The sequence below is a fragment of the Lathyrus oleraceus genome, chromosome 5 (genome assembly GCF_024323335.1).
Source record: "Lathyrus oleraceus cultivar Zhongwan6 chromosome 5, CAAS_Psat_ZW6_1.0, whole genome shotgun sequence".
In the NCBI taxonomy this organism is placed as follows: domain Eukaryota; kingdom Viridiplantae; phylum Streptophyta; class Magnoliopsida; order Fabales; family Fabaceae; genus Lathyrus; species Lathyrus oleraceus.
The window spans coordinates 498,662,859-498,733,246 of record NC_066583.1 but is presented as its reverse complement, the minus strand read 5'-3'; the positions used below and the strand labels follow the sequence as shown (position 1 = coordinate 498,733,246).

Genomic DNA, 70,388 nt, shown 5'->3' with positions numbered 1-70,388 from the left:
TGTTCAGCATGTGATCAACCTGTATCTCGGTCTCCTCTTCTTCTTCATCAACAACGTCGACTTCTACTTCTGCTTCTGGGTTGAGTTCATCTGACCATTGTGCATCATCTGCAGCATCTTCACCAGCTGCATCCTGATCGGTTAGTTGAGACTGTTGAGACGGTATACATGGTTGTAGAGTAATGTACAACTCGATACAATCCATGCCTGAATGTTCATGACTAAGAAACATGTTTTCAACATCTTCATCGTCTCGTACCTTTAGGGGGAAAAACTTGCATTGACCATTCTAAAAAAATATAGGATTTTGATATGTGATCTTTGACACAATACCTGATCCTATAAAGGATTGTATTCTTTTTTTCAAATGCAAAAAGGTTGCATTTCTCTTGACAGTGATTCTAATGGTATCAGTGTTTCTAAAACAAAAACCATGAAGCTCAGACTCAAAAGTTTCACCGTTACAGTGAACATTGACACTGTATAATGATGAAGATGACATTTTGGAGATGAAAACTATTTTGCAAGTGCAGCTGAATGTGAGTGAAGTGTCTTGGATGTTGATAGTAAGACACTTAAATAGACGGTATCAGTGTTTCACATGCTAGCTAGTTCTGAGATGATGTGTCGGACATTGAAGCTACTCTGAGATAATGTGTCAAGCATGCAAGCCAGTTCTGAGATGATGTGTCTGTCATGCAAGACAGTGTGAGTTGATGTGTCAAGCATGCTAGCTAGTCATGAGATGATGTGTCTGTCATGCAAGACAGTGTGAGTTGATGTGTCAAGCATGCAAGCCAGTTCTGAGATGATGTGTCTGTCATGCAAGACAGTGTGAGTTGATGTGTCAAGCATTCTAGCTAGTCATGAGATGATGTGTCTGTCATGCAAGATAGTGTGAGTTGATGTGTCAAGCATGCAAGCCAGTTCTGAGATGATGTGTCTGTCATGCAAGACAGTGTGAGTTGATGTGTCAAGCATGCTAGCTAGTCATGAGATAATGTGTCTGTCATGCAAGATAGTGTGAGTTGATGTGTCAACCATGCAAGCTACCAACAAGTGACTCTTCAGCATGCAGGAGACCAGACAGCCACGTGTCTGACATGTAAGCTAGGTCTTAGATGATGTGTCAGTCATGCAAGACAGTCTGAGATGATGTGTCAACCATGCAAGCTATCAAGAAGCTAGTCATCAGCATGCAGGAGACAAGACAGACACGTGTCGGACATGTAACATAGTCAGAGATGATGTGTCAATCATGCAAGCCATCCACAAGTTAGTTGTTCAGCATGTAGGAGACAAGAATGCCACGTGTCAGACATGCAGATGGTGTCACCAATTGGTTTGGCGCCTACACTTAAGGCTTGTACATGGTCGCCAATTCAAGTGGCGACCCCATGGAGTCAGTCCTCGAAACCAAGCATTCAGAACTAGCCTCGCATGCATGTACCTATGGTGTCGCCAATTTGAATGGCGCCCCCTCTTTAGGATTGTACATGGTCGCCAAATGAGGTGGAGACACCATGCAAACACAAATTTTTATGCTCTCATCCATTTGCCTATAAATACATCCACTCCTTCAACAATTCTTCCACACCAACATTCTCACTACTTCATCTACAATACTTCTTTTACAATTTCATCTTCAACAACATCTTCCAATTTCATCTACACCAACTCCCCAATAATATGTCTTTACTCACAATGGGCAAAGCACACAGAGAAACAGTTGCAAACATCGCAACATACGTAAGTTTTTTCTTATACTAATTTTTTATGTTTCATCTCCACCAACCCCATTTTATTTTGAAATACCAACTTAGTCAAGTGTTATATTATTTCTATTATAGGATGTATCAAGGATTCGAACTCGAGTCCACGAATTTGTCCCAATGGACCCGATGATTCAACCTTATGTTGAACTCGCCGGTTTTGGTCAGATTAGCAAGATTATGTCTTGGTCTATAGATAACAAGTTCATTCTAGCCTTACGCGAAAGATGGAGGCCAGAGACACACACATTTTGGTTTCCAACCGGTGAGTGTACCGTGACGTTGGAAGACGTCTACATGCTTTTAGGACTACGAATTGAAGGCAAAGTTGTTAATGGTAAGACCAACTATGCAAGTTCAATTTGCATGGAGCTTTTAGAAACTGATTTGTTAGATGATAATGCTAGAGGTCAAGATATACTACTCTCACGCCTAAAGTCTTATTATAATAGTTTATATTTAGATGAGCATTCTACCGAAGATGCTCGAATAATAAAAACTAGGTGTTACATTATGTTGTTACTAGGATCCTTTTTATTTCCCGAAGGTAGTGGTTCTAGCATGCATATTATGTACTTACCTCTACTTAGACATATAGATAGAATAGGTAGTTACAGTTGGGGATCCGCATGTCTAGCCTATCTCTATAGTTCGTTGTGCAAAAACTCCCACAAAGACACATCTACATTTTCTGGATGTGCTGTTTTGCTACAAGCATGGGGATGGTCAAGACTACCGTCTCTAGCACCGGTCAATAACAACCCTTTCACTTTTCCATATGCAAAAAAGTAAGTTCTTTAAATTGATATATCTTTACTTACTTCCTTACAGTTTAGTACCTATAACTAATTTATTTTAACTTTTTGGTGTAGATGGTCGGCACGTGGTATGAGTTACAGCAGATGTCCGAGACACTGTATTACTCAGTATCGCAACCTGTTGGATCACCTTCGACCGACAGACGTAAGCAAAATAACTTCATTAATTCGTCATATTATGTTGACTTTTTCTACATTCATTTAAATCCTATCTTCTTTAATATTTCAGTTCATTTGGCGTCCATACCTTAATCTGGATCATGAGCATGAGGTCAACCCTGAAGACGCATCCGTATGGACAGCATGCACACCGATAATACGGTTCACAACAGTGGAGATGCACAACACCGATCGTGTGAAGCTGCAGTTCGGTATGGTCCAAAATATCCCAGATCCCCCAGCTAGTCTAGGAGAATGGCATATGCGTAAAGTGAACGACCAATGGAACTTCAACCCTTGGAAAACCTTCGCAAGATCGAAGTGTCGCAAGTGGAAGCACCGTCATGACCATGTCTTAACTGACGCAGTCATGCCAAATGAGGTAAAACCAAGTCGTACTTATATGGCTTGGTATAGGTCGGTTGGATTTCAATTCATCGCCGATGATATGTACCTCTACGACCCACGCCAGACAAGTTACATACAAGAAGGATCAACATCTAACCCCCAACAACATTCTCAGCCCGGTTACTCACAACCACCTATCCGTCAAACTTTCTGTTCCACAAACACACAAACATACAACCAAAACATGTCATTCACCCAACCCCAATACCAAGAACATCCCCCATACCACCACCAACAAATGAACCATCAACCTCAGACCGAACATCGCTTCGCACCCACACCATCACCCTACCAAAGTCGCCTTAGCCAAAACACTAACCGCCCCTCCTCCTACCGTAGCCAAGAACCTCAAACATCACAATACCAAAACATCCCACAACCATATCTCTTCCAAACACCCCAACAACCTTTCCAACCTTTCCTAGACCCATCATTCACACCCATGTCTCCCTTCAACCGTCCCGGTCGCCCATCCATGAGTCAACCACACCCCAACTTCTCTGGCATGGGTCATGAGCTCAGCTACGCCGGTACACCATCATTGAATACTGAAGACTATGCTGAGTTGGTTGAATACCTCAACGGATCTTCTCCTGTAGGAGGTAATGACGCTCCTGGACCATCAGATGAACAAACACCAGTGCAGAATCGTCAACGTGGGTTAGGGCCAAGGGTTAGGGTAGCTAGGGGATGTGGGACCGGAGGTCGGTTAGGTGATCCCGGTCATCACCATTAGGATTCTTTCTGTAAAATCCAACTTTTATTAATATCAAGTCGTATTATATCAAATTTATCTTTGTGTAAACTCCAAACATTAGGTTTCTTTGTCTAAACTCCATTTTGGCAAAATTCACATACACATGTTTTGACTGAAACCCTAATTTTGGGTCAACTACCCAATAACCTAACTCACTCATTTTTTATGATTTTGAGGTGGGACAAAGTGAATTGGAAAGTTTGAGATGTCTAATTAAATTTTTATGTTGGACAAAATTTCATAATTCAAAAATAAACACATGTCATAATACAAAACATTATAGGCCACATAACAATTGAAATGTCAAAGAGTTCAAGTTCAGGTGCCCATACCTTTCTCAAAAAAAATGCAAATGATGCAAAATTTTAGTCCAAATTCATTGTCTTTAAAAGATGTACAAATTTTATGTTTAAGGTTTTGTCATTTGAGGGTTTTATCATTCAAACAGAAGGGCTTGAAGTTGGTCCCATTTGGCAAAATTCACATACACATGTTTTGACAGAAACCCTAATTTTGGGTCAAGTTCACAAGGACCTAACTCACTCATTTTTAATTATTTTGAGGTGGGACCAAGTTCATTGCAAAATTTAAGATGTCTAATTCAAATGTTATGTTGGAGAAAATTTCATAATTCTAAAAGAAACACATGGGATAATGCAAAACATTATACGTCAGATAACAGTTGAAATGTCAAAGAGTCCAAGTTCAGGTGCCCATACCTTTCTCAAAAAAAATGCAAATGATGCAAAAGTTTAGTCCAAATTCATTATCTTGAAAAGATCTACAACTTGTATGTTGAAGGTTTTGTCATTTGGGGTTTTATCATTCAAACAGAAGGGCTTGAAGTTGGTCCCTTTTGGCAAAATTCACATACACATGTTTTGACAGAAACCCTAATTTTGGGTCAAGTTCGCAAGGACCTAACTCACTCATTTTTAATTATTTTGAGGTGGGACCAAGTGAATTGGAAAATTTAAGATGTCTACTTCAGTTCTTATGTTGGACAAAATTTCATAACTCTAACAGAAACACATGCAATAATACAAAACATTATAGGTCAGATAATAGTTGAAAAAATCAGAAGTCCAACTTCAACTGTCCATAACTTTCTCATAAAAAATCCAAATGATGCAAACTTTATGTCCAAAGTCATTGTCTGGAAAAGATCTACAACTTTCATGTTGGAGGTTTTGCCATTTGAGGCTTTTTTAAGGGAGTCGCCAATTGAATTGGCGCCTCCTCTTAAAAATTACACATAGGCGCCAATTGGATTAGCTAGGGCAGGTGCCCTAGCCAATCCAATTGGCGCCTCCTTGCAATTTTTAAGAGGAGTCGCCAATTCAATTGGCGCCTCATCCTAAAAGTGGGGTAGATTGGGAAATTTTCTGAAAACTGGGGTATTTTGGGATTTTTTTCGAAAAAGTGGGTTATCTCGGTAAAAAAACCTCGAAAACATATATATATATATATATATATATATATATATATATATATATATATATATATATATATATATATATATATATATAATTGAAAATAATGTTAAACCGATATTTTAATGAATAGTGTGTTCTTTAAAACTAGGAAGATATTTTAAAATTAGTTATATGATATGATTAAGTGATGTTTTTTTTATTAGACGAAAATTTAAATATATTTTACATTAACAACTAAACTTTTAATAATAATTTAACAATTAAATTTATAAAAATACTTAGGTCATCTCATAAAAAGTGTCATATTTTTTTTTTGTTGAAATAATTGTTTTTTTTATGCGATATTTATTATTATTATTTTATTACTATACTTTTATTTATTAACTTTTTTCTATTTAATCATTTAACTAATTAAAAAATGATAATATTTAAGTAAATAATGTTAAAATTAATTATTGTCAAAATTAATCAAATAATTACTTAGATACAAAATATGGTTAATAAGAAGAATTATACTTATAATTATACTTGATTGCGGAAGTAAAATAAACATATATGAGCATGCAAATAAATAGACTCTTTGACATGTTATTTTTCCATAATTAAATGAATATATGTATCCAAGGCAAAAAGATAATAATTTTTAGTCATTGACAATAGGGATCTTGAAAAACATGAAAAAGATAATAATTTTTAGTCATTGACAATAGGGATCTTGAAAAACATGAAAAGAGAGATGAATGGCGAACATCCGTTGATTTGTGGCCACAGCCTAATATATTGTGATGTCTAATTAGAGTGCTCAATATTCATAAATCACTCCTCTTAACATCTATTCATATGCAACTCATATCAATTAAATAAATATAATGATTAATTATCAAACTAAGAATTTAATTAATCTTATTAGTTAATTTAATCATTAACATACTAAGACTCCTAATTAATAACAGCTAATATAATTAAATAAAGATATATGTTCACATAATAAATACAATATTTAAATTGAATATTTAATAAAAGATTCTACCAATCTTTCACTGAGTAATATATATTAATAATTATATTAGAATTATACTATTTATTTTTAGATTTTTACTTTACTTCAATGATGGGACCACCGCGACATCGGTCATTGATGTATAACGTTAGTAAATCCCGACGACATCCACATCAATGCATTTAATGATATAAATCGATATGGATGAGTGACATATAAATTTAAAACTTTTTAATGCTTTAACTCTAACACGTCAAATTCAATTAAATTGATTAATTGAATTTTGTTGTTTTTTTTAATTCTTTAAGTGATTTAAAAAACTTTTAAATTATTTATTTAAGTGATGATATGTGATATGTGATCATTTAGAAAACAGTGAGTGATTTTGTGGGAGTATTAGAGAGTAGTAGGAATTAATTATGATTTTTGTCAATTTTATTTGATTTAAAATAGTAGAAAAATAATAAAATTAGAGAAATAGTGATATATGGGACATAAAGTATAATTATTAAAAAAAATAAGGGAAAGAAAAAGAGGTTAGTTAAGGGGCAAAACTGTGAGAAGAGAGTTAATTATATTTTAGGTTAAAATAAATAGAATATGTGAGAGGAGTCAAACTTGTGAGTATGTAGAAGTTGTGAAAATTAAAAAAAGAGACAACTGTGAGAGAAGGAGAACAAGGGCATGAGGGGGGAGAAGAACACCATAATCAAAATTGATTAACTTCTGAAAATTTAGGTAGGAGGACTACTCTAATATTCGTGTTATTGCATGAAGGGTAGAAAGAGATTCTCACCCTCCTTTAGGTTTTTCTCCACTTAGGTGTTTTGCAACACCCCAATTTTTAACAGTGTGTATTTTTAAAAGGTACATAAAATAAGTCAATTAAAGTTTTCCCTTATATAAATACCGCTTCTACGTTATATATATATATATATATATATATATATATATATATATATATATATATATATATATATATATATATATATATATATATATATATATTATTGTATTTAAATTCATTTTAAGTACACAAAATTTGTTTATAAAAGAAATGATATAAACGAGATAGAAGATGATAACATACTATATATAGACGATGAAGTGTCATCAAACATAAAATGCTGAAGTAGTTAGAATACAACTCATAATCGATAGAATAAATAAATGTCCCCTACTCGCGTAGGAGAGTTGTCCCAAGGAGAAATTTCCAATCATGCATAGTAAAAAGTTCCATGTCGCCCGTCATATAATACTAAAACACTCCTACTACCCAAATACTCTACTCCTTAGCTAAGTTGATCAACACCTAATGACAACACCAATATCCACCGGCCTCACCAACCACATCTCCACATAACCCACTACAATCACTAATCAAATTGTGATTGAAGCCATCCTCGTTATCACCACTCTCAAAATCATGCTTCGAGAGGTGGTAAGTATCATCGTCCTCTCCCTTACCAGCGTCCAACTTCAACAATGGCACACATGTCGGGGAAATATAAAGGAGCTCGTTCACGGTTAAGTTATCACGAGTGAAAACCGAGGGGAATCCTAAGGACATCTATAAGTCCAGGGGAGGCTCAGGTATACCATGAAAGAATGACTATCCTCCCACAACTGGGCATGAGATGGTCAAGGTGGGGCTAAGGGGGATATCAACAATCCAAAATGACTAATCACTCCAGAAATGAAGTTGGAGATGATCAAGTATGTTAGGATCTAGAAGGTGATAATCATTTTGGAATAAGTGGCCTTCGGATCCATGCCAGCAATAGTGGTAGTCTCAATTACTTTCCCGATGAATGAGACTTGTCCTAGGGTCAGGTAAAACCCTGAAGACGTCTCGGTCCATTCATCTACAAGGGTGAAGTAAGTCGTCTTCGACGATGGTAGCTCCTTGCTCTTGGGAATGTCATGATCTAATGGTGTATTTGCCTACACATCCACTAAAAGGGTCATCAATCCAAAAATAAAAAATATACAAGAGTGGAGCAACAAGCATAAATAGAGGAAACATTATACATGTTGATGCACATGATTCCATAATATCAATCCATCTACAAAGGGTCATGGTATTACTTCACGATTTAGCACAACTAAGGTGATGGGTATCTACACTATCAATCATACTCAAAGATCCACGTCAGGATAAGGCGGTTCCATTCTCAGACACGCACCCCATGCTACCGCCCCAGTGTTCACCTCGTGACTCTTCTCTGGTAGACACGTAACTATGAAATGCATGTGCATAAGATTTCTCATATATGCATTTCAACACATATGCTACATCACAATATATCATAAAAACCTAATTGTTCTTTAAATACCTCATTTTCATCAAAACCTAAGGGATATGAGACAAACCAGTTTTGTTCTAACACTCTCCCACTTTTTGATGATGACAAACATAAGTATTTAAGAACAATGGTTGATAATTTAATTAACTAGTTGACTTTAGGGTCTGAGTTTTGCAAGCTATCCCTGAGTCTATTAGTCCATAGAGTAAGATTTATAAGCTCCCCCTAAGTCTTATCCATGTTAATTAAATTTAAACGTTTAACTCACATGTAGAATTCTTCAGAATTTAAGCAAGATAATAATTGTCATGTTTCAGGTGATTAAATACTTTTATATCTACTCCCTTATTTGTTATCAACAAAAATAATGAAAGGAAATAGAAAAGATACTCAAGAAAAAATAATTTCATATAACCAAAGAAGTGTTACATTCTAGAAGCTCCAAAAGATAAAATAAAATGGTGTTCTAAGTCCTAAAGCCTAAGGGTTTTGCCTCAGAAGGTCCATGACAACCTTCAGATCATAACCCATTTCATCATTTTTGCAACAAAAATCTTTAACTGGACATCCATTTCTTCTTGTTTCATAGCAACAGAAGTCGGGTTCTTCTCTAACTGGTTAAGCTTTTTATTAGAAGAAGCTACAAACTCAGAAGAGAAGGACTTCAGATTCTGCAGAACCGTGTCCATAAAGCTTCTGAGAGAGTCCCGTTTAGTTTCATATGCTATGGGATCATATGATGTGAGCCTCTCAGCATCCAAAATTTGAACACTATAAAAAATAACAGTTTTAAACTCTCCCATTTGGTAGTTTATATAAGGTGGAAGGTTTGGGTTTCAGTTGATAGAAGGATGAGGAGTAAAGGGGATATGTAGAGGTATTGTGTTATATTCTGACACAATATCATCTACCCTATAAGGTGAGTTGTGACGGTCAGATGGTTCAGAATTTTGGACAGGTTGTGGTTTTGGAATAGTATGGTCAGTCATGAAATGTTATGGAGGTTGATTTAAAGTTACTTGTTCAGCCTCATATTGAATAGTAGTTTCAATTTGCGATTGAACAAGATTTGATTCGGGTTTAGGACTGGCATGAGTGGTAACTTCTTGTATAGGCTAGGGTATGTTTTGGGGTTGAGGTATTGGATGGTCTTGGATTACTCATTCAGATTCAGATTGAACATGAATGTTGGTCTGGTTTTGAGAGGCTTTGAGAGCCATGAAGTTTATAGGTCTTAAATTTGATGCACTAATATCAGAACTTGAGCTAGTGCTAGAGGATCTAGAACTAGAAACCTCAATGGGTGGTTCAAGCATAACATTGACGGGTGATGGTTGTTCTGAAATAGAAATACAAGCTAGCTGGTTATGATTAAAAGATAATAGCTAGGTGATTTGTTAATTCCTCAAGAACAAATGTTGTAGGGACTATTTCTTGTTAAGAAAAATCCCTTAGCACCTGAGCTATGTTAGGAGAATATGTTCCAAGGGTTTGTTGAGGGGATTTAGTGACATGACCCATAGATAGGTTCTGGTCACGTTGTGGTGAAGGGGTGTGTTATGATAAGGGTTTTGATGATTTTGGTGGTGTTGGTATGGGTGATTTAGTCATGAGAGGTGAATTGCAAGAATTTAAAATATTATCTGAGATAGAATTCAGATGAATACATATGTTCACAGTATCTGCAACATCTGAAGTAGGTTGAACTTCCTCTTTAGTGGCCTCATGAATCTGAGCAGCATCTTTGTCTGCATATCAGAAGTACCAACAATAGAAGGACCCTAATTTTCCTTCTCCATAACTTTAGCTTCTACATGCTTTAAGAGAGCTTTAGAAATAGAAGGCTTCTCCATAGGCTTATTGAGGAGATCAGTAGAAATTAGTCTTGCTCCTTCTTGAACATCTTTAGTAGGAATGTTCAGAGCATCCTTATTCACAACCTTTTTCCTCTTAATCAAAGGTTGTTCATATTGTTCTTCTTCCTCATCATCAATAGCTGGTACCACCATATTCCTCAACTTTTTCTTCTTGACATGTAGTTCAGAAGAGGTTGTCTTCTGAGGAGTCTTGCTAGTGGCTCCACTCCTACTCTTGGTAGGCATCAAGATAGTTGTGGAGGCCACTTCTTGAACCTCCTTCTAAACTTCTGTTAGTTGTACAAACTTCCTCTTAGGTGGTTTCTAAACCACTTTTTCATATTCATAAGCAACCTGCTTCCTATTTCATGAAGGTTTTCACATACTACCTTCAGGAGCTTCATGAATTTTATCCATTGTCAGAGTAACTCCAGTATCTTCTCTAACCAACTTTATGTACGAATGAATAAACTCAGGATTATCCATCTTAGAGATGGATGAAAAATCATCAATATATTATGTGTTGTCATTCCTGATCCTGTGACTTGAAGGGGGGTGAATCACATATTTCTTCTTGATAATGTTCATATTCCCCAGTACAACAGCTGAGAGAATATTGTAAGAACAAATCTAGTATCTATAATTCATCTCTAAAGATTTTGATGATAACAAAGGATGAAATAAAAATGGTACCCTAACAAAATTCATCTAAGTGTGTAGGACTCTAATCAAAGAAGTCAGATACATATTCATCAGATACAGACACAAGTTCAGAATGACCACTTAGAAGATACTCAAGCAGAAGCTCTGACTCTGATTAAAGGAAGCGTACAAAGCGTAAAAGAAAGATCAGACCCTCTTAAGCGGAAGAGCGCACTCTAGGATCTGAAGCTTTTACACTCTAATTTAACCAATCAGGAAGACATCAAGAACCTCTGAAGACAATCAGGATCTGATATCTGAACATTTTGACTCATAAACGATCTCCAAAGACTTAGCTATGAAGACTTCCACTTATGGAAAGAATCTAATTTAGTAAGAAATCCCCAAAAACTGCTTTGGAAAGAACACTGAGATTAATGACATTAATCATCCATCATTGCCAAAGATCTTGTCACTCAACAGTCTTCTCATCACTCCTATATAAAGGATGGATCACTTCACTAAGATAACAACGGAAACACACGAGAATACAAACACTACTTTCATATCTTTTATTCATTCTCCTTCTCACACGAGTTGCTGCTCTAAAAGTGTGAACAATTCTTTGGCTCTTACCTTGTGTAATTTCTGCTTACTTAGAAGCACTAAGCATTACTGTAATTCTATTTATTTAATTCTCCTCAAGTGACTTGTGAAGTCTGTAAACTTGAGAGGGCTAAGAGATCTTTATGCTCTTAAAGGATCATTTTTGTAATCTTTCAAGATTAGTAGATTAAGTCCTTATTGAAGGCGAAATCACCTTGGCCAAGTGGACTGGAGTAGCTTTGAATTTCAAGCGAACCAGTATAAAATTCCGTGTTGATATTATTTATTTTTCGCGTGTGTTTCATTTCCAAAAAGTTTTTATTATCAGTTAAAATAATTCAAACCCCCCTTTCTTGATTTTCTCTACCTTTAATTGGTATCAGAGCTTCGGCTCTATTATTGATTTTCTAATCAAACACTTAACAGTGTAGAGAGATCCAGCGTGAGAAAAACACTATGGCTAACACCAATGAAAGAGACAGTTATAATGCTAAACCTCCAATCTTTGATGGAGAAAAAGTTGATTACTGGAAAGACAGAATCGAAAGTTTCTTTCTGGGTTATGACGATGATCTATGGGACATAGTTACTATTGGCTACATACCTCCTGTATCTGATGCTGGTATTGCTATTGCCATAAAAAAGATGATAGATGATCAGAAGCGTGACTTCAAGAACCACCACAAAGCCAGAACAATACTGCTGAATGCCATTTCCTACAATGAATATGAAAATATCACCAACAGGGAAACTACCAAAGAAATGCTTGACTCCCTGAGGATGACTCACGAAGGAAATTCACAAGTCAAAGAGACAAAGACTCTGGCTCTAATTCAGAAGTACGAAGTCTTCAAGACGGAGGACGATGAAGCTATAGAGGTAATGTTTTCTAGATTTCAAACTTTAATTGAAGGACTCAAGGTTCTGGACAAAGGCTACACAACTGCAGATCATGTCAAAAAGATTGTCATAAGTTTTCCAAAGAAGTGGAGATCCATGGTCACTACATTGAAATTATCAAAGGATCTGAACAACATAAACCTAGAAGAACTTGTCAGCTCCCTCAGAAGTCACAAGATAGAACTTGAGGAAGATGAGCCCCAAAAGAAGAACAAATTTGTAGCCCTGAAAACCAGATCTGAGAGACGTAAACCAGAAAGGAATAAAGCCCTCCAAGATGAAGAAGAAGACAATGACGACTATGAAAAAGAAGACTCTGACGATGATGAAGAGTTATCCCTTTTGACCAGAAGAGTGAAACAACTTTGGAGAAAAAGTAATAATAACTTCAGAAGACCAAGACCCAAGGGAGATCGCTCAGAATCAACCTCCAGAAGCAAATCAAACAAAGAGGTAACATGCTATGAATGTAAAGACATAAGTCATTACAAAAACGAATGCCCAAAGCTTAAGAAAGAAAGCTCAAGAAGAGAAAGTTTCAAGAAAAACTCCTTTAAAACTAAGAAGGGACTCATGGCCACCTGGGACGACACTGAATCTGATTCATCTGAATCAGACTCTGAAGAACAGGAAAATGTGGCATTCATGGCTACCACCTTTGGAAATTCATCAGATAGAGAGTCTGATCCTGAAGAGGTATTTTCTGATCTTTCTCGCTCTGACCTTGAATCATGCCTTTCTGAATCTCTAAACTCATATCAGAAACTTAAACAAAAATTTAAAGAACTAAAAAGGGTTCTTGAAGGAACCATTGAAGAAAGTGATAAGCTTGAGATAACAGTTTCTGAATTAAAGGATGATATTCTGACTCTGACAAAAGAAAAAGAATCCACAAATAAACAATGTCTAAAACTTAAAGAAGCTTTATCTCAAGCCTCACAAACTTCCAACACAATTATATATAAATATGAAAAAGATTTTCAAAATTTTCTGAAAAATGGGATAGAAAGAAGCAGAATGTCTTCTATGATTTATGGAGTCAGTCAGAATAAGAAAAGAGGAATATGATATGATTCTAGTGAAGACAAATCTTCCACAGATGACAAACCTAAATCTCCATTTTCTTATCATTACAAACATGCACAAACACAACATTTTACTACTGCTAGAAAACCCAAAGTCTTAAGAAACTTTGGGAGAACTAATAACAAATGACCCAAAAGATTCTGGGTACCAAAGGATAAGATAGTTTATGTTGCAGATATCCTATGCAGCAGAGTTAAGACACTAATCATGGTACCTGGACTCTGGGTGCTCGCGACACATGACAGGAAGAAAGCATATGTTCCAAAGCCTGGAACTTAAGGATGTTGGCTTCGTAGGTTTCAAAGGAAATTAGAAAGGAAGAATCAGAGGCTCCAGAACTATTGGTAATGGATCTCTTCCCTATATATCTGATGTTCTCTATGTAGAAGGATTAATGCATAACCTGTTATCAATAAGCCAATTAAGTGATAATGGTTATGGTATAATCTCTAATCAAAAAACATGTAAAGCAATTAATCAGAAGAATGGAACAATTATATTCACTGGCAAGAGGAAAAACAACATTTACAAAATAAATCTTTCAGACCTAAAAGATAAAAATGTAAAATATTTAATGTCTGTAAACAAAGAGCAATGGGTATGGCATAGACGCTTGGGCCACATTAGCATGAGAAGACTCTCTCAGCTAAATAAACTCGAGTTAGTCAGAGATCTACCTAAGCTGAAGTTTTCTTCAGATGCTCTATGTGAGGCATGCCAGAAAGGAAAATTTTCAAAAACATCTTTTAAAAAGAAAAATGTTATTTCCACCTCTAAGCCTCTGGAACTTCTTCACATTGACCTCTTTGGACCTGTTAAGACAGCGTCAGTCAATGAAAAGAAGTATGGACTGGTCATTGTTGAGGATTTTAGTCGCTGGACATGGGTAAAATTTCTAAAGCACAAGAGTGAGTCTCACTCTGTATTCACTAGCTTCTGTTCTAAAGTGCAAAACGAATTTGACTCTAAAATCATCAGAGTCAGAAGTGATCATGGTGGAGAATTCAAAAATAAGTTCTTTGAATAATTGTTTGATTCAAATGGAATATCCCATGATTTCTCCTGCCCTAGAACTCAACAACAAAATGGGTTTGTAGAGAGGAAGAATAGGACACTCCAAGAAAGGCCAGAACCATGATCAATGAAACAAATGTGGCTAAGCACTTTTGGGTTGAAGCAGTAAATACAACGTGTTATATTCAGAATAGAATCTCTGTAAGACCTATTTTGGAGAAGACTCCCTATGAACTGTGCAAGGAAATAAAACCCAAGATTTCTTACTTCCATCCTTTTGGATGCTCATGTTTTATTCTTAACACTAAAGAACATCTGAACAAGTTTGATTCAAAAGCATAAAAAGGTATTATGTTAGGATACTCAGAACGCTCTAAAGGCTACAGAGTATACAACACATAAACCAAAATTATGGAAGAATCAATACATGTTAGGTTTGATGATAAGCTTGACCCTGAAAAGTCAAAGCTAGTTGAAAAACTTGCAGATTTGGAGATAACTCTTGCAGGTTCTGACGAAAAGACTAAAGCATTAGAAGAAGCTGAGAAGCAAAGTCCATAAGCAACTGAAATCTCAACTATCCAGAAAAGATCAAGAAATTGCCCAAACATCTCTGAAGAATTGATTATGGGAAACAAGGATGAACTTGTCAGAACAAGGTCGACATTCAAAGTATCTGAAGAAACTCCTCTGGGATTAGTATCTCTGATTGAGCCTACTTCATGTGATGAGGCACTTCAAGACAATGACTGGGTTCTGACAATGAAAGAAGAACTTGATCAATTTTCAAAGAGTGACGTTTGGGATCTTGTCCCAAAGCCTAAAGGAACTCATATTATTGGAACACGATGGGTATTCAGAAACAAATTGAACGAAAAGGGAGAAGTAGTCAAAGACAAAGAACGACTGGTGGCACAAGGTTATAGTCAACAAGAAGGCATTGACTACAATGAAACCTTTGCTCGAGTCACCAGGTTAGAATCCATTCGTTTACTTGTATCATTCGCTATAACTCACTCCATTAAATTATATCAGATGGATGTGAAGAGCTCATTTCTTAATGGCTATATATCAGAAGAAGTGTATGTTCATCAACCCCTAGGTTTTGAAAACTCTAAATGTCCATAACATGTTTTTAAACTAAAAAAATCATTGTATGGTCTAAAACAAGCTCCTAGAGCTTGCTATGAAAGATTAAACAACTTTCTTCTTGAACATGACTTCATTAGGGGAAAGGTTGACTCTACACTCTTCTGTAAAAACATTAGAAATGATCTCATGATATCTCAGATATACGTTGATGATATAATTTTTGGTTCAACTAACCCATTTGTGTGTCAAGAATTTTCTGAGCTAATGCAGGCAGAATTTGAAATGAGTTTGACGCAAGAACTAAAATTCTTTCTGGGAATTCAAATCAATAAAGCTTCAGAAGCGACATATGTATATCAAAGTAAATACATAAAAGACATTCTGAAGAAATTTGAAATGTCAGAATGCAAACCAGCAAAGACACCCATGCATCCAACTTGCGTTCTAGAGAAAGAAGAAGTTAGTCAAAAGGTTTGTCAGAAGCTCTATCGTGGTATGATAGGCTCTCTCTTCTATCTGACGGCTACCCGTCCTGACATTATTTTTAGTGTATGTCTTTGTGCCAGATTCCAATCAGATCCAAGGGAATCTCATTTAACAGCAGTTAAAAGAATCCTAAGGTATCTGAAAGGAACCCCTAACCTTGGCCTGATGTATGAGAAAATATCAGAGTATAAGCTTTCTGGATATTGTGATGCAGATTATGCAGGGGACATAATGGAACGTAAAAGCACATCTGGGAACTGTCAGTTCTTGGGAAACAATCTCATATCTTGGGCTAGCAAAAGACAATCAACCATCGCTCTATCTATTACAGAAGCAGAATATATATCAGCTTCACTATGCACTACTCAGATGCTTTTGATGAAAAATTAACTAGAAGACCTTCAGATATTTAAGAGTAATGTTCCTATCTTCTATGATAATACGGTTGCCATATGTTTAAGTAAGAACCCTATCTTGCCCTCTAGAGCTAAGCACATAGAAATAAAATATCATTTTATTAGAGACTATGTTCAGAAAGGGGTAATATCTTTAAAATTTATAGATACAAACCATCAATGGGCTGATATTTTCACAAAACCCCTCGCTGAAGATAGATTCTCATTTATTCTGAAACACTTAAAAATTGAAATTTTCCTAAAATTAACCTAATGTGCTTCAAAATATTCTTCTTCTCCATCTTTATTTCTTTATTTCTCCATTGTTATTTTCTTTTATTTCTATCGTGTGGGTGATAACAATCTTGTTCATCAAAGTTGATTGAAATTCTCCATAGATCGTGGTGGATTTCCAACATCTGGTATCAAGAGCTTCGATTTAAACGATTCATGGGAAGAAAATCACCATGATAATGAATCATCCAAACGAGCATTTTCCATCAAATCTTCCGATTTTGAAGAATAACAATTATGAGAATTTATGCAAGCAGATAAAAGTTGTGTTCTGCTATCAAGATCTTTGGGATCTTGTGAAAGAAGGAGTAACAACGCTTGCAGAAAATGCGACAAATCAAGAAAAGGCTGCACATAAAGATATGAAGAAGAAAGATCATAAATCTCTCTTTATAATCCATCAATGTGTTAATGCAGATAACTTTAAAAAGATTAGTGATGTAGACTCAGCGAAAGAAGCATGGGAAATTATGGAGAAGTCGTTTGGAGGCGCGGAGAAGGTGGAAGAGGTGAGGTTATAAACTCATAAAAGGACGTATGAATTGCTTCAAATGGAAAACAATGAAAGCATAATTGATTTCTTCACCAAGGTTACGGAAATGGTGAATCAAATCACGGTATATGGAGAAATATTGACATCAAGATCTGTTGTTGGAAAGATCTTGAGGTCGTTGGCTCCAAAGTTCGATCATGTGATAGTAGCCATAAAAGAGTCGTGATTAGACACGTCCTTGCTTTTGTCGAGCAACCTGCTTCGACACAAGAAATTACAATTCAACAATACTCTTATCTCATACACCTAATATTCATTTTCACTCTAACTAACTCATCCTTTCTTGATTTTGTTTATAGATTCAGTTCAGAACTTTGACATGGCCTAGAACAAAGTAAATCATTTAGTGTTTTAAAGTCACAATTTCATCCCTATAATAACTTGCTTTCTCTTTATTTGATCATCCTTGCCCTTTCAGTTTGACATAAATAAATTAGTACTTGTTGTTTAAGCAGGGATTCTAAGTTATGTTCCCATTCTTTCAGTTTTCTCTCAAGCTCCATAAACTAAAGAATAGAAAGCAATAAAAATAAAAGCAGGTCACTGAAAATGTCAAATAAAGATAGACACATAATGTCATAATAAATGAGCATCTCTAATGACACATAAAATCAAAAGACACAAGCTCCTATGAAAGCCACAAACATCAAAATCAAAAGACATTCGTATGAAAAATGCTATTTTCAAAAGAGAAAAGGATAAAAATAACAAACCGGAAGAAGGAAGTATTTAAGATCTAGTAATGTAGGGCAATGTCTATGTAAATAATGAACTCCTCTTGCAGTTAAACCATGAATATACTGTATAGAACCAATTTCAATTTTGACTTAGATGTTATTGTTACATGAAAAACAAAAAAAATATGCATACTTAAATCATATATCCAAGATGTGATTTTGATTTTCAGATCTCACCAAACCAAATCAGAATTAATTTATTCTAGAAACATATCTCATTCAACTTAGAACTTCTACAAAATCAAATATCATTTAATTTCACTTCAAAAAAATTAAAATAAAATAAAATAACTGATAGGATTGCTCTTCCATTTGTGAGACGAACACGGGTAGAACGAAAAGCTATGAAATGCTCAACATAAGGAATAATGTGATTCTTCATGGACAAATTTTTTTGCCATCGCGTTATTTGCATATCGACATAAATCAAAAGCATTTGAAATTTTCTATGAATATTGGAAGGAATTTGAAACCTGTTACACAGAAAAATGAAAACTATGGATGGGAGAATGAAAGAAGAAATTTTAGAGAAAAACCAAACATAATGTACGATAAAATCTATTAGAATAATATGTTAACATCATTGAAATTAGTACAAATGGAACCACTACAAACTTTATTAAAATTAAAAAATTACACTAGAGATTCCAAAAGCCAGAACCTGTGAGGATGAACATGAGTGAAAGCCTCATCAACCGTTCACGCTCGATCTGCCGCCCCTGTTGACGCTCGATCTGCATAAACAGAAAGAAACAAAAAAAATAAGTGATGTTAATAGAAAATCATGCATTGATAAACATGCAAAATTAGAAAAAAGAGGCATTGATTAATAGAAGGAAATGGTCGATAAATGTGTCGCAACCCGAAAAATACGGTATGCGAAAAAACAACCGGCGAAGAAGAAATGACAGAAGAGTCGCCACCGTGCGTTATTTATCCCAAAGGAGGGAAAGGAAACGCTCGAAGTAAACCTGAAAGAGGAAAGGACAAGAAAGGGTCTCGCAACCAAATCTTGGGTTCGGGAGTCGATTATGCGAAGGGAAGGTATTAGCACCCCTACGCATCCGTAGTACTCTACGGGATCCACTCTTGTTGTTTCTTGTCTAAAGGGTGTGTGTTTATCTAATGTACTATTTACTAAAAGAGGAAGGGTCAAAGAAAATGACTCGCACGGATGTCGCATCCATTGCATACGTATCTCGTCTGAATATGAGAATCAGAGTCTTCGTAGCTCGGGTACCTAGGGGTTAAGGATAAATGTGCTCGCTAAGACGTCGCGTCTTATGCCTACGTATCTCATCGGGAATGAGAATCAGAGCAAAACGTAGTTCAAACAACTACGGGAACAAAGGTCTCGATTGCAACTAGGGCAAGAGAAAGGGAAGGTCTCGATCGCAACGAGGGCGAGAGAAAGGATCGCAACAAGGGCGAAAACAAACAAGGATTAGTTGTTAGTTGTTAGTCAAACTCGGCAAGACATCGCGTCTTGTGCCTACGTATCTCATCTGAACATGAGAATCAGAGTTTCCGTAGTTCGGCTCACGCACGCAAAACAGACACAGGCAAAGGCAAACGTGGAGCCTGAATGCCAATCACTGGACTTACATCAGCATCCGAACCAAAACACACACAACAAGGCAAACGTGGAGCCCGACTGCCAATCACTGGACTTACATCAGCATCCGAACCAAAACACACACAAAAAGAAAAAGAAAGGTGCCCGGAGTGGTCTCGCACGACCACCTGCCTACATACCTCGTCTGGAACAAGGATCAGGGCGATGTAGTTCCCCTTAACAGGGGTTGCCATCTGAACATGGACTTACAAAGGAGGACACCAGTTGTGTCAAAGGAGAGTGGGCGATGTGTTCACGTCCTAGCAGTAGGTGTCGCAGCTCGCTGAATCGAGTCTTAGGCAGTTACCTCTTTGCGATAGGACGGACTACATGCCACAAGATTGGAGACGCTCAGAAAGGTCTAAAAGAAATGGGGAAGCTCTGCCCTAGAGTTGTCATGCAATGTGTACTTAAGTGTTAGGATTTACAAATGGGAATATCTACCTAATGTTAGCATGCAAAGAATATGGGAATTCTACCTATGTTATCATACAAAAGGATATGGGAAAACTACCTATGTTATCATACAAAGGGTTCTATTTAATGGGTGCTACCTAATCGGAACAAGAATCGACGAATGGAGCAAGGAGAGGAGTGGGGTAAATGTAGATGGCGATGCATGAAGCAATCGACTTACAAGGTTGATGGCGATGCATAAAGCAGTCGACTTACAAGGTTGATGGCGATGCATAAAGCAATCGACTTACAAAAGGGTGGATGAATACGTGCTGGTTCTGTTAGGTTTTGAAAAGTGATTACTCGACGTTGGATCGAGGTTTTGGTCTTGTTTTGAAATGGTTATCGGGTGTTCATTTCATTTCTTGTATTAACAGATGAATAAAGAATGAAAGAATATTATACATTTCATGGGAGAGGGATACATTTGTTATGAATGGGGGTTGTCATGGCAATCAAAACAATATAAATATATGCTTCATACACCATACAAGTAGGCCACAGTTAATCAAACAAGTAAGGTATAAACAAATATATAATCGAATCAAATAATCAAAGAATGAGATAATAAAGCATTAAACAATGTATGAGTGTAAGTGCAAAGGAACCGGCTCATTGTAAGAAAGCCCAAGAGTAAGCTATGTGAGGTCGATGGCGATGCTTAAAAAGCAATCGACTTACAAGGGTGTAAAAATGGGCTCGATATTAAATCGAGAAAAACATGATTTTTATAGTTTTAAAATGGTTTTGAATTAAAATACAACAACTTTACATTATTAACAAAATGAACATATGAGTGTAATAAAGGCATAAACATAAAAAGAAACTAAAATGCTAAAAGAAAAAATAATATAGCTAAAAGAAATAAAATGCCAAAAAAGCAATCGACTTACAAGGGTGTAAAAATGGGCTCGATATTAAATCGAGAAAAACATGATTTTTATAGTTTTAAAATGGTTTTGAATTAAAATACAACAACTTTACATTATTAACAAAATGAACATATGAGTGTAATAAAGGCATAAACATAAAAAGAAACTAAAATGCTAAAAGAAAAAATAATATAGCTCAAAGAAATAAAATGCCAAAAAAAAAAGGTCACACATGAGTATTGAACCCACCCCACCTAATATTATGCAACTACCATCTCTCCACTAGACCACTCAACACTATCTGTTATTGAGGTACTAACATAAATATATGAACTGGGCTGACAAATTTATAACAAAATAATAATAAAAAAAACAAAATAAACATTTTTATGGTTTTATATTATCTCTGTTAAAAACAAATTAAGCTAAATAAAAAATAAATAATAATAATAAAAGAAAATAAGAACATATACATTTTTCTGATTTTTGTGTTAAAAATGAAATAAATTAAATAAATAAATAAAAAAAAATTAAGAAAAGAAAAGAAAGAAAATAAATGAAAACGAAAGAAAAACAACAGAGGTTCGTCTTCCTCCCTCTCTCTCGAATCTCACCAGAAAAACCAACTCAATCGCTCTCTCGCCCATGTCGCTCAACCTCATCTCTCAATCTCCATTATTCAAACGCTCCTCACCTCACGTTTCTTTCAATCTCTCAATGAAATCTCTCTCGCACTCGACCTTAAGCTCAGCGAATCAATCTCTCTCAACTCTCACAACATTTTCAACAGCAAGCGCATGAGAAAGATAGAAAGAAAGAAAAAGAAGTACTTACAAAGTGTCACGGCGGCGGTGGTGAAGGACGCGAAGAAGCTGGTCTCCAGGTAATTGATTTTGGGATTTTAGGGTTTTTCCGCCTCTAGCTCTCTGTTGTTCTCTAGGGTTCCTCTTGTTTACTGATTCATTCTCCTTTTATATTCTGTGAATTAGGGTTTCCAATGGGGTCTTTGCTGTTCAAAAGGAGTGTTTCTGCAAAGCACTTTGGATGCTCAGACACAGAATTACCCTATCCATGTTAGATTCAAGAAAAGGTATCCTTTCTTCTCTGCTTCTGTCCTCATATCAATTTGGGATGTTTTTGGACTTTGCCCTCTGACTGTTGGTTAATGATTTTGCACTTTGGATTTTGCAATTCGACTGATTAATGTGTCCCTTTTTTTTACCGCAGTAAAAAAAAAGGTGAGCTTGGTTTGCTGCAATATGCTCGAATTGGCCTTGCACTTGTTTGTTTCATTTTGATGGTAAGTAATAATGTATGTCTTGCAATAGATGTTCTTGGCTGGTGCACTAATGACGTTCACTGTGTTATAATGCAGGCGAAGTACTCTTTTTTCAATTTCCTCTGTTTGAACCATGAAGCAGGACCTTGAATTGGCTTGAGGTTGCAGAGCTAGACTTGCATAAAGCATGAGTGTAAGGTGTGATAATTCCTGCTTGTTGGTTATGATGGTATTGCTCGATTGTCTTAATTATTGCAGATGGATTTGCTTGGTTGTCTTCAGTTTGCACTTGGTTTCCAGTTGCCTTGCTAGCAGGATCACTTCAGTGGTAGCAGGTTTGTTGTTGCATTGCATTAGTAGGACTTGGCTTGATCTTCCAAAATGCTCATGGTGCATTGATGCTGGCATTACAGGTTGGTCTTTGAATTAACTTGTCTGTTTTTACCATCCTCTGGCCAAATGTTCAAATTCAGTTTGGTTATAACTGACCTTAAAAACACCTTGATGCAATCTTGGAACAGGTTTGGTTGGTTTCTACTGCTATGACCAGTTGCCTTGCTAGCAGGATTTAGGAACTCCCTCAGGTGGCAGCAGGTTTTGTATTATATTTGGTTCATGGCATTACAACAAGTGTGTTACAGGTATGTTGTTGCAGGGTCACATTCCATTAATTGATTGTGACCTTGTCAATTCCTTATATGTGGTGCCTGACTGCAAGATATTCACATGCAGGTTGAGTCTCAATGGTTATGGATAAAGTTTAGCTTGAGTTGGAAACAGGTCTTGGGGATTTAGGTTCATGGTAAGTTAACACACTTCATGACCTGATATTTGTGATGTCTCTGCTATTAGTTACAGGCCTGAACTCGTCTTGCAATGGTGTCCTGAGTTTGCTGCTGTCTTGTCCAGTAGGTTTTGCCTTGTGCATCATGGCTTCAACTTGCTTCACCATTTGGCTAGTTTTAGTTGTGAGTCTTCTTTTCTGCAGGATTTATACATTTATAACATGCTGCCAACTGGTTTCTTTTTGCAGGTTTGGTTATCGTTTGAATAATTGTTTGTCTTGCAGGTCACAGGTTGTAACTTTGGTGAAATTCGTTGGATGGTTGGAAGTTCCGTGTGGTGATGTTGGTTTGTTGCAAGTTGTGTGCCTTGATGCACTGCTTTCTGCAGAATTTATTTGGTTTATGGCATGGGGTTTCACAGGTAAAGGCAATCATAGCCAGAGTGGTACATGCAGACACAACAATAACAAAGGGAGCCATAGAGAAACTGCTTCCCAACTTCAAAGATATTTCTTTGGAAAATTGTCTCCTCTCAACAAAACAGCAAACCAGCACAAGGAGCCCAGTTGACCATTGAAGAATAAACAAGAGCATAGCAGCAACCATCAGGCTAAAAAAATTGCCTATAGTTTTTTTCAATACAGTTGTTGAGCCATCGGCAATGATGATCAAAGTGATTTACACACTTATCGCAAACTCTGCAGTGCTTGCTGTATTTGAAGACCTCAACTTCACACAAACTGCAATAGAACATGCCATCTTCACTAGTATGCTTATCAGAAGATTTCTCACTTAAACCAGAGTAGCAACATACGTAGGCACAAGGAGAGCAAACCACGAGGAAACGTGACAAACAAGAAGATGATGAATTTGCCTTCTCAACTGAATTATAAGCATCCTTCATATTTCCTTCAGTTCCAAATGCTTCACTATCCATGGAATTTCCTCCAACTGTTGAAGCATTTGCATCATGCATTGATGGGGTTGACTCTTCACCTAGTTTAGAACTCTTTAGCCCAACAATCTTTTTACTGTCTGGAATTTTAAGATACTGTTTGGACTTAAAAACCCCAGGATCTGCGGGATCTGCTGCAGTGCACCTAATGTAGAGTCTAAAAAAAACAACAGCAATCAGAGGTGTGTAAAGAGCGACGGCAATATACTGATACATCTTATTTCCAACAAAAGGAGCAAAGAACACGTAGAAAGCAAACCCCAGAGCCAAAAACACAGCAACAGCCACAACCTGAAGAGGATGGTAAGGTAGCTGCCATCCATGCTTCCTCATAGTTCTACTTCAGAAGTAACAGTATATAAAAAAGAGCACAATGTAAAGAATAGAGAGAAGTATTAGGGAAATGTTAAGTGTTGTTTCTTTCCTCTAACATTTTCTCTCTCTGTCAAATATTGTTAGCTTGTAACGAGAAGTTGGTTTGAAGTTAGATGAGATGTGGCCATGTTTAGGTTTATGTCAGTCACCTGTTATGTTGCTGTTTGCAGGTTCATCAACCTTATGCCTGGTGTCATGAGCATGCTCACAATTGGCTTTCAAGTGAACTTTGACTCAGGGTCAGGCTTGCTATAGGACTATGATGGCAGGATGTTTACCAAGAGGAGTTCAAAGCCAAATCCAATTGAAATGTCTTGTCCAATCAACCAATATAAGCATAGTACATGATTAATGTGATAGCAGTACCTGTTTGTGGTGAATATAGGACCATGCTTTAGCAACGTGAAGCTAAGGTTGGAGCTGCAACAAAGTCCAAAGGGCAAGGTGCACAAGAAGTTTGTAAAAGGAATCGAATTGCTTGGAAATGAAGTACAAAGCAACACACCCCAAGCATGACTTTTGGATGATGGATCAATGAAGGAAGACTAGGTTAGGTTAAATCTTGGATGACCAAAAAGTGGGAGGTTGACTTTGGTCAAAGTTGACCAAAAAGTCAACTGTTGACCAATGTCAACAATAGGCCAAAACTTCATTTTTTTTTTGTATTTTCTTTGTAAATGGAATTCAATGGACAATTATGGGTGAATTTAGGGTCTAATGAAATTGGGTTGACTTTGGTCAAAGTTGACCAAAAAGTCAACTGTTGACCAAAGTCAACAATTGGTCAAAGTGTCAATTTTTGTGTATTTTTTTGTATGGAATCAAATGTAATGAAATAAAATTGAAATGGATTAACAAAATGGTTTGAAGCTGGTTTCACAATTGGTTTAATCATAACTTGAATGTTTGACTCTTGAAAAGAAAATAACTTGACTGGTAGTGAACGGAACCATGAAATGAGACCATAAGGTTAGGGTTTTGACATAGTATCCATGAACCAATAACATGACTAGAAAGTGGCTTGAAACACAAGGAAACCGGTTGTTCAGATGACCCAGACCATAGACATATTAACAATCTCAAGAACAAACACCATGACTTTTGGACCAAGACCAATTCTCACATAAAAACCAGAGTAAGGTTAGGCCAAGCATGCCAAACAAACATAAAAATTCAGGATCAAAATCGGGGTATGACAGCTGACCCTATTTAAGCGTCTTCAACCAGAGAAAATGAAGCAGGACGTTCTTCATATGATCATAGTGGGAGATGATTAAATACTAAGAAGACCCGGATTTTGATCCTGAATCCCCATGAAATAGTTAACAATGTCTGTCAGAATCGGCAAAGAAGCAATCTCGAAAGAAGAGTCCGTCTGGTACGGTGAAAATCGGCCTGAGTACCGAAACAGAAAGTTGACCTGGATACCAAAATAAATGGTAACACAGGAATACCCATGGCCTGAACGCCACACATTAGTCTGAACACTAAGCATTGGAATATGAGAGTATCAATGTTGGTCTGATCACCAGAAATCTGGTCTGAACTCCACTTCGATCTGGAAATCGGAAACTGGCTTGAATGCCACTTCGGTCTGGATACCGGGAACTGGCCTGGACGCCACTTCGGTCTGGATACCGGGAAATCTGGCCTGAATGCCACTTCGGTTTGGATACCGGGAAAACTGGCCTGAATGCCACTTCGGTCTGGATACCGGGAACTGGCCTGGAATGCCACTTCGGTCTGGATACCGGGAAAACTGGCCTGAATGCCACTTCGGTCTGGATACCGGGAACTGGCCTGGAATGCCACTTCGGTCTGGATACCGGGAAAACTGGCCTGAATGCCACTTCGGTCTGGATACCGGGAACTGGCCTGGACGCCACTTCGGTCTGGATACCGGGAAAACTGGTCTGAACACCACAAGTTCTTCGTCCTGACTGTTGAGAACTTCTTCGATCTGGAAATCGGGAAGACTGGTCTAAACACCACAAGTTCTTCGTCCTGATTGTTGAGAACTTCTTCGATCTGGAAATCGAAAACTGGCCTGAATGCCACTTCGGTCTGGATACCGGGAACTGGCCTGAATGCCACTTCGGTCTAGATACCGGGAAAACTTCATGTCTATCAGTATCGGCGAAGATAACAAAACAGTGATACGTGAGCCGGCACGCATGCCAAAGACCTATGCTGGGGATAACAATCGAAAGATTGACCAAAGAGTGTATGAGATATATTATCTATAACCGTCAAAACGTAGATAATACACTCGCATGGAAGATTATCCATAACCGGGTTGCAGGTTGTTAAATGAATAATCGACCGAAAAGAAAGACATCAGGGTACCAGGACTAGGCATGCAAAAGATGACCAATCAAAAGAGGATAAAGTTGCTAACTCGGAGCAAATACCCAAAAGGAAGGGGAAGACCCACTGGGGACAATACTGCTTGATCAGGGCAAGTATCCAAAGGGGACAAGACTATCAATACCACAAAGAGGGGATTACATCTACCGGTTAGTAGGCAGAAAACCACGGAAAAGTAAATCAGTCATTGATAGGATGAGCACACAGGGTTAACTCTGCCAATGAGATGAAAGTGGGATTTTACAACTACCAGCTAGTAGGTAGAAAACCACAAAGATAGGACTTACAACTACCGGTTTGTAGGTAGAAGCCAACAAACAGCATGAACCACAAAGGTTACCTCTGCTAGGGGGTGAAAGTGGGATTTTACAACTACCAGCTCGTAGGTAAAAAACCACGACGATAGGACTTACAACTACCGGTTCGTTGGTAGAAGCCACAAATTCCGTTGAGGATAAGATGAATGAGTGCCGGTTAGTGAGCGACTATTCATTTATGCCCCAGGGAAGCACAAGAGACAGCCAACAGGAAGCCTATTTAGGATCGATCCAAAAAGGCAGACTGAATCAAGACTCATCCTAATGAGGAAAGAACTCAACAGGGAAAACCCATCCCGTTATATGTGGGAGGGAACGGAAACAACCGTCATCCACGAGGATGTATCTCAGTGGGGAGCGCAGAAGGAAATGGTAGACACTTTATGCTTAAGGGGTAGACTCTACATGGAGAGATCAGACACACCCAATTCTGCTAAGGGAATGGACCCAAGCTTTGCAAGATGCTGCCAACTTCGAGGAGTAACACTGCTGGGAATACCCACTCAACTAGGGAGTCACTTGTTGGGAAAGCACCAACCTCTCAACCATGCTGATGAACCCAATTCTGAAACCGATCCAATGGCGCGATGCTAAACCCTTTCCAACAACCCAAACTCGGCTGGTCACCACGGCCTAGGGCTAATGGATATGTTTGCAATGTTGATGCATGAGTTTTTTTTTGTTTTACACAATGCCCCATGATCATGGAAATGTTATGCACTAGTGATGCAATATGCTATGCTTATCTAAATGATGAATGCATAAACACACGTCTCCTCCAGAGACAACACCGGGGAACTCCAGGAACTGTGCTGAGGATCTTATAACCACATCAACTTCCATCCTGCTGGGGAAAGACAAACCTTGCTGGGGATGCACTCCATCGAACCCGAACTGCTTGGAGATTACCCTGCTAGGGGAGGCAACCCATTCTTATCTCTACTGGGGATGATTTTCTCCGAACCCGATCCGCTTGGGGACCTTGCTGAGGGAAAACCATCAACACAAACGCTACTGGGAAGGCAGTAACCTTTAGGCTCGCTGAGGAGACACTGATCTCAAATCTGTTAAGGAGGTAACCCTCTCACACCCACTGGGGAAATACAGCTTATTGGACACGGAACACCTGTCGAGTCGCCGAACAGCGGCATCCATCGTCCACCCACAGTGTCGGCTTTCCTCTTTTGAGAACACCCAGACTCGCCTAGACTCCTTTGATTCATCCCACGAAGATCGAATTCCTGGGATTCATACAAACTTCCCAATCATCAGACTTTGAAGAGTCTTCTTGATTAACTTTCCAGGACTTTCGTCGTAATCCTGTCACGGGCTTTTCACCGTTCAACTATCTCTTGCCCCTGATCAGGCTCTGCAGCAGGGATCGTTAGATAAAAGCGTGCCCCAGGTATGCCCCAGGTATGCCCCAGGTGTTCCGATATTTCAACGCCTAAGTCACTCAAACTTCCGAATAAGATTTCCAGATTTCAACCTCATAAGCATGCATCGGAAGGGACCTCTATGTTTCAAAATGCAAATATTCTTATCAAAATAAACGGATGTTTTCGTAATCAAAACGGTAATGACACAAAAACAAAATTTATTTGACCGAACACACGCTTTATTGACTGGAATAAAAGATGGCTCACAATCGAGCAACACACAGGAAGCAAACCCTGGAAAGAGGTGATTGCACATAAAAGGAAAAAATCTATCCTAATGGCAACGTGAAACTGTGATCTCATCGGGTTCCAACTCAGTTACACCTCATATGTCCTCAAGACTTTCCGCACTTTCTGTCTTCTGAACAAGATGCTTCCGATCGGTTTCTGTCGGAGATTATCCAAGTCATCATGAGCACAAACGATCATGTCAGACGCAGTTGTTCGTTTCAATCCCTCTTTTGCCTGGGCCGCCCTTTCGGGTTTCAGTCCACCGGGATACCCTTTTTTGCCCAAGTCGCCCTTGTGGGGTTTTCGACTTGCCGGGTGTACAGTTTTTTTTTCTTTCTATCATCCCTAACTTTTGCCCGAACCTTTTCTCTCTTTTCTTGGTTCGTCGGGATGCCCATTTTTGCCTGGACTCTTTATTCTTTTTGTCCAGCGGGTCTATTTTTCACGAAGTATCTTTTAACTGCGTCCGCATTCACAGGGGATGGAAAATCCTCATCATCCGTGGTCGTCAGCAACAAGGCTCTGTCAGAGAAAACCCTTTTTTGACCACGAATGGATATTCATAACTGTATTCACTTGCCCCACGATCGTCTTGAGGAGGAAGGATCCTTTTCAACACCATATCTCTTCCCTGCTACCCACGAGGCCGCACTTCTCGGTTAACAACACGCTTCATTTACTGGGTACAACTGCCCCATGCCAAGTAACTGTCAGCCTCTTTTCTCAATCAGGCTCAATGTGTTATACCGAGTCCTCATCCGCTCGCCCTTTTCTAACTTCTCATCCATCCGGACTCTTCACAATGAAATCTAGCCTCCAGCAGGCAATATCACTTCCATCCCATACCGCGTGAGGAAGGCGTTGCCCCAGTAGATGCACGTACCAAAGTACGACACTCAGGATACCAACTTCGTACTCAGCCACTATCATTGGTGCGTTCACATGTTATCGGGGAAGCACTAGATCACTCTCTTCAAACTCTCCCCATCAGACATCAAAACCCGTCGGATTCGGGGTCAGGCCCCTCCTCCGGGATCGGTCACCCTCAATCTTTCGATTCGAGTACCTCGAGATGTCCTCATCAGGGACCTCAGACTTCCTTGGTTGACAATCATCAATGGGCTGTTGGGCGAGATAACCATACAATACCCTCCTTTTGGTTGCTTTCTAGGAGGTATACTGAATATCGTATTCAGTCGACATCACTTGCCCTCTCACAACCCGTCCGTTCGATGCTAGCTCCTCAAGCACATACTTGATCAGATCTATCTTGGAAATTCACGAAGTGGTATGAACCAGCATATACTGTCTCAGTCGGCGAGCAGCCTATGCCAAAGTATAGCGAGTTTTATCGAGCAGTGAATGTATTGTTTCACAGTCGGTAAACTCTTTGCTAAAGTAAATTGCATGCTCTTTTCGACAAGACTAGTCATGCTGATCCAATACACCTCATAGACCCCTTGAGGGCTGTCCAGTACCCGATTAACAATCATCCCCCTGGGAAGCATCGGAATCAGAAGTTCCTGCAATTTTTTTATTTTATTTTAATTTTTTTTAATCTTTTTTTTTTTTTTTTTTTTTTTTGCAGGATCAACCTTGATTCCTCTTTCGTTCGCAACATGCCTCGGCAGCTTGCTGGACAGCACTCCATAAGTGCGCTAATTCGAACTCAACGGTATGAGTTATCTCTACCTGTCAAACAACTTGATCCACCGGGTGCCCCTCCTCTGCTTGGGACTTTGCCATCATGTCATCAACATGGCATTTGCTTTCACGATGAATCATATCACGAAACAAAGTCACCCTAGACTTCTGATACTTGGCACCGGCCTTCTCGATACTGAACGACATCACCTTATAACCAGAAGATGCCCCCTGTGTGATGGACATGGTTTACGTCATATCATCTGGCAACAGTTCAATCTGGTCTCGGCCAAGAAGCCATCCATGAAGATAAACTGAGCATTATAATCAATCCAATACCTCATTGTGACGTACCGGGAATTCATCTTTCAGATTAGCTCAGCTCACATCTCGACAGTCCACACACATTCTCATCTTTCAGCACCGGTTTCCGCTTCCCTGGAGGACAGTCTTCTCTCCATGGTAACTCGTGCTTCCACAAGATTGGTATCCTACCTTGGTGTATCTAGATACAACCAGGCGCACATATACCATCCTGTTCTTGACTTGCCTCTGAAGCGGCCTCAATATTCGCTTTCTGACCTCGGCGGTGCTTGGAGCAACAATTCTGAGCACTCCTCATGCGGTTGAATCACCTTCTCCTCTGGTTTCAACGACCCGGCTAATTCCAACAAATCACAATCTTCTTCGCCTTCTCCTTCGGCATGATAGATCGAATTTTCGAAGTCATACAAAGGTGTAACCAAATTGTTATTGATGAGATCAGGAGGGTAATCACTTTTGAGGTTGGAACGAGACAAGTTCAAAAGAAAAACGAAAAACATTTCCATTTTTTTATTTTTTTTAAACTGTAAAAAATGAAAAACAGGGAACACCGTTTTTAATCACAAAAACATCCATTTATTACTGATGCAAAACGTTGCAAAATGAAACACATGAGATGGCCCTTACAATGGACCAGTACGTTTCGGGCAAAACGTATGGCTTTCATGCAAACAAAATTAAAACAGAAATACTACACTTCCGGATGAGCGACAGTGATACTTTTGGAGGCCTTCCAGTCGCCTGGCACGCACGACTTTATCCACAGCTCGAGCTCACGGTCACAGTCAACCTCTTCACTCACTGAACAAGCATGATCAGAATCCAACATTCCTGCACTGACAAAGATGTACGGTGGACGACGTCCTCTGTTTGGTCTAGACGACTCTTGATCTGGATAACCAATCCCGAACATGTCTGCCTTTACCACTATGTCGATGATCCTTCCCCAGCCTTGGGCCTCTTGGTTCTTCACCACCTCCAGAGCTTGTTTATAAGAAGAAATGGACAGCTTCTTCTCTTTCTCGACAACAAGAGCGCTCTCCACCTGGACGGTTTCGATTGCTTGACTGGGTATTTCAAGTTTTCCAATGTCCATTTCTACTTCTTTCATCTTCTGGGTCGTGTCTCCCATCACTACACACCCCTCTGTGGCAACGGCCGCACAACCATTATCAATAACAGGGGAAACTCCATCCTGCACTAGAGGTTCTGGGACCACAGACATGGGAACCTTTAACTGATCTTCCTCAGTCATCTCCATTCCTTTCTTGACCTTTTTCACCATCTTTATCTTTACAGGACCCTGCCTGGGTACAGGGTTGACATCCCCCTCCATGATCTGTGCCAAACTGATGATCTTGGAGTCCACCAAGTCTTGGACAACATGCTTGAAAGCCCTACAACCCTCAACACTGTGCCCGGGTGCCTCAGAATGGAACTCGCACCTGGCATTCTCATCATAGTTTGGAAGCCTCCGCTGCTGTTCTACAGGAATCAAAATCCTCGGCCGAACTAATCCCAGATCTCTCAATCTCCTGAACAAAAGGGTATAAGTCACAGGTGGTTCCTCAAACTGACGATCCTCCTTCTTCTTCCTCACCTGGCTCTTAGCTCTCGGTGCCTTCTGTTGAAGTGGTGGTTGTTGCGGGGGTATAGGTGAGTTACCAACAAGAGTGGTTACAGCAACAGCATAAGGATGATAACGATCCTTACTGCGTTCTTTCTTTGCTGGCACACCACTTGACTCAACCTCCTTTTTGAGAGGACCACTGTCAGAGAGTTTCTTTGCTACCGAGCCAGAGGGATTTGTTACATCGGATGATGGAGCCTTTCCCTGAACTTTCTCCTTGATCATCCAGCTCTCAATCCTTTCCAATCTCTCAGACATGGCTTTCTGTCCCAAGGCAAGCCCTTGCACAATACTGAACAATCCCCTCATCATCTCTTTCAGTTCAAGGATATCGGCGTTGGGAAGATCCATCAGCTTGGATTTGTTGAGTCTGACTGTATGTCTGAATGGAAGAGCTATGCGCACCGGTTAACACCTACAAAACAGCAAATGGGTTAGTATGACTCACGCATGCAATGTCTATCCGTACCAGGAATATTCCTTGGATTTTGGTTTCACAGAGACAGATAATTTTTCATCAATAACATTCTGACATCTGGATATCTCTCAACCAGAATCTTAATCAAAAAGTGGACCCTGAGTACGGATAGACACGAGTTAAATGCAGATGAATGCGATGCAAATGCATGAATGCAAGTCACTGCGCCACCAAGTCATTTGAAGACCCATTCTCTGAACTAGTCACAGTCATCGGGACTAAGTCACCATAAATCCGACTTGGGGAATTCCGAAATAAACGGAACTGGAGATTACATCACTATCGTCACAGGAACATCCACTGAACGGATGACAGTCAGATCCTCTGAACAGGTACTTTCAAATTCAACCCGGGGATCCGAAATAAACGGAACCCATTGATAAACCACGGACAGAACTCCGGCGTCCCAGAAATAAATGTCCATAAATTTGGCTGAACCAAAGTCACCATCACAGCACTACTGGCAGAAACCGTATCTGTAGAGATCAACCCCTCCCCTCACTGGTAGGTTCTAAGAACAGAAGTTTGTCAGCTTCAGCCCTTTAGTCGAGAATAATACGTTTACCACTGAAGGTTTGGCATTATTACGGGATAAAAGACCTTTGCTGACTCCCCTCAACAGGATATCCTAAAGCAAGTTCCCAGTCTCGGGGTCCTCGGATTGAGCAGCGAGAATGTGCCCACCAGAGCTAACACAAACGCGTCTCGGAGGAGAGGCCTCGACTGAGTTCTCGGGAAATGGTCACCAGAGTCGACGATTTCTAGAGGAATATCTGTCGTTATGGAACACCCATAGGACATAATATATCCAAGAGAAACCTCGTCTGGGTGTGGTTCTTCACGAACGACTTAACGTAGCAACATGCCACGCAAGCCTCATGAACATCCACTCTAAAATCTGTGTGTACACTCAAGCCTGGGTAATGGGCTTACCTCTCATAGAACACCCCACCCCAACAAACAGATAAACGGCAGCAGATACAACAAACATATGTACATGAATGCAATAAGGTAAAGCAGGTAAATGCTGAAAATAAATAACTGTACAAAAGAATAAACACCCAATAAACAAGAAACCTACAAAAGCTAGGAAGGACTCGCTTAGGGAAACCATAATCCCCAGCAGAGTCGCCAGCTGTCGCAACCCGAAAAATACGGTATGCGAAAAAACAACCGGCGAAGAAGAAATGACAGAAGAGTTGCCACCGTGCGTTATTTATCCCAAAGGAGGGAAAGGAAACGCTCGAAGTAAACCTGAAAGAGGAAAGGACAAGACAGGGTCTCGCAACCAAATCTTGGGTTCGGGAGTCGATTATGCGAAGGGAAGGTATTAGCACCCCTACGCATCCGTAGTACTCTACGGGATCCACTCTTGTTGTTTCTTGTCTAAAGGGTGTGTGTTTATCTAATGTACTATTTACTAAAAGAGGAAGGGTCAAAGAAAATGACTCGCACGGATGTCGCATCCATTGCATACGTATCTCGTCTGAATATGAGAATCAGAGTCTTCGTAGCTCGGGTACCTAGGGGTTAAGGATAAATGTGCTCGCTAAGACGTCGCGTCTTATGCCTACGTATCTCATCGGGAATGAGAATCAGAGCAAAACGTAGTTCAAACAACTACGGGAACAAAGGTCTCGATTGCAACTAGGGCAAGAGAAAGGGAAGGTCTCGATCGCAACGAGGGCGAGAGAAAGGATCGCAACAAGGGCGAAAACAAACAAGGATTAGTTGTTAGTTGTTAGTCAAACTCGGCAAGACATCGCGTCTTGTGCCTACGTATCTCATCTGAACATGAGAATCAGAGTTTCCGTAGTTCGGCTCACGCACGCAAAACAGACACAGGCAAAGGCAAACGTGGAGCCTGAATGCCAATCACTGGACTTACATCAGCATCCGAACCAAAACACACACAACAAGGCAAACGTGGAGCCCGACTGCCAATCACTGGACTTACATCAGCATCCGAACCAAAACACACACAAAAAGAAAAAGAAAGGTGCCCGGAGTGGTCTCGCACGACCACCTGCCTACATACCTCGTCTGGAACAAGGATCAGGGCGATGTAGTTCCCCTTAACAGGGGTTGCCATCTGAACATGGACTTACAAAGGAGGACACCAGTTGTGTCAAAGGAGAGTGGGCGATGTGTTCACGTCCTAGCAGTAGGTGTCGCAGCTCGCTGAATCGAGTCTTAGGCAGTTACCTCTTTGCGATAGGACGGACTACATGCCACAAGATTGGAGACGCTCAGAAAGGTCTAAAAGAAATGGGGAAGCTCTTCCCTAGAGTTGTCATGCAATGTGTACTTAAGTGTTAGGATTTACAAATGGGAATATCTACCTAATGTTAGCATGCAAAGAATATGGGAATTCTACCTATGTTATCATACAAAAGGATATGGGAAAACTACCTATGTTATCATACAAAGGGTTCTATTTAATGGGTGCTACCTAATCGGAACAAGAATCGACGAATGGAGCAAGGAGAGGAGTGGGGTAAATGTAGATGGCGATGCATGAAGCAATCGACTTACAAGGTTGATGGCGATGCATAAAGCAGTCGACTTACAAGGTTGATGGCGATGCATAAAGCAATCGACTTACAAAAGGGTGGATGAATACGTGCTGGTTCTGTTAGGTTTTGAAAAGTGATTACTCGACGTTGGATCGAGGTTTTGGTCTTGTTTTGAAATGGTTATCGGGTGTTCATTTCATTTCTTGTATTAACAGATGAATAAAGAATGAAAGAATATTATACATTTCATGGGAGAGGGATACATTTGTTATGAATGGGGGTTGTCATGGCAATCAAAACAATATAAATATATGCCTCATACACCATACAAGTAGGCCACAGTTAATCAAACAAGTAAGGTATAAACAAATATATAATCGAATCAAATAATCAAAGAATGAGATAATAAAGCATTAAACAATGTATGAGTGTAAGTGCAAAGGAACCGGCTCATTGTAAGAAAGCCCAAGAGTAAGCTATGTGAGGTCGATGGCGATGCTTAAAAAGCAATCGACTTACAAGGGTGTAAAAATGGGCTCGATATTAAATCGAGAAAAACATGATTTTTATAGTTTTAAAATGGTTTTGAATTAAAATACAACAACTTTACATTATTAACAAAATGAACATATGAGTGTAATAAAGGCATAAACATAAAAAGAAACTAAAATGCTAAAAGAAAAAATAATATAGCTAAAAGAAATAAAATGCCAAAAAAAAAAAGGTCACACATGAGTATTGAACCCACACCACCTAATATTATGCAACTACCATCTCTCCACTAGACCACTCAACACTATCTGTTATTGAGGTACTAACATAAATATATGAACTGGGCTGACAAATTTATAACAAAATAATAATAAAAAAACAAAATAAACATTTTTATGGTTTTATATTATCTCTGTTAAAAACAAATTAAGCTAAATAAAAAATAAATAATAATAATAAAAGAAAATAAGAACATATACATTTTTCTGATTTTTGTGTTAAAAATGAAATAAATTAAATAAATAAAAAAAAAATTAAGAAAAGAAAAGAAAGAAAATAAATGAAAACGAAAGAAAAACAACAGAGGTTCGTCTTCCTCCCTCTCTCTCGCATCTCACCAGAAAAACCAACTCAATCGCTCTCTCGCCCATGTCGCTCAACCTCATCTCTCAATCTCCATTATTCAAACGCTCCTCACCTCACGTTTATTTCAATCTCTCAATGAAATCTCTCTCGCACTCGACCTTAAGCTCAGCGAATCAATCTCTCTCAACTCTCACAACATTTTCAACAGCAAGCGCATGAGAAAGATAGAAAGAAAGAAAAAGAAGTACTTACAAAGTGTCACGGCGGCGGTGGTGAAGGACGCGAAGAAGCTGGCCTCCAGGTAATTGATTTTGGGATTTTAGGGTTTTTCCGCCTCTAGCTCTCTGTTGTTCTCTAGGGTTCCTCTTGTTTACTGATTCATTCTCCTTTTATATTCTGTGAATTAGGGTTTCCAATGGGGTCTTTGCTGTTCAAAAGGAGTGTTTCTGCAAAGCACTTTGGATGCTCAGACACAGAATTACCCTATCCATGTTAGATTCAAGAAAAGGTATCCTTTCTTCTCTGCTTCTGTCCTCATATCAATTTGGGATGTTTTTGGACTTTGCCCTCTGACTGTTGGTTAATGATTTTGCACTTTGGATTTTGCAATTCGACTGATTAATGTGTCCCTTTTTTTTACCGCAGGAAAAAAAAAAGGTGAGCTTGGTTTGCTGCAACATGCTCGAATTGGCCTTGCACTTGTTTGTTTCATTTTGATGGTAAGTAATAATGTATGTCTTGCAATAGATGTTCTTGGCTGGTGCACTAATGACGTTCACTGTGTTATAATGCAGGCGAAGTACTCTTTTTTCAATTTCCTCTGTTTGAACCATGAAGCAGGACCTTGAATTGGCTTGAGGTTGCAGAGCTAGACTTGCATAAAGCATGAGTGTAAGGTGTGATAATTCCTGCTTGTTGGTTATGATGGTATTGCTCGATTGTCTTAATTATTGCAGATGGATTTGCTTGGTTGTCTTCAGTTTGCACTTGGTTTCCAGTTGCCTTGCTAGCAGGATCACTTAAGTGGTAGCAGGTTTGTTGTTGCATTGCATTAGTAGGACTTGGCTTGATCTTCCAAAATGCTCATGGTGCATTGATGCTGGCATTACAGGTTGGTCTTTGAATTAACTTGTCTGTTTTTACCATCCTCTGGCCAAATGTTCAAATTCAGTTTGGTTATAACTGACCTTAAAAACACCTTGATGCAATCTTGGAACAGGTTTGGTTGGTTTCTACTGCTATGACCAGTTGCCTTGCTAGCAGGATTTAGGAACTCCCTCAGGTGGCAGCAGGTTTTGTATTATATTTGGTTCATGGCATTACAACAAGTGTGTTACAGGTATGTTGTTGCAGGGTCACATTCCATTAATTGATTGTGACCTTGTCAATTCCTTATATGTGGTGCCTGACTGCAAGATATTCACATGCAGGTTGAGTCTCAATGGTTATGGATAAAGTTTAGCTTGAGTTGGAAACAGGTCTTGGGGATTTAGGTTCATGGTAAGTTAACACACTTCATGACCTGATATTTGTGATGTCTCTGCTATTAGTTACAGGCCTGAACTCGTCTTGCAATGGTGTCCTGAGTTTGCTGCTGTCTTGTCCAGTAGGTTTTGCCTTGTGCATCATGGCTTCAACTTGCTTCACCATTTGGCTAGTTTTAGTTGTGAGTCTTCTTTTCTGCAGGATTTATACATTTATAACATGCTGCCAACTGGTTTCTTTTTGCAGGTTTGGTTATCGTTTGAATAATTGTTTGTCTTGCAGGTCACAGGTTGTAACTTTGGTGAAATTCGTTGGATGGTTGGAAGTTCCGTGTGGTGATGTTGGTTTGTTGCAAGTTGTGTGCCTTGATGCACTGCTTTCTGCAGAATTTATTTGGTTTATGGCATGGGGTTTCACAGGTAAAGGCAATCATAGCCAGAGTGGTACATGCAGACACAACAATAACAAAGGGAGCCATAGAGAAACTGCTTCCCAACTTCAAAGATATTTCTTTGGAAAATTGTCTCCTCTCAACAAAACAGCAAACCAGCACAAGGAGCCCAGTTGACCATTGAAGAATAAACAAGAGCATAGCAGCAACCATCAGGCTAAAAAAATTGCCTATAGTTTTTTTCAATACAGTTGTTGAGCCATCGGCAATGATGATCAAAGTGATTTACACACTTATCGCAAACTCTGCAGTGCTTGCTGTATTTAAAGACCTCAACTTCACACAAACTGCAATAGAACATGCCATCTTCACTGGTATGCTTATCAGAAGATTTCTCACTTGAACCAGAGCAGCGACATACGTAGGCACAAGGAGAGCAAACCACGAGGAAACGTGACAAACAAGAAGATGATGAATTTGCCTTCTCAACTGAATTATAAGCATCCTTCATATTTCCTTCAGTTCCAAATGCTTCACTATCCATGGAATTTCCTCCAACTGTTGAAGCATTTGCATCATGCATTGATGGGGTTGACTCTTCACCTAGTTTAGAACTCTTTAGCCCAACAATCTTTTTACTGTCTGGAATTTTAAGATACTGTTTGGACTTAAAAACCCCAGGATCTGCGGGATCTGCTGCAGTGCACCTAATGTAGAGTCTAAAAAAAACAACAGCAATCAGAGGTGTGTAAAGAGCGACGGCAATATACTGATACATCTTATTTCCAACAAAAGGAGCAAAGAACACGTAGAAAGCAAACCCCAGAGCCAAAAACACAGCAACAGCCACAACCTGAAGAGGATGGTAAGGTAGCTGCCATCCATGCTTCCTCATAGTTCTACTTCAGAAGTAACAGTATATAAAAAAGAGCACAATGTAAAGAATAGAGAGAAGTATTAGGGAAATGTTAAGTGTTGTTTCTTTCCTCTAACATTTTCTCTCTCTGTCAAATATTGTTAGCTTGTAACGAGAAGTTGGTTTGAAGTTAGATGAGATGTGGCCATGTTTAGGTTTATGTCAGTCACCTGTTATGTTGCTGTTTGCAGGTTCATCAACCTTATGCCTGGTGTCATGAGCATGCTCACAATTGGCTTTCAAGTGAACTTTGACTCAGGGTCAGGCTTGCTATAGGACTATGATGGCAGGATGTTTACCAAGAGGAGTTCAAAGCCAAATCCAATTGAAATGTCTTGTCCAATCAACCAATATAAGCATAGTACATGATTAATGTGATAGCAGTACATGTTTGTGGTGAATATAGGACCATGCTTTAGCAACGTGAAGCTAAGGTTGGAGCTGCAACAAAGTCCAAAGGGCAAGGTGCACAAGAAGTTTGTAAAAGGAATCGAATTGCTTGGAAATGAAGTACAAAGCAACACACCCCAAGCATGACTTTTGGATGATGGATCAATGAAGGAAGACTAGGTTAGGTTAAATCTTGGATGACCAAAAAGTGGGAGGTTGACTTTGGTCAAAGTTGACCAAAAAGTCAATTGTTGACCAAAGTCAACAATAGGCCAAAACTTCATTTTTTTTTGTATTTTCTTTGTAAATGGAATTCAATGGACAATTATGGGTGAATTTAGGGTCTAATGAAATTGGGTTGACTTTGGTCAAAGTTGACCAAAAAGTCAACTGTTGACCAAAGTCAACAATTGGTCAAAGTGTCAATTTTTGTGTATTTTTTTGTATGGAATCAAATGTAATGAAATAAAATTGAAATGGATTAACAAAATGGTTTGAAGCTGGTTTCACAATTGGTTTAATCATAACTTGAATGTTTGACTCTTGAAAAGAAAATAACTTGACTGGTAGTGAACGGAACCATGAAATGAGACCATAAGGTTAGGGTTTTGACATAGTATCCATGAACCAATAACATGACTAGAAAGTGGCTTGAAACACAAGGAAACCGGTTGTTCAGATGACCCAGACCATAGACATATTAACAATCTCAAGAACAAACACCATGACTTTTGGACCAAGACCAATTCTCACATAAAAACCAGAGTAAGGTTAGGCCAAGCATGCCAAACAAACATAAAAATTCAGGATCAAAATCGGGGTATGACAAAATGGAAAATAAATTTCAAACTCGAAATACATAAAATGGGTATGAAATACAGAAAATGGATATGTCGGGTACGAATATGGCATTGATTTTTCTATCGGAAGTGGTGGTGGTCGTAGATAGGATGGAGAAAGTGACAGTGACACTGCTAAGATTTGAGGAAAAGAGAGAGAGAGGGGGAGAGTGGGAAATGAAAAAGTGAAAAGGAAACAGAGTATTGAATTTGAATTTGTAGTTTAAATGTTAAAATGAACACTTGACATGCAATAACAAGCGAAATGGATGATTAAATGAGAATATTAATTGATTACTGATGTACCGTTGTTGGTTTGAAGAAATATTACATTGACATCCAATCAAAATATTTTATATTATTAAATCATATCATTATTTTAAAAATAAAAGTGTAATGTGGTGGGATACACGAGCTTTATTGGTTGACAGTGTAAAAATATTTTACATTATCAGTGCATATTTCTTTTTCTCAAAAGATAAGTATGGATCAATTCAATTTTCATGGATTGAAATTTGATTCTGAACTAAATTATTTATTTGAAAAACCTAATTATTCAATGATTTTAAGTAGAAAGATTAAAGGTAAAATGAATATTTTTAATTGAAGCGTATTTGGGGTTTTTTTACCGAGATAACCCACTTTTTCGAAAAAATTCCCAAAATACCCCACTTTTCAGCAAAATTCCCAATCTACCCCACTTTTAGGAGGAGGCGCCAATTGGATTGGCGGCCCTCTTAAAAATTGCAAGGAGGCGCCAATTGGATTGGCTAGGGCAGCTGCCCTAGCCAATCCAATTGGCGCCTATGTGTAATTTTTAAGAGGATGCGCCAATCCAATTGGCGACTCCCTTAAAAAAGCCTCAAATGAAACAACCTCCAACATGAACGTTTTAGATCTTTTCAAGACAATAAATTTGGATATAAATTTTGCATCATTTGGATTTTTTATGAGAAAGTTATGGGCAGTTGAAGTTGGACTTCTGAGTTTTTCAACTGTTATCTGACCTATAATGTATTGCATTATTGCTTGTGTTTCTTTTTGAAATATGAAATTTTGTCCAACATAACAACTGAAGTAGACATCTTAAATTTTCTAATGCACTTGGTCCCACCTCGAAATAATTAAAAATGAGTGAGTTAGGTCCTTGCGAACTTGACCTAAAATTAGGGTTTCTGTCAAAACATGTGTATGTGAATTTTGCCAAAAGGGACCAACTTCAAGCCCTTCTGTTTGAATGCTAAAAGCCTCAAATGACAAAACCTTCAATATAAAAGTTGTAGATCTTTTCAAGATAATGAAGTTGGACAAAAGTTTTGCATCATTTGCATTTTTTATGAGAAAGGTATGGGCACCTGAACTTGGACTCTTTGACATTTTAATTGTTATGTGGCCTATAATGTTTTGTATTATCATATGTGTTTATTTTAGAATTATGAAAATTTGTCCAACATAACAATTTAAGTAGACATCTCAAACTTTCCAATGCACTTTGTCCCACCTCAAAATCATAAAAAATGAGTGAGTTAGGTAGTTGGGTAGTTTTGCCAAAATTAGGGTTTCAGTCAAAACATGTGTATGTGAATTTTGCCAAAATGGAGTTTAGACAAAGAAACCTAATGTTTGGAGTTTACACAAAGATAAATTTGATATAATACGAATTGGTATTAATAAAATTTGGATTTTACACAAAGAATCCTAATGGTGATGACCGGGATCACCTAACCGACCTCCGATCCCACATCCCCTAGCTACCTTAACCCTTGTCCCTAACCCACGTTGCTGATTCTGCACCGGTGTTTGTTCATCTGATGGTCCAGGAGCGTCATTACCTCCTACAAAAGAAGATCCGTTGAGGTATTCAGCCAACTCAGCATAGTCTTCAGTATTCAATGATGGTGTACCGGCGTAGCTGAGCTCATGACCCATGCCAGAGAAGTTGGGGTGTGGTTGACTCATGGATGGGCGACTGGGACGGTTGAAGGGAGACATGGGTGTGAATGATGGGTCTAGGAACGGTTGGAAAGGTTGTTGGGGTGTTTGGAAGAGATATGATTGTGGGATGTTTTGGTATTGTGATGTTTGGGGTTCTTGGCTACGGTGGGAGGAGGGGCGGTTAGTGTTTTGGCTAAGGCGACTTTGGTAGGGTGATGGTGTGGGTGCGAAGCGATGTTCGGTCTGAGGTTGATGGTCCATTTGTTGGTGGTGGTATGGGGGATGTTCTTGGTATTGGGGTTGGGTGAATGGCATATTTTGGTTGTATGTTTGTGTGTTTGTGGAACGGAAAGTTTGACGGATAGGTGGTTGTGAGTAACCGGGCTGAGAATGTTGTTGGGGGTTAGATGTTGATCCTTCTTGTGTGTAACTTGTCTGGCGTGGGTCGTAGAGGTACATATCATCGACGATGAATTGAAATCCAACCGATCTGTACCAAGCCATATAAGTACGACTTGGTTTTACCTCATTTGGCATGACTGCGTCAGTTAAGACATGGTCATGACGGTGCTTCCACTTGCGACACTCTGATCTTGTGAAGGTTTGCCAAGGGTTGAAGTTCCATTGGTCGTTCACTTTACGCATATGCCATTCTCCTAGGCTAGCTGGGGGGTCTGGGATATTCTGGACCATACCGAACTACAGCTTCACACGATCGGTGTTGTGCATCTCCACTGTTGTGAACCGTATTATCGGTGTGCATGCTGTCCATACGGCTGCGTCTTCAGGGTTGACCTGATGCTCATGATCCATATTAAGGTATGGACGCCAAATGAACTGAAATGTTAAAGACGATAGGATTTAAATGAATGTAGAAAAAGTCAACATAATATGACGAATTAATGAAGTTATTTTGCTTACGTCTGTCGGTCGAAGGTGATCCAACAGGTTGCGATACTGAGTAATACAGTGTCTCGGACATCTGCTGTAATTCATACCGCGTGCCGACCATCTACACCAAAAAGTTAAAATAAATTAGTTATGGGTACTAAACTGTAAGGAAGTAAGTAAAGATATAGCAATTTAAACAACTTACTTTTTTGCATATGGAAAAGTGAAGGGGTTGTTATTGACCGATGCTAGAGACGGTAGTCTTGACCATCCCCATGCTTGTAGCAAAATAGCACATCCAGAAAATGTAGATGTGTCTTTGTGAGAGTTTTTGCACAACGAACTATAGAGATAGGCTAGACATGCGGATCCCCAACTGTAACTACATATTCTATCTACATGTCTAAGTAGAGGTAAGTACATAATATGCATGCTAGAACCACTACCTTCGGGAAATAAAAAGGATCCTAGTAACAACATAATGTAACACCTAGTTTTGATTATTCGAGCATCTTCGGTAGAATGCTCATCTAAATATAAACTATTATAATATGACTTTAGGCGTGAGAGTAGTATACCTTGACCTCTAGCATTATCATCTAACAAATCAGTGTTTAAAAGCTCCATGCAAATTGAATTTGCATAGTTGGTCTTACCATTAACAACTTTGCCTTCAATTTGTAGTCCTAAAAGCATGTAGACGTCTTCTAACGTCACGGTACACTCACCGGTTGGAAACCAAAATGTGTGTGTCTCTGGCCTCCATCTTTCGCATAAGGCTAGAATGAACTTGTTATCTATAGACCAAGACATAATCTTGCTAATCTGACCAAAATCGGCGAGTTCAACATAGGTTGAATCATCGGGTCCATTGGGACAAATTCGTGGACTCGAGTTCGAAACCTTGATACATCCTATAATATAAATAATATAACACTTGACTAAGTTGGTATTTCAAAATAAAATGGGGTTGGTGGAGATGAAACATAAAAAATTAGTATAAGAAAAAACTTACGTATGTTGCGATGTTTGCAACTGTTCCTCTGTGTGCTTCGCCCATTGTGAGTAAAGACATTTTGTTGGGGAGTTGGTGTAGATGAAATTGGAAGATGTTGTTGAAGATAAAATTGTAAAAGAAGTAATGTAGATGAAGTAGTGAGAATGTTGGTGTGGAAGAATTGTTGAAGGAGTGGATGTATTTATAGGCAAATGGATGAGAGCATAAAAATTTGTGTTTGCATGGTGTCTCCACCTCATTTGGAGACCATGTACAATCCTAAAGAGGGGGCGCCATTCAAATTGGCGACACCATAGGGTACATGCATGCAAGGCTAGTTCTGAATGCTTGGTTTCGAGGACTGACTCCATGGGGGCGCCATTCAAATTGGCGACCATGTACAAGCCTTAAGTGTAGGCACCAAACCAATTGGCGCCACCTTCTACATGTCTGACACGTGGCATTCTCGTCTCCTGCATGCTGAACAACTCACTTGTGGAGATGAGGCTCAACCACCACCAATACCTCCTAGTCATGCCTACAATCCTCCTCAACATATGACAAATATGGATCTTCACGACGATGAAACATCCGACAGTGTCTTCTATAATCCGTATCCGAGACCAGTAGGCGAATTAAAGGTGGGAGACATGTTTCAAAAAATTCCACATGAACAACTTTGCTGACTTTACAGTGAAACGCACTGATTCTAGAAGGTATGTTATCGAATGTCGTAACATGCTTTGTAAGTTTCGTTTGGCTGCATCTTACAAGAAGAAAAATGACTCTTGGGAGATCGCTTCAATAGACCCACCACACAGTTGCGTTGCAACTAACGTTGAACAAGATCACCGTAAACTGAGCACAGCTTTGATATGTCAAGACATTCTGCCATTGGTAAATAAAGACCCATCAGTGAAGGTGAGTATAATTATATCCCATATCCGAACAACATATAATTATACTCCATCTTACAAGAAAGCATGGATTGCGAGGACAAAGGTTGTTGAACAGGTTTTCGGCAACTGGGAGGATTCATTCAAGGAATTACCACGGTTTTTATGGGCACTAAAAACTTATGTCCCAGGAACTGTGGCAATTCTGGAGACAGTGCCAGCAATGATGCCAGACGGAACCTGTGCTACAGGTAATAGAATATTTCACCGTCTCTTTTGGGCATTTGACCCGTGCATCAAAGGTTTCGCTTTCTGCAAACCTCTCCTGCAAATTGATGGCACCTGGTTATACGGAAAATACAAGGGTACTTTGCTCATGGCAGTTGCACAAGACGGTAACAACAATGTATTTCCCATTGCCTTTGCTCTTGTTGAAGGTGAAACGGCTGGTGGATGGGGTTTCTTTCTTCGACATCTCAGAACGCATGTCGCTTACACCCATTTATCTGATGTGTACAAGGCCAGTACCATCATGAATGTATATAGTCAAAGCTTTTCAGTACTACCAATGGAGGATTACTGGCCTCCATATGAAGGAGATATTGTTTGGCACAATGAAGAGATGCGTAGAAAGAAGAAAGGAAGGCCAAACAGCACACGTATCAGAACAGAGATGGATTCCACAGATAAAATGATAAGATTATGTAGTATCTATCGTCAACCAGGACACAACAAAAACAATTGTCCCAATCAAGGAGCATCATCTAGATCTTAAGCTTTTTGTAACATTTTATCTAGATCTTAAGCTTTTTGTAACATTTTATCTAGATCTTAAGCTTTTTGTAACATTGTATTTCTGTAACAATCAATCATTATATATCATTAAGTTCTTGTTACAACGAGTTTCATAACCAACATCAGTACAAAACATCTGAAAACATAAATAATTCTAACTGATTACAACAATCAAATTAATGTCGTCTCGACCGAACATCATTTCCCTAGCATCCTTATCAGTCTTCATTCGCACCCAACCAAAGATACTGTCAAGTCTCTCAATAATTCTGATTTTTCCCCTTCTGGTATTTTCCCGTCTAACCATCGAACCAGCTCCCTCTTCAGTTGATCTAACATGGTGATGTTCCAAAACAGCATCAGCAATTGAGGTTTGTCTCTCGCATAAATCACCTTACCGTATCGGCGACGAACACCAAGCATGATAGCCAAATGATTATATGAGTTGTGAAATAATAGGTCACACAACGCATCTATTTATAAGACAAAAAAGGCATTTTATGAGGGACTCGCCAATTGAGTTGGCGCCTCCTTTTAAAACCTACACATAGGCGCCAATTGGATTGGTTAGGGCACCTGCCCTAGCCAATCTAATTGGCGCCTCCATTCAAGTTTTAACAATAGTCGCCATATGAACAACTTTCATGTTCATCAAAAATCCATTTGAAACTTGGAAGCTCATCATTCATTTCAAAACATTATAGGTCATTTTGACAGAAACCCTAATTTTAGGTCAAGTTCGCAGGGACCTAACTCACTCATTTTTAATTATTTCGAGGTGGGACCAAGTGCATTGGAAAATTTAAGATGTCTACTTCAGTTGTTATGTTGGACAAAATTTCATATTTCAAAAAGAAACACATGCAATAATGCAATAGATTATAGGTCAGATAACAGTTGAAAAACTCAGAAGTCCAACTTCAACTGCCCATAACTTTCTCATAAAAACTCCAAATGATGCAAAATTTATGTCCAAATTAATTGTCTTGAAAAGATATACAATGTTCATGTTGGAGGTTTTGCCATTTGAGGCTTTTTTAAGGGAGTTGCCAATTGAATTGGCGCCTCCTCTTAAAAATTACACATAGGCGCCAATTGGATTGGCTAGGGCAGGTGCCCTAGCCAATCCAATTGGCGCCTCCTTGCAATTTTTAAGAGGAGTCGCCAATTCAATTGGCGCCTCCTCCTAAAAGTGGGGTAGATTGGGAATTTTGCATGAAAACTGGGGTATTTTGGGAATTTTTTCGAAAAAATGGGTTATCTTGGTAAAAAAATCCGTATTTGGCCATTCTGACAATATAATTATTCCTTTGGGCCAGCGGACCATTCCTAACTAAAATGAAACTCATTTTAAGCATTTGCTAATTTCAATTTTATTTGTAATTTATTGGATAAACTTAAAAGTGTTTTAACTTTTGTTTTTTAATACCATGTGACAGTGGTAGATTACACACCTATTAACTTTGGTTTTTTAATAACATATTAAAATTTCATCTTTATATTTGATTTTCAAATTTGCACGACTGGTCCCCTCTGTGCAAGTTTCTTGCCTTGTTGCATCATACTTCTATTGATTTTATAAACGTCGTAATAAAAGTTCTTCATTATTTTCTCTATTTCAATTGTTGTATTATTTTCTAGAAGATTCATAAATAAGTCGTGTTTCATCATGTTTCTTTGAGAAATATTGTAACCCACCAAACACCTCAAAAGAAATTAACAATTGTAATTTGTATGAGATTCCACTTTCTCTACATTAGTCTTTTGGATAATACTCACGTCATTTATTTTTAATTCTACTCATTATATTATTTATACAAAACAAGTAAGTGTTGTTATTTTATGAATATATTTATCATTTTTTAGAATATTTTTAATTGTTTATTATTATCGGGGTTTTAAAAACATTCGCAGTCAAAGATTTTCACGATTTTAGTCGTTACAGGTGTCGTTATATTAATTACAGTCTTCGCGATGTAAATTAACTCAAATTTATTTTTTAATCTAAAAAATAATCATGACGATATATATATATATATATATATATATATATATATATATATATATATATATATATATATATATATATATATATATATATATATATATATATATATATATATATATATATATGTTTTGAAAAAAATAAGTATAGGGTCTGTTAATTTCAACCTTATTCAAAAACAATCTATATTTTTGTTAAAATAAAAATATAAAAATATATTTTATATAGTTTATCCTTTAGCTAAGATTTTGTTGGATATAAATATTTTAAAAATTATTTTGATAATTTTTTTTGAACATGATTTTAACATTTATATTTTTTTAAATTATTTGAATTTTAATTTTCAATAGTGTATATTATGTTACTGAGTATTAATTCATAAAACAAATTGATTAAAATAACTCCTACTATTTTACTATATTTTCATAAAAAAATTGCTTTAAAAATATAAGAAAATTATTCTTTATTGATTTATAAAAAATGACAATAAATTTATTAAAATTTTCCATAAAAGCATTAATTCTATAAAGGATCTTATTAGGGAGTAGTCAAATTAAATATAATATTATCATGTTGGTAAGTAATACAAAGCATTTCAAATTAAATAATAATTTTTATTTAACACCCAAAATTTCTATAAATTAGTATCTTCATTTTAAGCCATCCACACACATTCACACCTTAGTAGCTCTACAATTGAAGAAAAAAAAACACTATGGATTCTTTATCTAACTTAGAATTGTCCTTAGAAGAATCCAATATAGAGAAGCCACATAATTTCACCCACCTACACTTCTATTTCCATGACACCCTAGATGGTGAAAACCCAAATACACTCAAAATTATCAGTCCACCTAATGAATCATCTCATGGTGATTTTGGATCCACTTTTATTATAGATAACCCTTTGACCGAAGAAGAAGATATAAGTTCAAAACTTATTGGAAGAGCTCAAGGAACCTATGCTTTGGCTTCTAAACAAGGTGATTTAGCTTTGAAAATGGATGTTATTTTTGTTTTTACAGAAGGTAGCTACAAAGGGAGCACTCTTACTATGTTTGGAAGGAATGCTATTATGGATGAAGTTAGAGAAATGCCTATTGTTGGTGGTACTGGTGTCTTTAGGTTTGCAAGAGGGTATGCTTTGGCAAAGACTACTTTGTTTGATCCTGCTTCTGGAAATGCTATTGAGGAATTTAATGTTAAGATTTATCATTAATAAGGTTAAACATGTTTCTAATATCTATTTCAATTAATAAAGGAGTTTTTTCTTAAGGCAAAATAAAATATGTTATTGATTTTGTCATATACGACAATGAATATAACTTTTAAAGGGATTGATTTTGTCCCTAAATGCATAGCAGTTGTTGTCTGTTTATCTGTTATTTCCGTGTAATATTGATTATATATAATCATTTATTCTTGCTTATATGTATTATTAAATTTGAAAGTTAAAATAATTATTTATTTGTTGTTGTCCGTTTATCTGTTATTTATGTGTAATATTGATTATATAGGATCATTTATTTTTGTTTATATGTATTATTAAACATGAAAGTTAAAATCATCATTTATATTTGTTTATATGTATTGTTAAACTTGAAAGTTAAAAGGTGATTGATTACAAACCGTTAATTCGAAGGGTCAGTCAATTGTGGACTGGAAAGAATGAAAATTTCACTTGAGTACTAAGTTATCTTAATTGAAATGCTAAGTTTCGTTGTTTAGTTGTTTCTTGTTTTCGTTTGTAAGGGTTGAGTAACCTTGTACTCATGATCAATTAATCTCTCTTGCTTATCAAAAAAATATAAAACATTCAATAAAATAGAGGTCATTATTGGACAATATTGGATAATATATAGATGATTTTGTGATAATGGTTTCATGAGAATGTGGCAACTAATCCATGTATCTTTGAAGAGTGAACTTGAGATATGCTGGAATCAATTTTTGACTAATATAGTATTTTCTTTTGTTTACTATATGGAGTTTGTTTGGAGAGTAGTTGTTGAGTTAATTTTTCTAGTCATGGATTGAATTTTTCTTATGTTGTATGGGTGTTTTTATGGTCTTTTTTTTGTCTAATTTTTAAGCCTGGGTGATATGTAAGAAACTGGTGAAAGAGGCCAAGAAGTGGGGATCGGGTCAATTTTTTTTTGTAGTGGGGTGATACCTCTGTATCGGTTTTATATGATGAAGTGCATCTCTTTATTTGGGGATTGGTTCTCCCACCCTAAGTAGTAGAGAAACACATATGAAAATCCAAAAAATGTATCTTAAATTTGGAGGTACATTTTCGGGAGCACCCTTTCCACGCTGTAACATGTTCTAAGTAAGACTCACCCTATTTTTTCCCCAAAATTTAGTTTGGAAATACACTTATGTATTCACCCTATGCGCACTCCCATGTATTCCTAACTAAGACACATTTGTTTTGAGATATATAGATCAGGAGATGCATCTCCATATACACTCTAAACATAATACAAAGATGCTCTTCTTATACAGTAAATATTGAATTTGTTTTAGAGATACACCGATGTAATATATCATGTATTATAGCTATACTATCATAATAATAATTTTATAAATTAAATCATACACTTATAAAACAAGATGAAAGGGCCATATATAAATGAATAAATTTGAAATCCATAATAAAGTCAAAATAAATTACAAACGATAATAGTGTTTCTAATACAAATACTATACTACTGTGTATGTCGGACCCCTTGTTCCTATGTTGCCTCATATATTGTAGTGTCACATGTGTCTCGTTAAGGATGACATCCATAATGTCCCTCTGAAAGACTCATATGTTTATATCTGCATGTGCAAGATTCATGATACATCCCTAGCTTGCTCGTCCTCTAGTATCTTCGGATGAGCTGGCCTAGGTGGAACTCCTGGAACATCCAGTGTCAAATAATGATGTGACAACCTAAAATTCAAGGCGGTGACTTCATATGCACAACTCCAGTCGCTAGGAGCTAGGGTACCTTGTGTGTCATCCGGTACCAGATGATTAAGGTAATCATCATACATGACATCTACATCTCTGCGGGCCATGGTAGGAGGAACAGAATCAAAGGAATCTCTGGGAACAAACTGCATATACCTGAACTGGGGCATGACATGCTCAGATAGATATGGATACATCAAGCGTGACCCACAAGCCAACCATCCAAAGTAGAAGGTTATATTGTTCAACGAACGCATCTCACGGTGATCTATGTACGAATGCAAGTGTATATCATCTACTACCATGTAGTCAAGATACACTCTAAAGGGATTTGTCGTTCGATTCCCTCTGAACAGACTGAATGCACAAGCATATGGCATATCCTCAGTGTAGTTATCAATATATGACCAACCGAATATGCGTGGGAAATGCTGGAGAATCCATGCCTGAAAAGGGTACATATGAATTAATAGAAATGGTGTAGTGTTATTACATTTGGATTGACATATTTTTATAAGCAAAATGAAAAGGAAGATGTTGCGAAAGTTGTTTAGCATATCTTGGCTCATTTGGTTTTGTGTTTGATACTAAAGGTTATTACAAGAGTTAGCTCCGGTATGCTCAGTCCAAGTTTCTGTTGAAGTTACTTGAAAGAAAGATTTTTTTGTAAGCAACTTGTTAGGCAAGATATATGGAACATGTTGTATGGCATCTTGGCGCGTGTGCTACAAGTATTGAGAATCATGTAAGATGAAAATCTTGGAGAAAATATATATGTTTGTGTCTATTTTATTGAATACTCCAGAATTGAGTCTATTCGTGATAAGCCTCATAACTCCACTACTTTTGAAGCTTTTTCCCATCACTTACAACATGAAAAAGAAGAATGTGTTGGCATCATTCGCACTCGGAGTCAACATGGTAGAGAATTTGAGAATACCAACTTCCATTTTTTTGCACTACTAAATGGATTGCTAATGAGTCTTCTACTCCCATCTTTACCCAGCCATTGTTGAATTTTAGTTATAAATTATATGTTGGGAAACACGTCCTAGACATTTTTCTTCATAATACTCCACATTCTGATTAGCCTGATTTGGCTACTAGTGAAGATGTTCTTGAAGTCCCACCTACGTATGGACCTGTTATAAGGCATATCATTGAAATTCTTATGCGGGAATCTGACGCCTTACGGGAAATAATTTCTATTTCCAATACAAGAAAAGGTGTAATACAAATGTTGAGTTCAAAGGATACTGGTAGGATATCTTCTCAAGCTACTGTACAAGATGCAGAGAAAGATGTTGATACATTGTGTGAAGATGTGGTATGTAGTGATGAAATCGTATTTCTGGGGTGTTTCTTTAATATAAGGGTGTATACGGTGTTTAACAAGCACACAAAATCTTTGATGGGATTCATAAAAGTCTTTGTTAATGATTTTCAAACTGAAGTGGAATATGTGGAAGATGATGTGGAGGAAATCATGTATGACATTGTGGTATCCCCACTCAAGAAAATAAGAAAATTATTGGTGGAAAAAAGATTCCCACAAATGTTCCTACTGTTTTCTTAGATAATGTGTCTTTCCATTATGAGGAAAGTATGCTGAAGTGGAAGAATACATATCATAGGAAGATAGACCATGAAAGGGATCTCTCAAAGGAAGCTTTGACATTTTAAGAGGTTGTTGAACTTCCAGAGGATGCCATTGTGAAAGACAATGAAATTCTTATGATAGTTGAGATTTATGTTGACGACATTGTATTTTGAAGAATGTCAAGTAAGATGTTAGATCATTTTGTTCAACAAATGCAAGTTGAATTTTAGATGGGCATGATAGGTGAATTTACATACTTACCTGATTTTCAAGTGAAGCAAAGGAAGAATGGAAACTTTGATTCCCAAAGTATATATGCTGGAAGTAGTTTCCCTCAACCGTTGTGGAGTAACCAAATGATGAAAGATGTCACATAGGATATCATGACATTATACTGTGATAATAAGTTACTATGCTTAAATTTTTAAAAAGACCATTTTTTTTGTTTTCTCTTCTGGGCCTCAAACTAATCTATGAATCTACAATTTCCTCTCTAAAGTTTTGGACTCAATTTGAAAGCATGTTAGGAACAAGGAAACAGAAGAATAAATATGACATTCCAAATAAGACATCAAAGAAAAGGCTTGAAAAATATGATGTATATAGAAAAACCCATGGAGTTCACAAGAAAGGCATAGCGATTAGAGGAAAGGCTAATGGTAAGTCCGGAGGTGTTTCTTCTCTTATCATGCCTAGGTTTACTCAAGGTAAAACCTTTGGAATTTTTATCTTATGGGATATTATTGTTACGGTTTACAATAATCAAGATGTTATTAATGCAATAGATGCCTTTAATGATGGTGACAATTCTTTTTTTAAGAATTTGATTCATGTTATTATGAATGTTAAGGTTCTCACATCTGAAATTTGTCCTGATAAACCCATGGATAATGTCGCCACTCACTTTGAACCTAAAGAGATTGGTTATAATATTAATGTCTTTAAAGATTTGATTGAAGATGTCAGTGAAGATTGTAATGATGATGTCAAACAGGATGTGTCATGCAACATGTCTGACATGTTAGAGACTGAGTCTCCAACTCAGAAGGATGATGAGAAAGTTTCCCCTGATAATCCTGAAATGAATGATTTGGTGAATAGTGTGAGTGACAACATTAATGATGTTGTTATTGATTTTGTAAGTGCTTATGAGGTTTCTATCTCTGAGAATAATGAAGTTCATGTTGGGTATGACCATGTCGATGAAGGTGTAACTAAGGATGTTGGTCTTAGTAAAAAGTTTGACAAGAATTCCAAGAAAAGGTGGAAAATAAAAAGGTTGTGCTGAAGGCTAAGAGGACTCCTTCCAAGAAGGTACCTAATTCTACCAAGAAAATAAAACACCCAAGAAGAAGTTGAATACTGGTAAAAAGAAGAAATTTATAGTTGTTAGTGAGAAATCAACTAGGAAGAAAAAGCTTGCCCAAAAAGGGAAAGTTGCTTCAGCTATAGGAGATGTAGAGTATGATGTTGAGGAACTTGTCACTCATATATTGCAGGACATCTTTAACAATGAGAAGATCAATGAGCGTGTTACAAAGCGTGTTAAAAATTTAAATTGTATGTTGACGAAAGAAGTTTCCCAAGAATACAATCAAATGGAATTAGTTTACAATATGAGAATGGATTGTTATAAACTCTATGTTGAAGCACTAAAATACAATGAAATTGTGTATCTTCCTAGTGATGCTTAGTTGTTGAAAATAATGTTGAATGTTAGAGCTTGTTATTCTAAGTTGGTGAAGGAATTTATGGTTAAGAATGATAATATTGCTCATGGGTTAGTGAATTTCATTTACAAGTTGTTTGTTGGGAAAGATGTCCTTGACATTAGCCTTCTCAATTTTCCTGTTATTGATGAATCCGGTATGCAATCTACTGCTGCATCATTGATATTTGTACCAACTAGGAATGTATGTTGCCATGGAATGTCGAGAATGTTATCTTTGTCAATATGTTAAACATGTTGAGTATCATGGCATCTAGCCACCTATTGGTATTCCCTCTTTAATATGTGGCACTTTAATTTTTCAAAAGAGAGACGTTGTTACTTGTGATGATGAGATTGATGTTTCTCTAAGTGTTTTAACTTTAAGTTACATGTTGAATGTTGGGAAAGACGATGCTGACATTTTGATACACATCATTGCACCTATTGATGAAACTGATATGGTTTTTGATGGAGAAAAATTGTAGGGTCCTATGAGAAATTATATTCTCAATGGCTTTGATTTATGAGAGACATAGTGTAAGATCCCAATTTTTACCCTAAGATCCCCCATGTTATTCTCATCAATGCATTAGCATTGGGATCACACCTTGGCATCCTCTTTACCCCTCATTCATTGGGTTTGCATTGGGAGATATCACCAAGCACATTTGACTGTATCATACTTCATTTATATTTATATTACTAACCCAAATACCAAAAATATGATATTGTATAGTTTAACTCTTTTGTAGGTAGTGCACATGCTCACTTATGCTCTATCAAGCTCATATCTAGGGTTTGAGACCCTCAATGCAAGGAGCTCAATCAATAATTGGTTTACTTTGGCTCCAAGTGTCATATATGAATCCCCATGATCTTAACATGTTATTTTGATCAAGAAATCATCAAGAGTTTGGAGTTGCTTTGCCTTGGAAACCCTAATTCATCTAGGTATCTTGTGTAACTTCTTCATCAAGATTCTTCACAAATTGATCAAATATTTCAAGGTATACTTCATATTTAATCATCTTATGCATATATGATCCTCCATGAGTCCAAAAGTCAAGAGAATAGAAAGCTATCAAGTTGATTCATAGTGGTTGACCAGAGGAATTCAACTGATCAAAACTGAGGTTTCCTAGACCCTATCTCCTACACTTTTTGTCATATGAAAATGATTCCAAGAGTAAAGTTACTTTAAATGACATTAAAAATAACTTTCATGTTGAGGTCAAGGTCTATTTTTTCTTGGAAAGTCATTTTTTATGGTGAAAGATTATAGGTCATTTTGTCTAAACCCTAATTTGGAGGTCAACTTCCCAAGACCATAACTTGATCAATTTTTATGAGATGAAAGCTATTCAAGTTGAATGAAACAATTCAAGATGTATACTTCAACTTTTAAGTTTGGAGGAAGAGAAAATTCAACTTTTAAATGCATGTGATATGAGGAGACATTATAGGTCAATTTGGGCCAATACCATTGAACAAGTGATTTTCCTCAACTTCTAAAATGCATAACTCCTTTATGCTAAATCCAAATGAGGTAAAATTTGTTACCAAAATGAAGGACTTTGAGAGAGCTACAACTTTGATGAAGGAACGTTTCTCATTTGAAGCCCATAGAAAAAGTTACTCAAGATGGAAGAAGTGAACATATGGCTTGGTACTTAGAAATTGTTTTGATATGTTTGATTTTCCAAACTTCCACCTTAAAATTTATCATTATCCAAGCTTCAAATGAAAAAGTGTTCAACATGAAAGTTGTTCCTCTTGATCTAAACTTTCCAAAAAGTCCATACTCATCCTATTTGGACAAAGTATGAGTGACTTGAGAATGGCTTAAAGTTGGATTACCATTTGGCATATTTGAACTTCCACTTTCCATACACAAATGCATGGCTTGTTAACATGACTTCAACATTGCTTGCACATGATTTTGGACCTGAATGCATCATTACATGGGCCTATCACATGCCCATGCATCCATGCAAAGCTATTTTGCTATTTTTGAAAGTTTGAAACAAGTGTGCAAATAACTATGCCTTGACTATAAATAGAAGCCCTTTCACTCAGAATTGAGGACCCTTGCGCGCCAGCTTTGAATCACTATCCCTAAACCCTCTCATTAAAAGGATAACCTTGAGGATTTTCATTGAAAATCAAGTTTGAATCGCTACTGTTTTGAGATTCAAATCTCCAAGAGTCCTGCTTCTTTCTTGATCCATTTCCACTCCATCAAGCATCCAGAGCAAGGCCAAGCACGACTCAAAGCAAGATCGTGTCCATATGAACCTACAGTGAAGGTGAATTTCTAAATTTTTCATCTCTTCGATTCTCACTCAATTCTCAATAATTCTTGTTGATTTTTGGTTGTCTGAAGTCCTACCAATATAGGCAACAAGATTGAGTTGCTTAGAGGTCAACTCGAAGCAACTCAGATCATGATCCTCAAAATTCAACTCCCTGTATCTTTCAATATACTTGGAGTTAGGTAAAACTGAGGACATATTCGAACTCCTGAGCATTTTTACTTTAAATTCATGTCCTTCTTTTTCATTTTGGTGATGGTTGAGGGTGGACCAGTCCGGTGAGGTCCACCAGAGAAAAAGACCGGAGCACCAGCTCCGGCGGTGCGTTAACATGTCTCAGACCATAGGATCCATCTATTTTGTTCTAATCCTGAGCGTTGGTTTCAATTACCACTTGTGCAGCGCATTGACTCTAGTCCACCATCGAACGCGCGTTGGGAGCCACTTGATCTACCACCTCAACTAATGAGGGGTATCAAGTGGTCCACGTTTTTTGCATTTTCTGATTTTTAGTTTAATTGCTTTATTTTCATTAATTCATATTAATTTTAATATTGTTCCAAAAAATATGGGACTTTCACCAAAAAAATTCAAATAAATTTCTCTTTCATTTTCTGAATTAAAATTATTTTTTGGATCAATATTAATATTTGTCATAATTTAATTGTTTATGTGCATATTTTTAGTTGTTTAAAAATACTTTTAAGTTTCCAAAAAATGATGAAATTTTTTCTCCAAGGTCCTTTGACCTTGTTTGACCTATGATAAATCTCATGGCCATTTATTTGGTGTTTTGATGAGGTTTCAGGATTTTTGACCAACCATAATTTAATTTAACATATTTTTAATTGATTTTTAATTATTTAATTGCAAATAAATTATGTTGAGCTATTTGTGTTGACTTGTTGAGTTTGACTATTGTTGTTGGGTCTTGTTCAAGGTTGATTTGACTTTGTAAAGTTATAATCATTGGATTTAGGGGATTGATGAAATGAACATTTCATCTACCAAAATGAATGAATGATTTTAATTTGATAAAAGTCCTCCTTTGACGAATTTGTATTGATTTCATTTCCCTTCCCTCTTCATCTAAATCCCATTTTATCCCCATCCAGTTCTTTGATCTATGATATCTTTATATCCTAAGGCTAGTTGATTGCAAAATTAACATAAGTATGGATGAGATTAGGTTCACCCTTTTGCCATTTTCTTTTAAGTGTGGTATGTTTTAGGAGTATGGTTCATAATACCATATCTCTAACATGCATTAACACTAAAATTTCTATTGTCCGGTCTCAAATAGTTGTGACTTCTACATAAGTCCAATTACGATTGCTTAACAAAGCGTTAAATTTTGATCCAAAAGTATAGCATTCTAGTAAGTGAGATTGTATGTCTCCCCCCTTTCATGGTATTGTGTGGAAACTTGGCCTTTTTTCCTTCCTTTGGAAGATGTCTTAGCTCAAGTATCCATGCTTGTGAATAGTGGGTTGAGTGTTCTCTAAAGAATGACTTAAACAACAAAAGCAAAAGCAACACTAACTACTAATCAAATAACATTCAACTAACATTTAATTTCAAGCTCTTTACTTTTATGTACTTTAAATTCAAGTCTTTATTCATTTTCCATTATTCATACCATTTAACTTGTTTATCTTAATGTCATTTTCACTTTGCTCACTTGAGCTTTATTTTGTGATTATATTGTGATTGTATATACTTGTTTGTGTATCTTGTTTGGTTTTGTGGTCTTTCGACCTTAATGTACATAATAACAACAAAAACTCTAAAAGAGATTTGTGTGGACTGTTGGATTTGATCTGAGACATTGGAATTAGAATTAGGTAACATTCCCTATGCAAAAGGACTTGGCCAATGCCAACTTATCTGAAACCAAGGATCCATGCTTGTGAAGTGAACTTTCATCATATGCAAGTATTGAGACCCCTTTTTGAGTTCATTTGCTACATTATCTTGATGAAGTTGTTACTTTGAACCTGTGTCTAATGCCTATCTCTGAGCCATTCAAGGAGTATGTCCTCTGATACATAAGAGATTATGAAGAAGATCATGGAGTTGCTAAACTTGGATGTGGCTATCTTTATTTGATGCCTTGCTCTTCATCTTGCTACTTGTGTATTGATATTTCCTGATTCTAAAGTCCAAGGGAAATTTGGGTTTCTATATGATATTCTTGTCTATTGGATTGCATCCCATTGGTCAGATCTTTTCAACTTTTAACTTTTAATTTTTTACTTAGGATTAGTCTCTTCATCTCCTCCCACTTCTTTAATTTCAAATCTCTCCCCCCATTCAAAATATTCTTTGCTTGTGATTTCTAAACTTAGACCTTGTTGCAAATTAGAAACTTTGGCCTTATGCCATTGGATTTTCAAACTCTTTTCTTAATCAAACTTGTAAATGAACTTAACTATACTTGACTTAAAATTTCAACAGAAAAAAAGAACTAACACTCATTCAAACCTTTTTAGGCCTTTTGTGCCTTTGTTAAACTTAAACTTTTGTTAAAAGCAACTCATTCACTTTGAAATTGTTACCATGAACTATGAGGTTTTGATCCCTCATTTTTATGTTGGTACGTAGGCACAAGTCCGAAGGTCTTGTCAAACACAAAAATATAATTAATGAATTCTTTTCTCATCCCCACACTCTATTTATTGCAAATATCTTTTATACCAAAACATATGTACACACAAAAAAGGGCTTCTTAGGAGTACCTAGGATATTTTGGGTGCTAACACCTTCCCTCTGTGTAACCAACCCCCTTACTTGTAATCTCTGGCATTTTATTAGTTCTGATTTGAAAACTTCTTATCTTTGGGTTTTGTTCGTACTTTTCCCTTGGAAACAATAAAAGCACAGTGGCGACTCTGGTTCAATTGATGTTAAGTTTATCCATAGCTTAATGGTCATGAATTTACCGTTACAGAAATTAAGTGGCGACTCTGCTGGGGATTAGTCTCCAGTGGGTTTAGCCTACTTTTTTGTGTGTATATATTTGTATATTTGATGTATGTATATTTGTTTGTATGATATAATCTGCTTGTTGTGCTTGGTGATTTCTGAGTGGTGAGATAAGTTCTAACCCGAACTTGAGTGCAATTAAGATAGGAGGATGGTATAGTCATGTTCGACTTGTGTGAAGTAGTCCTTAACAAGTTGGCTTGAGACCCATCTACTCATTGGAGACCCTTTTCGAGTTATTTATGTCACAAAAGTTATTTGTGGTTAGGCATTACTTTATCTGATTTGGGGTCCGAGAAGCTGAGGGCCGTAGAACATTTAACCCCTCTTGGCCTATTTAGGACATAGTGCGGAGACTGTTCAAGTGTAGACTTGATAATAGTTGTTACGCGATACTACACTCAGACGAGTTTCTCTTGAGAATATTATGGGTTGATGAGTCAGTCATCCTAACCTATAATATCCGATAGATGGAATTAAGACTCTGGGAACTTTTTAGAACATGATCTACAGGTTTTATCCTTAGTACACTCCTTTGGGATGGTTCTTAACCTGTCTCCATGCTCGTGACTCACAATAAACCCTTGATTCTTGGTTGATCCAATCAAGTCTTGTCAATATCAATGGAACTTGGGTGTTGATAAGTGTAATACCTCAAAATTTGCCCCCTTCATTCATGCATTCATTTTTAGGTCATTTAACATTTCATATTGCATTTCATCATGTCAATCAAAATTAGATCCAAGAAGCTTGAATATCATCCAAGACACTTTATGGGTCCTATCTGGGTGATCAGTCAACACAAGGGAACGGCTTGAGATACTTCCAACATGTTCAAATGGGGTCTATTCATCAGTCAAAACGTTAATCTTGAAGGAGCAAAAGTTTGTTCATGAGCTGTCATGCTCGCTAGGCGAAGCCCACGCATTTTGAAAAAAAATAAAATAAAAAACAAACAAATAAATAAATAAAATATAACAGAAAAATCTTGGACTTGGACCTCTCTCTTTTGAGCCCACAAAGTCACAAAAATCAGGTTATAAATTCTAGACTTCCATCTCCCAAAAAAACCCTGGGAAAAAGATAGTGAGAGAAGAGCTAACAGAGTTCAGAGCAACCTCCAGAGACTGAAAGGAACTCATCTGCAAAGAGCCAATTCCATCTCGTATAAACCTTCAGATTGCTTTGCAAACCCAACCGGGCAATTCAATTTCATTCGATCTCTCCAATCAAGTTTGCCCTATTTCCACTACTTTATACTTTCAACCTGAAATTTTTGATACCCTTTTAATGCATTTGTTTGACAAGAAGTTTAGGCCTCCTATCCTTGGTTGCTTTTTGTGAGCTTTTTGTGAACTTTAACGGCATGATTCATGTGACTTTATTATTTGGGGCAACTCTTGATTGCACCCCATCTTGTCACTCTAACCTGTTTGTTGAGTTTTTTGTGAGGGCTCACATGACTCCTGAAAGGATAGCTTGCTTGGCATTCCACTTTATTTGTGGGACACCATTTGGAGATTTATTCCGATTACCTATATTAACTTGCTTTCTTTGATGGTGCCAGCTCGAGAGATCCCTGGGTTTCTTATTTCTTTAGCTGTTATTACGTCGGATCTTTATCCGTGTGGTAGATCTCTTGATCCTTTATCTTTCCCAAATTTTACTACTTTCTTAGCTGGAAGACCTCAATAGGAGGCAATGTTTTCTTTTGTTTGTTTACTTTTGTGCCCAAAGACCTCCAAGAAGAGGCATCAGTGCTAAAGACCTCCCTGAAGAGGCAATTGACGGATAAAAGGGATTAGTAATCAATCCCCCGTTATTCAGTGTGTCGTTCTTTAAGCTCGCACTACGTGTCGATGCTTCAGAACAAAAGCCCAAGATCTTTTGTTCGGTCAGTCAGTGGAAAGGGTTCCACCTTTCTGAATCCCCACTTTTTGTCATGAGCTCACCCTGGCCAGGGTTAAGAGCTATGATGTCTTATCCTCATTACTCTTTTGATCTGCTCACCCTGACGTTCAATGTCAGTGGTTAAGAGCCCATTTGATTACCGTTCCATGGCTTGTTTGTCGAGGTTGATATGACCCCTCTTGACTAAAGCCCTACCCATGTATGTTTGAGCCCCCTCGTTGGTGCGTTTACTTTATGCATATTTGTTTTGTATGGTGTGATCGTCTCCCCATAGGATTGCTAGGCTTCGTATATTCTCCCGTTTGCATGTCAATTAAGGTAGCACTGTTCCTTCGTCTAGGACTTCCTTTTTGCATGAGCATTCCTAAAACACAACAAACTCATTGATTTTTCTTCTCCTAAGAACACGTTTACTCCTTCTACTACAGGCGAGTAAGTCTCCAAAGGTCGAGCATCCGGTAGATTGCATAGTAACATCGTTCATCCAAACCCTTAACCTGTAGTTAGCCGAACTATGGCTTGCTCTGATTCTCATTCCAGATGAGATACGTAGGCATAAGACGCGATGTCTTAGCGAGCACACTCCTCTTTAACCCATAGGTAGCCGAGCTACGAAGACTTTGATTCTCATATTCAGATGAGATACGTATGCAGTGGATGCGACATCCGTACGAGTCATTTTCTTTTGACCCCTCTTTTAGTAAATAGTGCATTAGATAAACCCACATTCTTTAGACAAGAACAACAAGAGTGGATCCCGTAGAGTACTACGGATGCGTAGGGGTGCTAATACCTTCCCTTCGCATAATTGACTCCCGAACCCAAGATTTGGTTGCGAGACCTTGTCTTTTCCTTTCCTTTTTTCAGGTTTACTTCGAGCGTTTCCTTTCCCTGCTTTGGGATAAATAACGCACGGTGGCGACTCTTCTGTCATTTCTTTTCTCGCCGGTTGTTTTTTCGCATCTCCTTTTTCAGGTTGCGACAGCTGGCGACTCTACTGGGGACACATTTTCCCTAGTGGGCCTTTCCTAGCGTTTGTTTGTTTATTGTCTATTGTGTGTTATTTATTTATTGCTTTGCATACGTATCTGCTTGCATTTCATCCTATGTGCGCTTTACTGTCACATGCATACTGTGCTGGCTGTGTATCTGTTTCACTGTTGGGTGGGAATCACAAGAGGTAAAAGGCCCAATACACATGCTATGAGTGAACTTTAGGACACCTAGGAAAAGAGTGATTCATGGGAAGCGGGTGGTATGGCGCCACTTAGCGGAACATGGTATCACGAGCAGTTCAGATTCTGATGGGGTATTATCGTTGCATACACCTGGTATGCATATGATGATATTCTTGAAAGGATTGTTTATTCTGCATTTCTCTTGACCTTACCCTGGCCTAAATTACACCCGTGAGTGGGGCGGGAATGATCATTTACAGGTACTGATGGTGACTTGTTCTGTTGGTGACCATGTCCTGTTGGTGACTTTTGTTTGGTTCTTGTTGGTGACCGTTGGTTCTGAAGTATGGGTTTCTAAGTCGATGACTGTGTTCTATGGCTCCCAGTTTCGAATTCATGCTGAAGTTCTGATTCTGTGCCTCGTGATATACAACCAACCAGCCATTGTTTCATCATTTTGCATCATAGCATGTTTATTTTCAAAAAATGCATAAAATAACCCGCATTCATATCATTCACACATGTTTATCCATTTCTGTGGGGTTTATATCTTCTTCTTGATTCTAGTCGAGGTTTTCTGGTACTTTTAAAAAGGGATATTTTATCTGATGAGAGACCGGAATCAAGGGGGGTAGAATACCTTTTGGAATTGATAAACATGTCATTTGCATATCCATCCGCATGTCTTGCATAACAGGTACCGCCACAGTGTTCTTAGTTGTTTGGTGTTCCACTATTAGGATAGTTGACTCAGGCATTCACCGATATGGTACTCGAAGGAATCAACTATGAAGATGGGGATAGTGATTGTGACATCGATAACTGGGTGCGTCCGAGGATCCCGGGTGAAGTCATCAACAATTGGTCTTCTAAGGAGATTGTCCAAGTCACTTTTCTGGAGGAGTAATTTTCTTTGTTTATTCATGCATGTCCAAGTCTTACGTTCCGCCCAGGGCGTAATGACTCATTGTAGGGCTCATCTATGTGGATACTTGCATTTTTTATCATCAATAAAGGACGTCTTTTTGCATTCAAATATTTCGTTCACTGTCTTTCTATTTTTGCAGTTTTCAAAAATCAAAAAATATTTGGCAATGTTTTGTTTAGTTTTCATTTTTTCACACTCATAAGCACAAACCATCACTCATGCAGATGCACATCACCGGATCCTATTGATAACGGTTCTGCTATGGCTCGCTTCGACTTTGAAAATCCAATCTTTCAAGCTGAAGAAGGGGGTGATGAAGACTGTGAACTCCCGGAAGAACTTACCAGGTTATTAAAACAGGAGGAAAGGGTCATTCAACCACATCAAGAGTCTGTTGAAGTGATTAATCTCGGCACCGAGGACGCCAAGAGAGAAATCAAGATAGGGGTTGCTTTGGAAGATAATGTGAAGAAAGGGCTGATTGAATTGCTGCAAGAGTATGTTGACATCTTTGCTTGGTCTTATCAGGACATGCCAGGGCTTGACACGGACATCGTGGTACACCGTTTGCCTCTCAAAGAGGATTGTCCTCCGGTTAAGCAGAAGCTTAGAAGAACAAGACCAGAGATGGCTGTCAAGATAAAGGAAGAAGTGCAAAAACAGTTGGATGCAGGGTTTCTAGCAGTCACAAATTATCCGCCATGGGTTGCAAATATCGTTCCAGTACCTAAGAAGGATGGAAAGGTACGGATGTGTGTTGACTACCGGGATCTGAACAGAGCTAGCCCTAAAGATGATTTCCCATTACCTCACATCGACGTTTTGGTGGATAACACAGCTCAGTTCTCGGTATTCTCCTTCATGGATGGCTTTTCTGGCTATAATCAAATTAAGATGGCACTAGAAGACATGGAGAAGACAACATTCATAACCCCATGGGGCACCTTCTGCTACAAGGTGATGCCTTTTGGTCTGAAAAATGCCGGAGCAACATATCAACGAGCGATGGTGACTCTTTTCCATGATATGATTCATCATGAAATCGAGGTTTATGTTGATGATATGATTGCCAAATCCCAGACAGAAGAAGAACATTTGGTGAATCTGCAGAAACTGTTTGAGCGTTTGAGGAAATTCAAGCTGAGGCTTAATCCGAACAAGTGTACTTTTGGGGTGAGATCTGGAAAATTACTGGGTTTTATTGTTAGTGAAAAAGGGATTGAGGTGGATCCGGCCAAAGTGAAAGCGATACAGGAAATGCCTGAGCCAAGAACAGAGAAACAAGTCTGTGGTTTCTTAGGGAGGTTGAACTACATTGCAAGGTTCATATCTCACCTAACAGCCACGTGTGAGCCAATATTCAAGTTGTTGAGGAAAGATCAGGCTATCAGGTGGAATGATGAATGCCAAAGGGCTTTCGAGAAGATAAAAGAGTATTTGCAGAATCCTCCTATCCTTATGCCTCCGAGGGAGACCGCTGATTATGTATTTGACAATACTAGACAATTCCATGGGTTGTGTTCTCGGTCAACACGACGAGACAGGTAGGAAAGAACATGCCATCTACTACCTGAGTAAAAAATTCACAGATTACGAGTCGAGATACTCGATGCTTGAAAAGACATGTTGGGCACTTGCATGGGTTGCTAAGCGATTGAGACAATACATGTTGTCTCACACAACCTTACTGATCTCCAAGATGGATCCAGTCAAATACATATTCGAGAGGCCAGCTCTCACCGGAAGGGTTGCTCGTTGGCAAATGGTACTGACAGAGGACGTTATCCAGTATACATCCCAGAAAGCCATCAAAGGGAGTATTCTGTCAGACTATCTTGCTCAGCAGCCGGTTGAAGATTATGAGTCGATGAAGTTTGATTTTCCAGATGAAGACATCATGTTCCTCAAGATGAAAGACTGTGAAGAGCCAGTTGTTGAGGAGGGACCTGATCCAGACGAAAAGTGGACTTTGTTGTTTGATGGGGCTGTCAATGCCAGAGGAAGTGGAATTGGCGATGTCATTACTACTCCGAAAGGTGCCCACATGCCTTTCACCGCTCGTCTGACTTTTGAGTGCATAAATAATGAAGCTGAGTATGAAGCCCGTATCTTGGGTATTGAGCAAGCCATTGATTTGAGAATCAAGACTCTGGACATCTTCAGAGATTCAGCTCTAGTGATCAATCAAGTGAATGGTGATTGGAACACTCTCCAGCCTACTCTGGTCCCTTACAGAGATTACACGAGAAGACTGTTGACTTTCTTCACGACAGTGAAGCTGTATCATATACCTCGGGATGAGAATCAGATGGCAGATGCTCTTGCTACTCTATCCTCCATGATCAAGGTGATTGGGTGGAACCATGCTCCCAGGATCGATGTGATGCGCCTCGACAGGGCCGCGTATGTGTTCGCTGCTGAACTGGTAGTTGACGACAAGCCCTGGTATCACGACATCAAGTGCTTTCTGAAGAATCAAGAGTACCCTGCAGGGGCATCCAATAATGATAGAAAGACTTTGAGAAGATTGGCAGGCAGTTTCTTCTTGAACAAAGACGATGTGCTATATAAGAGGAACTTCAACATGGTTTTGCTCAGATGCGTGGATAGACACGAAGCAGACATGTTAATACAGGAAGTTCATGAAGGCTCCTTCGGTACTCATGCCGGCGGACATGCAATGGCTAAGAAATTGTTGAGAGCGGGTTAATACTAGATGACCATGGAATCTGATTGTTTCAAATATGCTCGGAAGTGTCATAAATGCCAGATTTATGCTGATAAGGTACATGTGCCGCCAAATCCTTTGAATGTGATGTCTTCGCCGTGGCCTTTTGCTATGTGGGGCATCGATATGATTAGAAAGATTGAGCCGACCGCCTCCAATGGGCATCGCTTCATCCTTGTTGCCATCGACTATTTCACCAAGTGGGTCGAAGCAGCATCATTCGCGAATGTCACCAGACATGTGGTTGCCCGATTCATTAAGAAATAAATCATTTGTCGTTATGGGATTCCCGAAAGAATCATTACTGATAATGGTTCTAATCTCAATAACAAAATGATGAAGGAGTTGCGCCAGAACTTCAACATTCAGCATCACAATTCTTCCCCTTATCGCCCTAAGATGAACGGCGTTGTTGAGGCGGCAAATAAGAACATAAAGAAGATTGTGCAGAAGATGGTCGTCACGTACATAGATTGGCATGAGATGCTACCCTTCGCCTTGCATGGGTACCGTACTTCAGTACGTACATCGACCGGGGCAACCCCTTACTCCCTTGTGTATGGTATGGAAGCAGTCCTACCTGTTGAAGTGGAGATTCCTTCTCTAAGAGTCCTGTTGGATGTCAAGTTAGACGAAGCTGAATGGATTCGGACAAGGTTCAATGAGTTGAGTCTTATCAAAGAGAAGCGAATGGAAGCCATTTGTCATGGGCAGTTGTATCAGAGTCGGATGAAGAGAGCCTTTGATCAGAAAGTGCGTCCTCGATGCTTCTAGGTCGGAGATTTGGTGTTGAAAAGGATCCTTCCTCCTCAGACAGATCACAGGGGCAAGTGGACTCCTAACTATGATGGACCGTATATTGTCACCGAGGTTTTTGATGGTGGGGCCTTAATGCTTGCAACTATGGATGGTGAAAACTTCACTTCCCCTGTGAACTCAGACGCAGTTAAAAAATACTTCGCATAAAATAGACCCGCTGGACAGTAAAAAGAATAGTCCAAGCAAAAATGGGCATCCCGACGAACCAAGAAAATGAAAAGGTTCGGGCAAAAATTAGGGATTAAAAATGAAAAGATTGTACACCCGGTAAGTTGAAAACCTGAAAAGGCAACTTAGGCAAAACTGGGTATCCCGGTGGATTGAAAACCCGAAAAGGGCGATCCAGGCAAAAGTTTGGGATTAAACGAATGACTGCGTTCTGAGTAGTTCTGAATCTCATCACGTGTCAATGACTGGAAACTTTCGAAGGGTAGGAAGCATTCCAATCACTCTTTTTCGGAAAGCTGATCATCTGGAGGATCTTGAAGACAAGCAAGTCATAGCAGAATTGGAACCCAATAGAAATCCATTTCACATTGCCATTAGATTAATTTCTGTTTTTATCTTTTGTGCGATTACCTCTTTCCAGGGATTGCTTCCTGATGTAAATGCCTATTCAGAGGTCATTCAATCAATAAAATCATGTTATTCAGTATATCTCTATTTTCATTTTCATTTTACCGTTTTGTTTGCAAAAATGACGTCCGATTTTTTGATAAACATTGCATCATGAAACATAAGACCTTTACAGGTACATGCTTAATAAACATTTAAAATTGTTGTAAATGTTAAGTGCTTTAGATCGTCTATTCAAAACAGGTACCCTTGGGGCATTTCCTTAAGGTACACAGCAGATGATCGCGGATGTTTTCCCCCGACAGTCTAAGCTGGTATCTTATCCCTGCAGAGCTGATTAGAGCATTGGATTCTTCGATCCCCAGCAGGCTCTCACTACTGTACCTCCCCCAAGCGGTGGTTTCAGATTATACATTCCCCAGTAGAGTTGACAGTGCCAGACTGTATATCCCCAATGGAGTTGATAGTGCCAGACTGTATCTTCCCAGCAGAAGCGGCTGCTCCTTAGAGTTCGATGCCAGATCGATAATCCCAATGCCAGATCCATGGTCTCTTTCCTTGAAGCAGAATCTCGGTACCTTATCGGTGTTAGCTTCCCCTGCTGAGTCATCTCTCTCGCAGATTATGGTTTCCAGAACCACCGTCGCTTCCCCAACAGCAGGTTTTCAGTGTCGTTCTCTCCCCAGTTAGAGTCTCGGTACTTCGTCATTGCTAGAACACCGTGTGGCGGGTCATTTCCCCACAGAGTTCTTCGCGCTGTGCATCTCCAACAGCCTTGCCAGGGTCCAGAAGATGGTGATCATTTCCCCAGCAGATTCCCTTGCCTCGGCTTGGCATTCTACCCAGCATTTCGTATCCCTGCATGTAGAATCATATTGCATTGCATCCTCCCAAATCGCATAGCATTTCCATTTTCATGGAGCATTACGCCATTGAAAAATTCAGACATACGCATGTAAGCATAAAACATTCTCGGTATCCCAAGTGATAAGCCAGAAGTTGTTTCCAGTACTCAGACTGAAGATTGTTCATGACTTACCTTTATTATCCCCAGCAAGTGTCATTGGCCCATGCGCCGCCTCTATTATCTTTCTATTTCTGCCGATGCTGACAGGCATGCAGTTTTTCCGGTATTCAGACCGAAGTGGCATTCAAGCCAATTTTCCGATGGTCAGATCGAAGAAGTTTCCGACATTCAGGTCGATGCAACTTGTGGCATTCAGGCCAGTTTTCGGTATTCAGACCAAAGTGGCATTCAGGCCAGTTTCCGGTATTCAGACCAAAGTGGCGTTCAGGCCAGTTTTCCGATGTTCAGATCGAAGAAGTTTCCGACGTTCAGGTCGATGCAACTTGTGGCATTCAGGCCAATTTTCCGATATTCAGATCGAAGTGGCATTCAGGCCAATTTTCCGATGCTCAGATCGAAGTGGCATTCAGGCCAGTTTTCCGATGTTCAGATCGAAGAAGTTTCCGACATTCAGGTCGACGCAACTTGTGGCATTCAGGCCAGCCTCTCGGTGTTCAGACCGATATTAATAATCTCATATCTTCCGATGTTCAGATCGAAGTCATTTCCAGTATTCAGACTGATGAGCGGCATTCAGGCCATGGTTATTTCTGTGTTACCATTTATTTTGGTATCCAGGTTAACATTCTTTTTCGGTATTCAGACTGACTCTCACCGTACCAGACGGATTCTTCTTTCAAGACCACCTCTTTGCCGATTCTGACAGGCATTGTTACTTCACTTCACTTTAGTGCAAATTTTCGGGCTTTTATTGTATACAATCCCTTGATACCTCGAAAGTGCGAAAGCCGCTGCTATCTTCTTTTTGGGTCTCCAGTTGATTGAATAGGGGCAGCTGTAATACCTCAAAATTTGCCCCCCTCATTCATGCATTCATTTTTAGGTCATTTAACATTTCATATTGCATTTCATCATGTCAATCGAAATTAGATCCAAGAAGCTTGAATATCATCCAAGACACTTTGTGGGTCATATCTGGGTGATCAGTCAACACAAGGGAATGACTTGAGATACTTCCAACATGTTCAAATGGGGTCTATTCATCAGTCAAAACGTTAATCTTGAAGAAGCAAAAGTTTGTTCATGAGCTGTCATGCTCGCTAGGCAAAGCCCACGCGTTTTGAAAATAAAAATAAAATAAATAAATAAATAAATAAATAAATAAAATATAACAGAAAAATCTTGGACTTGGACCTCTCTCTTTTGAGCCCACAAAGTCACAAAAATCAGGTTATAAATTCTAGACTTCCATCTCCCAAAAAAACCCTGGGAAAAAGATAGTGAGTGAAGAGCTAACAGAGTTCAGAGCAACCTCCAGAGACTGAAAGGAACTCATCTGCAAAGAGCCAATTCCATCTCGTATAAACTCTCAGATTGCTTTGCAAACCCAACCGGGCAATTCAATTTCATTCGATCTCTCCAATCAGGTTTGCC

At 38.3% G+C, this 70,388-nt stretch overlaps 3 protein-coding genes across 3 annotated transcripts; 1 reads left to right on the top strand and 2 right to left on the bottom strand.

Moving 5' to 3' along the window:
• Positions 1 to 23,773: 23,773 nt before the first annotated feature.
• On the bottom strand, positions 23,774 to 39,527 carry LOC127085723 (probable protein S-acyltransferase 22). Its single transcript, XM_051026235.1, has 2 exons — positions 38,885 to 39,527; positions 23,774 to 24,048 (listed from the first exon to the last, which is right to left on the bottom strand). Exons 1-2 carry the CDS (start codon positions 39,446 to 39,448, stop codon positions 23,935 to 23,937), a joined length of 678 nt encoding a protein of 225 aa, XP_050882192.1. The 5' UTR covers positions 39,449 to 39,527; the 3' UTR covers positions 23,774 to 23,934.
• Positions 39,528 to 48,893: 9,366 nt separating this feature from the next.
• On the top strand, positions 48,894 to 49,610 carry LOC127085722 (dirigent protein 21). Its single transcript, XM_051026234.1, has one exon. The coding sequence runs from the start codon at positions 48,933 to 48,935 to the stop codon at positions 49,434 to 49,436; it is 504 nt and encodes a 167-aa protein (XP_050882191.1). The 5' UTR covers positions 48,894 to 48,932; the 3' UTR covers positions 49,437 to 49,610.
• A 1,448-nt stretch (positions 49,611 to 51,058) lies between these two features.
• On the bottom strand, positions 51,059 to 51,484 carry LOC127081590 (uncharacterized). The gene has a single exon (XM_051021834.1). The coding sequence runs from the start codon at positions 51,482 to 51,484 to the stop codon at positions 51,059 to 51,061; it is 426 nt and encodes a 141-aa protein (XP_050877791.1).
• Positions 51,485 to 70,388: the final 18,904 nt, after the last annotated feature.

Excerpts from the sequence above, each read along its gene's own strand:
- LOC127085723 (XM_051026235.1), bottom strand. The coding sequence starts at position 39,448 with ATGAGGAAGCATGGATGGCAGCTACCTTACCATCCTCTTCAGGTTGTG. Across the intron at positions 24,049-38,884 it reads GCAGTTTGTGTGAAGTTGAG|GTCTTCAAATACAGCAAGCA; the intron begins GTCTTTAAATAC and ends TGTGAAGTTGAG.
- LOC127085722 (XM_051026234.1), top strand. The coding sequence starts at position 48,933 with ATGGATTCTTTATCTAACTTAGAATTGTCCTTAGAAGAATCCAATATA.
- LOC127081590 (XM_051021834.1), bottom strand. The coding sequence starts at position 51,484 with ATGGTAGTAGATGATATACACTTGCATTCGTACATAGATCACCGTGAG.